The sequence below is a fragment of the Schistocerca gregaria genome, chromosome 3 (genome assembly GCF_023897955.1).
Source record: "Schistocerca gregaria isolate iqSchGreg1 chromosome 3, iqSchGreg1.2, whole genome shotgun sequence".
NCBI lineage: Eukaryota > Metazoa > Arthropoda > Insecta > Orthoptera > Acrididae > Schistocerca > Schistocerca gregaria.
The window spans coordinates 539127390-539199478 of record NC_064922.1 but is presented as its reverse complement, the minus strand read 5'-3'; the positions used below and the strand labels follow the sequence as shown (position 1 = coordinate 539199478).

Here is a 72089-nt window from a genome sequence, read left to right as displayed (position 1 = left end):
AAAATAAAGAATATGAGACTGCAAATTTTTAAGTATTATTTATTAAATCTCAACAATCAGAAACTACAATCTAGTGAAACGTTGACATCGATTTCAGCTGGTCGTTGCAACCATCTCGGATCTAAAACTATGAGAGAAGTGTCTTCTAAACTAAAATGTAAATGTTTGATAACAACAACAAAGCAAGAAGTAATCATATCAAATGAGTGACACTAATGAACTTGGACATTTTGAGGCCATACGTTATCGTACGTAAACAGTTTATCACAGGCACGCTTACAATATGCACTGGAACAAGCACCTAATGCTCGTTTACAATGCCAACTACAACGATTAAAAAGGTGTTCTTTCCTGAAAGGGACGGCAAAAATACGAGTAATAACAAGTGCCTGATTAATAAAAGACGAATAACACAAAAGCGATTTTTTTAAATTTTTCTGCTGTTTGTAATCACCAGCACCACAAGATTGGCGGTAATACTTATATACGATCTTCAGCCACAAAAAATTTAGAACACAAAAGAGATTTAAACTTTAAAATTTATAATATTGATGAATTTCTTTGAGCTAGTGTTTTTAATGTTAAAGACCGGTGAGTACACGAACAAAAGTTATTCTTTCCACCTGTGTTAGGCATTGTTGCTGATGAAGATGGTGTATTATTTGTGTCTCTTAGGGAGTACGAATGAAGAAAGCTGTGATTTGTTGATTTGATAAGTATGACAGGTGATGACTTTTCTGGAAAACAGTACTAGAAAGGATGCGCGATGTAAACTATAAGTAACAGGATTCTGAACCAAACTATTAGAAAGGGATATAGGATAGTGGGGAGCTGACTATCTATGACATAGGATTGTAAGAAACCCGTACGACTGTGTGTGGAGTAAGTTAGTGAGGATATTAACAAATTAGTACCTCGTCCGAGTGGGAAGGATAGGTGAATAAGAGAGAAAGGCAAGGCGAAATGGATGCAGTTCGAGGATTTACAGTAAGTAATAGTAAGTAGGAGAAGCGGCAATCCTGGAGACATTGGTCTCACAGAGTTGACACAGTAGATGTGGAATGTAGAGGAGGGATGCAATCCCCATGTTTGGCCCGTTAGTCGTTTAATGTCTTGAAGGGTTTTTGTGCTGTAGGGTCAGTAGGTAAGTTTTGTGAGTTAATATACCCTTTCTTCCAGAAGTGCTAGTTGTGCAAGGTTCGCAAAAGATCTTCTATGAAGTTTGGAAGGTAGGAGACGAGGTACTGGCAGAATTGAAGCTGTAAGGACTGGTCGTGATTCGTGCTTGGGTAGCTCAGTTGGTAGAGCACTTGCCCGCAAAAGGCAAAGGTCCCGAGTTCGAGTCTCGGTCCAGCACACACTTTTAATCTGTCAGGAAGTTTCATACCCCCAATGGTTACACTGAGGTATTTTAGTGTATTTGCTCAATTGATACAACAGTTGTAAATGGTGAGGTAAAGTCGTGAAGGGGGAAGCTTTGGATGATTTGATCTGTAATATTTCCTGGGTCTTGTAATTTGTAAGTCGATATTGTTTCGACTCTCTGTCACATTCATATGTCCGAGACGGCTCTGGTGCTCTCATGTAGCTCTTCTGATGGTGTATTGGAGCTGTGACACTTCCTTAATCCAAAGAGTCTTACGAGTACTTAAAATACATGTCGTTGGAACTAGCGTTCTCTCGTGCCTATAGTTGCGGCCATCAACTCTGTTCGTATCGTCTAGTCATAGTGCAGTCTGGCTATAGAAAACATTCTGCCTTAGAGCACGCCTCACCGTTCGAGAAAGCTGCCACGGCATCAGCCTTAGGCACACAGCAGCCACCCCCGGCCTGACCCCTGCTGCCGACGCAGATCCAGACGAACCCTCCGGTCGCAGTGACTCGCCAGCTCAGCTGACACAAATAGCTGACGCACGATGACAACACTGGCTCGTAGAGCTGCTGTTCAAAGACGCGAAGTCACTCCGACGTGCCTCATTACCGATGACTAGACAACATGATGGCGGAGTAGGTAATTTCGCCTCCCGTATTCATAGGATCTTGAAGAACTACCTGACAGTTAGCAAACAGTACATATATAATAATGCTAAACCGTTGACTGCCTCACACAAGAAACGCAAATACTTTCATAACAGAACATAGCTGAGTTAAAAGGTTATAATTCAAAAGACAACCAGACCTCCGATATCGGAAAGACTTCCCAGATTATGTACAATTCTGGCTTACTTGCTGTAAAAGCGTAGACTGTGAATATTCAGCAGCATTGGCCCCTTACGTATCTTCCGAATCTCTCGTGGAGTGCGAAGTGTCAAGCGAATGGAAAGAAGTGCAAGTGACTCCGATGTATAAGGAAGGTAACAGAACTGACCCGCAATATTACAGACCAGTATCCTTGGCATCGGTTTGCTACTGAATGCTTTAACATATTCTCTATTAGCATATAATAATTTTTTTTCTGGCGGAAAAGTTTCTGTCCGCAAATCAGCTCAAATTTAGAAAAAAATCGCTCGTGTATAATTCAGCTTGTCCGTTTCTCGCACGATATCTTGTGAACCGTGTACCAAAGAGAAGAGGCAGATTCCATATTGCTACATTTCCGGAAAGTATTTGACACAGTTCGCTGCAGACTTTTAACGAATGTCTGAGCATACGGAATAGATCTCAGTTATGTGTGTGGCTCGAAGATTCCATAAGTAAGAGACTTCAGTACATCGGAGACAAAAGTATCGTCAGGAGTGGTCCAGGGAAGTATGAGAGGACCGTTCTTATTCTCTGTATTCATAAATGATTTGATGGGCAGGGGGAGCAGCAATCTGCTGCTGTTTGCTGATGATACTGTGGTGTACGGGATACTGTCGTAGTTGTGTGACTGTGGGGGGAAACAAGGTGACTTGGACAAAATTTCTACTGGCGTGTAGAATGGCTGCTTGTTCTAAATGTAGAAAAATTTAAGTTAATACAGATGAGTAGGAAAAACATTCCCATAATGTTGGATTGGGCTGTTGTAGTCTGCTGCTTGAGAGTAACGTCGATTAAATATATAGGCGGAATATTGCAAAGCTATGTGAAATGGAACGAGCACGTAAAGACGTAGGGAAGGGAAACGGCCGACTTCACTATATTGGGAAAATTTTAGGAAAAGTATGGTTCATCTGTAAAGGATACCGTGTATAGAACACTAGTGTGACCCATTCCTGAGTACTGCCTGAGTGTGTGGGATCCCCACAGGTTGGATTAAAGGAGGACTTCGAAGCAATTCAGTGGGCTGCTCCTAGCTTTGTTGTCGGCAGTTTCTATCTCCAAGCGAATATTACAGAGATGCTTCGTAAACTCAAATGTGAATCCCTGGAGCGATTGAATTTAATAGTTACTGTCATTTCAAAATCATTAGCATATAAAATTTCCTTACAAAGGCAAAGCTATAAACGGGAATAATGCTTCAAATAGTATTACGAACAGATATCTTAAATTCCGACAGAAATGTATGTACAGGTTGATAATTATTGAACTATATGCAAAAAAAAAATCAATTCGTTACAAACTACGGGGAGCACACACTTCATTCAGCGTGTAAACGTTCATAGACAAACTCTAGAAGCATAATACAATGGCGAAAAAAAAAAAATATACGACCTTTTAGTTGCATACAAAAAAAGTAAAAATCATGAATTTCATCCAACTCTGAACATATACAGATTATTTATTTTATAATACTAATATTCTAGTTCATTTTTATCTATTGAACAAATAATAATTTATTAAATCTGTTCATTAAGGTCCTACACTTTATGTCATGTTCATCACAACAATCTATGGTCCTCCCGTACAATTCTTGGGTTTCTTCTAGTGATGTATAAGAAAATATCTCTGGTTTCTTTACATCGTCAGATTTTTTCGATACTCAATGGTTTGTAGGGTTTATTACAGCTGACCGATCAGTTTCCTTGAAATTATCTATATTACCTTTCTTCACTTCAAGTTGTTTCTTCATTTTGTTTCGACTATGCAGATGGCACTATCTTTGTTTATTTTTATTATTTTTTTTTATAAATAAGAACTCTGGCTTCTTTGAGCTACAAATCGGACGTATGCCAATCCTTGCCCAGAACCGTACAGGTACCATGGTGCCTCAGAACCTCATGATGCTATGACGGGAAGGTTATGGTTTCAAGTTTTCTTAATTTATTTTGAGTGATAGCAAATACACTATTAGGGGTGTGTAACTGTGACCGCTGATTGGAAAGTTGTAAACTACTTTGTCCAAAACTAACAATAAATGTCTACCTCAAGTAGAGGTAGACATTTTTTGTAGATGTCGAGTTTAGGAAAAAATTTACAGTTTTGTGTGCAAGGTTAAACAGACAAAATCCATGTAATGCAATGGATGCGTCTCATTTAGAAGTACGCCAATAGATATTTAACCCATTCTTTTGCATTTTGAAGTTGTCGAGTTCTGTGTAAACGGCCCTCAGTGGTACAGGTAAGTTATAAGCTGCAGATTAAAGCCGAAGAACCTGCAGAAAGGTAGGAAACTAAGTAGACGGGACCAGGGTTATTTGAAAGAACCAGAGGTTTCTGACAGTCTCAAATAGGGCATGAGGCAGCGATTGAAACAGGAGTAAGGAACACAATCGAAGACGAATGGATAACTTTAAGACAGGATGGTCAGATGAGAAGAAAAAGACTAAGTCCACGTAGCGCAGCTTTTGGTTGTAAGTGTGTAAGAGGTTCATGATTAAAGAATATGTTGCTAGCGCACTCGAGCAGATGTAATTTCGATGTATTGCTCACGCGCTGCCTGCGACATGTAAGCTATAAGAGAATCTGAGACCAAAGAGCAGTGTCGACTGCGGTAGGAACTGTGTGGCAGTAGGAGTAAGTGGTTGCTAGCGAGCAGTCGTGTGTATGGAGTTGGCTGCGCCGGTGCTGAGGAGCGTTGGCAGAGCCTGAGCGTTGTAGGATAAGGTAGAAGCAGCCTCGCGCATATGTAGTATTGTTATATCAAGTCCCATGTAAATGTTTTTTTAAAAAAATCGTTTAATAAGGATCTTTCTCATAAAAAGTAACTTTTGACAATCACTCATTTCAATTTAAAGAACTTACTAATTTCTTCGATCCTTGGTCATCCCGATTATTGAAAAGAAAAATCAGTTCTTTCCTTTTATATAAGACAAATCTATCGGCCAGAAAAATTTCTTATAGGAGGAGATATAAACGCGTTATCCGGCGACCTAATTAAGGTAAGATTTTTCAGTTTATTCAGAATGGCCATTACGCAGCACTGCTGACGTCCAAAATTTACCAGGTTAAATTGACAGTCAATTATTGAAAGGTTATAAGTGAGTCGCAATTTTATTGCGAGATTAGTCGCATTTTATTATTGATAGGTTACGCAATTTATTTTTTGGGAGGTTACACTAAATGTGAATATTATTCATATTATTTTATTTTGTGGGGAGGTTACAAGTGGAGTTTGGCTGGTGGCGGTGCAAGTGTGGTATCTTAACCAAGCTTGTATTAGTAATCTGTATAGGGAGTTCTGGCTCCAAAATCCCTGATGTCAACGTCAGTATTCCTGGAATCGCTATGTCTTTCCTGGAGTTCCCTTCTCCTCCCTTATCTTCAGGAATTCCCTTGCCCCTCCGCCTACCTTCCTTTCTCGCAGCCAATGGCGTCACGTGGGTGCGTCGACGTCACCGTGCTGTCTGCCAGTAGCTGTGGGGACCCCCGGTGCACTGATGTCTCTGCCAATGGTGTGCTAGCTCAGCCCCCCACCCCTCGAGCAATTTTAATTTTTGTAATTCGATTGTGTGAGCGTCGTCTTTCGTCTGTATTTTGCCCAGGCCTTATGTGTTCAATTGACGAGACGTTTGCGTCGAGCAAAGACGACTTTCACAAATCTGTTGTAAACATCTATCAGAGAAATCTATTCACAGCTTTCTCCATCAAGAATGTAATAATGGTGGAGTATATGGCAGCAAAAAAGAAGAATATTGTTCACATCTATTGGTAAAGTAACAGAATGACAAGAAGATGAATCATTTGATTTGGTCCGCCAAATTGCTGGAATTGTATCACCTTTTTAAAATGTCCGTCCCGGCTCCCACCACTCAAGAAGCGGTTATGAGCTGTGCAGGAAATACCTGTCAATAAGTATTCGCCCATCTACAGTTATTATAATAATTAGGTTATATACATGGAAGAGGCCTGGAGATACTGGAAGGTTTCACATAAATTATATAATGTAAGACAGAGATTTAGGAACCAGGTTGTAAATTGTGGGACATTTCCAGGGCCAGATGTGGACACTGACCACAATCTATTGGTTATCAACTGTAGATTAAAACTGAGGAAACTGCAAAAAGGTGGGAATTTAAGGAGACCTGGATAAACTTACTAAACCAGAGGTTTTACAGACTTTCAGGGAGAGCATTAGGGAACGATTGACAAGAATGGGGGAAAGAAATACAGTAGAAGAAGAATGGGTAGCTTTGAGAGATGAAGTAGTGAAGGAAGCAGAGACTCAAGTAGGTAAAAAGACGGAGGCTAATAGGAATCCTTGGGTGACAGAAGACATACTGAATTTAACTGATGAAAGGAGAAAATATAAAAATGCAGTAAATGAAGCAGGCAAAAAGGAATACAAATGTCTCAAAAATGAGATCGACAGGAAGTGCAAAATGGCTAAGCAGGGATGGCTGCAGGACAAAAGTAACGATGTAGAGGCATATATCACTAGGGGTAAGATAGATACTGCCTAAAGGAAGAGAAAAGAGAACCCCTTGTATGAATATCAAGAGCTTAGATGGAAACCCAGTTCTAAGCAAAGAAGGGAAAGCAGAAAGGTGGAAGGAGTATATAGAGGGTCTATACCAGGGCGATGTACTTGATGACAATATCATGGAAATGGAAGAGGATGTAGATGAAAATGAAATGGGAGATACGATACTGCGTGAAGAGTTTGACAGAGCACTGAAAGACCTGAGTCGAAACAAGACCCTGGGAGTGGACAACGTTCCATTAGAACTACTGACGGCCTTGGGAGAGCCAGCCGTGACAAAACTCTACCATCTGTTGAGTAAGATGTAAGAGACAAGAGAAATAAACTCAGACTGCGAGAAGAATATAATAAATCCAATCCCAAAGAAAGCAGGTGTCGACAGATGTGAAAATTACCGAACTATCAGTTTAATAAGTCACGGCTGCAAAATACTAACACGAATATATATATATCGTTATACTTATATATCGTTATACTTAGGGCTTTGTCATTATTGCCGTGGTAGCAGAACTACTATTGCCTGAACCATGACTATAGCTGCAACAGTCTACAGCACAACGGGCGACACGGAGGTGGTCACAAGCCGCTACTGCCTGAGCCACAGTAGCAGCACAGTAGTGCACACAAGTGCATACTCCCAGTCTTCTCCATAAAGACATTACTGTTAATTTGGGCTGCCAGGCAAACAGGAGGAATATAACATGGCAAGGTATGACTATTACTGTAAGCGTGTTATATACAATAAATATGTTCTATAAATTGTTTTTATTTTCAACCCTATCACCAATAACAGCACACACACACACTTACAGTTTATAACACAGATTGAAGTGCGAACTTGTGTGCCAGCAGCAATAGTTAGTTGAACTTTCGAAAAATTCTAGAGACTACTCAGTAGAAGAGTCCTGCAACAGTCAGCTTCTGGCGGTGTACAATACAATTTCCTTTATAGCTGTATCACATTCATGCAAGTCCGACCATCCTCATACATGCCGCGCAGAGTGGCCGTGCAGTTTAAGGCCCCATGTGACGTATTGCGCTGCCCCTCCCGCCAGAGGTACAAGTCCTCCCTGGGGCACAGGTGTGTATGTTGTTCTTAGCATGGCTTAGTTTAAATTAGATTAATTGTTGTGTAGGGACCGATGACCTTAGCAGTTTGGTCCCTTAGGAATTCATACACATTTGAAAATTTTCCTCATACGTACCAAGTACACACAACTAATATTTCTCTCTTCCTCTAGCTGTGTGAAGTATGGCATGAGTGAAGGATAACTGCCATTATTCTACTACCAGGGATTAAGCTATCCAGTCTTGTCAATAGCTGATGGATGTGTGTGTAAGGGTGCTGTAGCTGTATTAAACAAGCACCAGAGAGCACTCAGCCCAGTCTAATTTTGATAGCTACTGGATGGGTAAGCGTAACTTCTATACCAGACAGTATTCTGGCCAGTCAGGTTTTGCTAACAACTGGGGATGTGTGCGCTTCTCCAGCCAGAGTATCTATAAAGCATGTTCTTCTACCCTGTAACCACACACCGATGGCTGACTATTTACGCATAACTCCAATGTAAGTGAGATCGTCACGATGGTTCACAGATGCCGTGCGGGTTGTAGGGCAAAGCGGGCACGACGCCACGTTGCATTGTTGTCAAGTTTATTCAAGATGACGGATCCAAGATGGCGGACATTTCACTGATATCATGGTGGGAAGTTCAAATTTTGGTTGGAAAATAGGTCAGTTGGGCTACCTCCACTAACCTAACCCCTCCCCTCCCCACTCTCCTCCCCAATCCGAAAACTGGCGGGAAAAGAACTCAGTCTGTGTTGGGCTGCTGGACAGGATGGATGCAAGTCTTTATTTTGCATGCATTGTTTATTTAAACAATTTTAGTTGTCATAGGCAGTAGCTCCATCCAGTGTGTCCACCATGAGACAGTGTTCAACTGACCTAGTTCACAACACTGCCACCAGAGAGCACTGTCATCCCCCTCTCCCCTCCTATGATGTAATCCAAGACTGCGGCCTGGGGAAGAAATGGAGGGAAAGGGAATCAGTCTGTGTCTAGCTGCTGGACTTGGAGAATGGATATAATTGTGTACTGTGCTCAATGGATAATATGTCTGTGCTAGGGAAGGGGGAGTGTGTTAGCATCTGAGAACTGTATTGATAGCATTGATATTTGCTGAAGATGAATACGCTTGATCAAATAATGAAGATGCAGCAGGATGGGGCTAAATTACACTTCGCAACTCATGCTGATATATGTGTGTGCTGTAACTGTAGATCATTCGATAAAAGTCCAGTCAGTCCTCCAAAGCGCAAGTGGCAAGACATTCACTCAGGTGCATGTGCTCCGCTGGAAGTGAGGCCACATGCCGCGTTCACGGCATGGCCATGCGGTACCCACAGGAATAGTTGCGTATTACCTGTTACATTGGAGATACCAACAGCTACATATCACTCGAGCTGCATTCTCTGATGCGGATAAGTTTCAACTTGTAACTAGACAGGAGGTTTTCCCATATGAGTACGTGGATAGTATGGCAAAAAACAAAACCAGGCTGCCTGACATAACTGCATTCTCCAGCAATCTCACACACAATGCTATAAATGATGCAGAGTATAAGCATGCTGTGAATGTCTGGCAGGAATTCCATATCTGCACTTTAGGAGAGTAGACATGGCTTACATGGACACAGATGTGCACTTGCTTGCAGACGTTTTCGAGAAATTCTGAAGTCTACGCATGACTGTATATTCTCTGGATCCACCTTTTATTACATGGCATCTGGGTTGTCTTGGGACGCAATGCTCAAGAAAACTAATTGCAATATAGAATTATTGACCGACACTAACATGCTTCTTTTCTTCGACCGAGGGATCCGTGGGGGACTTTACCAATGTGTCCATGGGCATGTGAAGGCAAATAATGCACAGATGGGTGACAGGTTCAATGCATCCCTCGATTCGGGTTACATAATGTACTTCGATGTAAATAACTTATACAGGCATCCCATGCAGCATCACTGCCGAGTGCTGAGTCTCGATGGGTGCCTGAAGACGAATGCAGGGTTTAGGTGAAAGAATCATGGCGGGCATGGTGGCTGATGCTGATAAAAGTTATGTAGTGGAGGCAAAACCTACTAGTCTGCATGATGTGCACGCCGATTTGCCGTTATGTCTAGAGCAACTAGCTCTGCAAGGAGGCTCCACCCCAAAACTGATGACAACACTGAGAAGTAAGCGGAGATACGTCATTCGTTATCGTAATCTCCAGCAGTTCTTCAGTTTGTGGATGGAGCTGTTAGAATAACCCTGGCTATCTCTGTCTACATCTACATATATACTCCGCTAGCCACCAAGCGGTGTGTGGCGGAGGGCACTATTCGCACCAAAATCATATTCCCCCCCCCCCTCTGTTCCACTCGCGGATCGCGCGAGGGAAAAACGACTAGGGTGACAAGTCTTCTTAAAACAAATGGGTACCATGTGTTGTTGACCACAATTTCTATGTTTCTTGTTAACAAATTGTGTCTGACTTTTCATATGCCCAATTTACATCCTGAGTGCTTGCAGCTTTGCGTGAACTCGTGCATACAAGGGCTTGAGGACTTTAAACTGAAACTTATGGTTGTTTTCTTTCGTTTTATTTTATCTTTCAACTTGAACCACTACATCAATTAAATACAAAATCTATGAAATATATGCTAATTAACAAATGTCTGACCATCATGTTTTGTAAAATTCCGGTTGTTTCATTGCACTTATAAATCTTTAGCTATCAATACTTTGTAAAACATTGTTAATAAATTTGCAACCATTTTTAAAAATTAAACTGTCATCATCAATAATCATTTATAAGATATCGACAGTTAAGAATTTATGTTTACAGTACTTGTGATTTTTAATTCAAATAAGAAAACGTGCTTTTTCATAGGTAATGATTATTAGCTATGTATAAATTATCATATATATGATGAATTTTAAATTTAAATTACGTAGATATTTGAACTGAACGAAAAAATAAAACGAAAAAATAAGAACACAGTGAGATTCGAATCCATGATCCATTGATTAGTCCAGTACTACCGAGTGAAGCACACAATCCATTATAAAAGTTGTCTTAACTTTGGGGAATTAAAGTTCCTTGGAAATTTTCAAAGTCTGTTTTCTCAAGAAATTTTTGCGAGTTGCTTCGAACTGCTTCAATTGACTGATATTGGTGTTCTGAACTTCACGTACCACAATCCCGATTGCTGGGTGGTCTTCTTGTAAGTGGTTTATTGTATTGGAATATCACATCTGACTAATACACTAGAAATTCATGCAAACACTTCTTCTGCATTGCATTGAGTAACACTACATTCATCGGTGTGCAATGCAATCCTGATGGTGTATACATTTGGAAACGTCTTTGTCTGTGTATGCATTCTTTCAGATTGTCTCCTTCGACAAAGCCAGGCGAGATGTTTTGTATCCTAAACTAGACAGAGTTGGATTATGGTTCAAAAATGGTTCAAATGACTCTGAGCACTATGGGATTTAACTTCTGGGGTCATCTGTCCCCTAGAACTTAGAACTACTTAAACCTAACTAACCTAAGGACATCACACACATCCATGGACACCGAAGCTACTACTCAAATCACGAAGAATGCACATAAACTAACAACAGAGTTACAAGATTGGTTTAGACAGATACAACCACAGTCGTTGCGTGCACCCACCCCATGGAGGGCAACCTGATGAAGAATTACAAGACTTATCACTAATATACAACGATACCACAGTGGCCTCACTGTGTTTTCCAATCCAAGAATAATTATGATACAATCAGATCACACCACTGCCTCACAGTGCTTTAGTATTTCAAATACAAGTCTTGTCACAACCACAGCATGCGACCACATCAGAGAGCTTTTCCACTGCACATGGGATTATACAATATCTGAATTTACCTACCCAGGCACACAATGATCCCACTGTTTTTTGACTGTTCGTAACTGGGACAAATAACAAGCCCACCTGATATGGCGCACATAACTGCATACGTCACTCCTATGCTCTGCCATGGACTGTCGTAACAAAAACTCTTCTGCCCTTCCTTTCTGTCTCTCAGCTACCGTCTCCTCTCGACACAGGAATTGAAACACCGTCTGCTGTCACAGCCGTCGACGTCTGCATTACAGCCAGAGACATCCTGTGCTGACCATTGCAGTCCAACTGCTTGCTTCCTCCATGACGTTCTGGGCTCGGCTCCACGGCACTCCTTGCTTCTCCAGCGTCTCTCCCTGTTTTGGTCGACGTCCAGTTACTACCAGGCCTACTGCAGCGCCCTCAGCTGGCACCTACGCCAGCCTCTGGATAGCCATGTCAGTAACAAAGAGTAGCGTCGCTGACTCGTCGTGTCAGACCCTCCGTTCAGCCCACGGCTGTGTCCGCTGCTGCTTACAGTGGCCTTTGTCGCTGGCTCGAGTTGGTGTATCCGTTTCCTCTGCGTACTGCCTACCCCTCCCCCTGCCCCCTCCATCGCTCCTCCAGCACACTGCTCCTCGCCTCAGCGTTGTGCTGAGTTCGCATACAGGATAGAATGCATGCCCTCATACACACCAGAGCCCAAGAGAAGCATTTGCGCCAAGTGCTGGGTGGACAGGAATTCAAATGTACAGCGAAATGGTTACAGAAATGGCAGTAGAAATCCTTGGCTAACACGGGAGATATTGAATTTCATAAAATACGAAAATGTATCAGTTGATGCACTGAAAGGGAAAATGAAGTACAAAAAATGAGTCTAACAAAGCAAGAATGGCTCACAAGAAATGTAAGTGTAAAAGCATGACAAGTTAGGAACGAGGTAGAGGCTTCCTATAGAAAAAATAAAGGGTCTTTTGGAGGACAGAGAAGTAGCTGTGTGTATACCAGGAGCTTAGATGACAAGCCAGTTCTTAGTAAAGAACGGAAAGCTGAAGGTGTAACGAATATGCTGTAGGACTATTCAAGGGGAGTGAAGTTGAACACAGTATTATAGAAAAAGGAAAGTAGATAAAGACGAATTTAGAGATGGGATACTGTGAGAAGAATTCGACAGACCACTGAAGTAAGTCGAAACAAGGCCCCAGCATTAGACGACATACCCTTAAAATTATTGAGATCCTTGGAAGAACCTTCCATGATAAAACTGTTTCACTTTGTTGCAAGATATAGGGCAGCCGAAATACCCCCACACTTCAAGAGAATGTAACAATGCCAACTCCAAAGTAGGCTGGTGTGAATATTTCCGAACTATCAGCTTAACAAGCAGTCATACGTGCAAAATACTCACGCGACTTACTTACAGAAGAATGGAAAAATTGGTAGAAGCCAACCAATGATAAGAGCAGTTTTTTGGTCTCGGAGAATGTAGGGACACACAAGGCAATACCCACTCTACGATTGATCTTAAAAAATAGAATTGAAAGAGGAGACTTACGCTTATAGTATTTTTATATTTAGAGAAAGCTTTTGACAATGTCGGTCGGACTACACTTCGAAATTATCAAGGTTACAAGAATAAAATACAGAAATCGATTGATTCTGTACAACTTGTGCAGAAACCAGACTGCAGTCATAAGAACTGAAAGAGATGAAAAGATAGCAGTAATTGAGAAGGACGTGAGACACGGTTTTAGCCTATCTTCTATGACGTTATTCATCCTGTACACAAAGCTAGGAGTGAAGGAAACCAAGAAGAAATAGAATTAAAGTTCAGAAAGAATGAACTGTAATGTTGAGGTTTGCTGATAATGTTTCAATTCTGTCAAAGGCAGTAAAGTTCATGTAAGGGCAAATGAATGCAATGAATTGAAAAAAAATTCTGAGATCAACACCAACAGAAGTAAAACAAAGGTAAGATAGTGTAGTTTAATTAAATCAGTCGAAGCTGAGGGAATTAGAATAGGAAAGGAGACACAAGAAGTAGCATACGAGGATTGCTTTTTGTGCAGGAAAATAAGTGATGATGGCCGAAGTGGAGAGGAAACAAAATGCTAACTGGCCACAACACGAACAATAGTTCTGGAAATTTGTTCAAATTTAATATGCATTTAAGCGTTAGGAAGTCTTTTCTAAAGGTATTTATCTGGAGCGTCGCCTTGTACGGAGGTGAAATGTGGACAATAAACAGCGCAGGCAAGAAGGTAATAGAAGCATTTGAAAGGTGTTTCTACTGAAAAATACTGAAGATAGGTGGATATATCGAGTAACTAATGACGTGGTAATGAATCTAACTGAGCAGAAAGACATTTACGGCACAACTAAACTAAAAGGAGAGGTCGATTGATAGGACACATCCTGAGGCGTCAAGGAACTATCAGTTTGGTAGCGGCGAAAAGCGCGGCTGGGAGGAGGGGGATAGGGGGGGGGGGGCGAGACTGTAGAGGAAGAGCCAGAGATGAATACAGTAAGCAGGTTCAGAAGGATGTTGGTTGTAGTAATTATTGAGAGATGAAGAGGTTTGTACAGGACAGAGTAGCGTAGAGAGCGGCACTGACCTAGTCTTTGGACTGAAAACACCAACAAAAACAATTTCAGCATTTCAATGAATATTTTATTGTCAAAATTTACAAAAGTTGTTTCTAAATCTTCAAATGTTCTAAATGATGGGTTGCCTTCTTCAATGTACGTTCTAAAATACACTAATCGCCATTAAAATTGCTACACCACGAAGATGACGTGCTACAGACGCGAAATTTAACCGACAGGAAGAAGATGCTGTGATATGCAAATGATTAGCTTTTCAGAGCATTCACACAAAGTTGTCACCGGTGGCAACACCTACAATGTGCTGACATGAGGGAAGTTTCCAACCGATTTCTCATACACAATCAGCAGTTGACCGACGTTGCCCGGTGAAACGTTGTTGTGATGCCTCGTGTAAGGAGGAGAAATGCCTGCCATCACGTTTCCGACATTGATGAAGGTCGGATGTTAGCCTATCGCGATTGCGGTTTGCCGTATCGCGACATTGCTGCTCGCGTTAGTCGAGATCCAATGACAGTTAGCAGAATATGGAATCGGTGGGTTCAGGAGGGTAATACGCAACTCCGTGCTGGATCCCATCGGCCTCGTATCGCTAGCAGTTGAGATGACAGGCATCTCATCCGCATGGCTGTAACAGATCGTGCAGCCACGTCTTGACCCCTGACCGGATGGGGACGTTTCCAAGACAACAACCATCTGCACGAACAGTTCGACGGCGTTTGCAGCAGCATGGACTATCAGCTCGGAGACCATGGCTGCGGTTACCCTTGACGCTGCATCACAGACAGGAGCGCCTGCGGTGGTATACCCAACGAAGAACCTGGGTGCACGAATGGAAAAACGTCATTTTCTCGGAGGAATCCAGGTTCTGTTTACATCATCATGATGGTCGCATCCGTGTTTGGCGACATTGCGGTGAACGCACATTGGAAGCGTGTATTCGTCATCGCCATACTGGCATATGACCCAGAGTGATGGTATAGGGTGCCATTGGTTACACGTCTCGGTCACCTCTTGTTCGCACTGACGGCACTTTGAACAGTAGACGTTACATTCTACCCTTCATTTGATCCCTGCGAGACCCTACATTTCAGCAGGATAACGCACGACCGCATGTTGCAGGTCCTGTACGGGGCTTTCTGGATACAGAAAATGTTCTACTGCTGCCCTGGCCAGCACATTATACAGATCTCTCACCAATTGAAAACGTCTGATCAATGGTGGCCGAGCAACTGGCTCGTCACAATACGCCAGTCACTACTCTTGATGAACTGTGATATCGTGTTGAAGCTGCACGGGCAGGTGTACATGTACACGCAATCCAAGCTCTGTTTGACTCAATGCCCAGGCGTATCAAGGCCGTTATTACGGCCCGAGGTGGTTATTCTGGGTACTGACTTCTCAGGATCCACGCACCCAGATTGAGTGAAAATGTAATCACATGTCAGTTCTAGTATAATATATTTGTTCAATGAATACCCTTTTATCATCTGCATTTCTTCTTGGTGTAGCAATTTTAATGACCAGTAGTGTAAGTCACACAAACGTTGTTCCTACATTTCTCTGCAACCAAAATTGATTTTGCCTCAGGTAGGTCTCTACCAGTCTTTCCAGTCTACTACAGACACTTTTTATTAGTATTTTGCATCCATGACTTACAAAACTGATGGTTCAGTAATACATCTGTCAGTATCTAGATTTTTTTCGGATTGGGATTATCACATTATTTTTGTTGTCTGAGGGTATTTCGCATGTCATACGTGTCATGCATAGAAGATGGAATAGTTTTGTCAACGACGGCAGTCTCAAAGCTCTCAATAATCCTTAGGGAATATCCTCTACTCCAGGGGATTTGCTTAGACTTTAACCCTTCTGATCTCCGTCAAATTCTTTCCGATGTATCTCCCAAATCACCTCCATTTACTTTTCCGTCTCTCAGTGTAATATTGAGTTCGTGCCTAAGTTCATAGCCTTATTCCATAAGATTAATAAACACAACAAATACCGATAATAGAGAATTCAGTCATCAATAATATATTTTCTTGCACTATTTAGAACAGCATGCCAACGCTGGGTAGCTTTCCGATTCCGCGACTGTAGAAATGGCGTGGTTCTGAGGCGAAGAACTCGGAAGGCGAAATAAATAATAAAGAAGAAGAAAAAAGAAAGAAGTCGTCGAGCCACGTTCCGTGGGAGGAAATTTTCAATTGGAAAGGAAGTTCCTTGAAGGTTGTTCGATACAGAGCCGAAAAGGTGCAAATCTGAGGGCGTAAGATCAGGTGAATAAGGTGGGTGCGGAATGACTTTCCAACCTAACTCCTGCATAGTGTTTTTTGTCAGTGAAGCAGAATGCAGGCTGTGTTGTCGTGGAGTAGCATCACTTCATGGCATCTTCCTGGTCGTTGTTCTGGGATTGCCTCTGCGAGACGTCTCATTTGCTAACTATAATTGTCAGCGGTGATGGTTACACCTCTGGGAAGCTATACATAGTTCACCACACCGTCTCTGTTCCACCAGATACGTAAAATTATCTTTTGTGGATGCGTACAGTACTTTGTACGGAGAACTGGTGCTTTGTTTGGGCTCAACCACTCCTTTCTTTTCCTTATGTTAGCCAAAAGACACCATTTCCCGTCACCAGTAACGATGCAAGATAGGAATAGTCAGTGTTGTTGACGAGCCAGTTGATGTACAGTACACATGGCCTCCGATGATTTTTGTAATTTTGGCTTAGAGCATGCGGTACCCATCTACCCGATTTTTGGGCCTTCCCATTGCATTAAAATGTCACACATGGTGGAATGATCACATTTCGTCACATTTGCCAGTATTCTAGTACATTGACTTGGATCATAGTGGATTAATGCTTTTAAACGATCTTCGTCAAACCCTGAAGGACGTGGAGAGTCACTAATGTCAGAACGATCCTCCTTAAAACGAGAAAACCACTTTGTTGCCGTTCTCTGCACAATGACATAATCACTATGCAAGGCGCAGATGTTTCTGGCTGTCTACGCTGCCGTCATCCTTCTATTGAACTTAAACAGAAGAATACGTCGTAAATGTTCCGATTTCTCCACTTGGCACTCCATTTTCTAGCGTCCAGATGACAAAATGACAATACGTATACTTAAATAACAATGGTGAACTGGAAGTAAAAAATGACAATCCTTAAATAAAACCATAGCAACCGGCATACCAACATGCAAAACAAAGACAGTACAAACTAACGCACCAACCTAATATTATCTTCAGATATGTATATGTCGCACCCTTCAGGCTTTCCTTCTTAGTTAAGTACAGCCTTCTCATCTGAAGGCTTAATATTCTAACAAGTGCGTCTCTTTACGTTAAATATTTCTTTAATTTGTCTACATGTTATGTCTACCTTTTCCAGTTATGCATGCATCGAGAGGCTTATATTCTTCGTCTAGCTATTTGTGCCTTGCCGGTTTGCACTAACTGTCAACGACATTTTTTTTAATTTTCTGTATTCACTTATCACTGCTTCATTTGCCACATTTTTATGTTTTCATCTTTCATCAACTAAATTTAAAATCTCAGCTACCCGTTCATCATCTAATTCTTTCGACTTTTTCAGTCAGCCATTGCCTAATTCTTTTTTGACACTCACCGTATCAGAAACCTTTAATGTTACCCTAGCCATCCAGTCGCTGTTACCGTTGTCATACCATTGACAAGGAAAAACTACTCTCTACTGCGGTTACAATGTAGATCAGAGATCATCAGCTCCGAGACAAACGATGGTTGTCAATGTGAATGCAACGCCGCTAAGAATTTCGCTTTCACTCAGGAGAAAAAAACACATAATGAACCCAACTGTCACCGGCCGCAGTAACTCACGTGGGAAAGACCGCTAAATAGCTGGCATGCGACACAGACAGATGATCCCAGCACGAGCTGTAGAGTGAAAGCGCAGTAGGAGACGGCAGCACACGGCCGTAAGGTCGCCAGCGGTGCTCTCTGCTCAGCGAAAGTCGCAGTGGGCATTTCAGGAAGTGTCCCGTCACGTACGAACACAGCTGCATATCCAAACAGCCGAGGGCACCAACCCAATAACAGCGCCCGTATACAAGACAGGATGCAGCAGCTCATTGATTTGCATACTACTGATGCAAAGGGTTACAAAGGCACTGATTTGAAGTGGCTTGTTGCGTTTGCTCATTACCATAAAAATGCTTATTTCTATTATCCTACGTAATTCTGACTAAGCTATGCATAACACAGACAAGCAATAGCGTGTTTTTGCCGTCGGCTGTGCAAATCCATGTAGATTTAGTTCTCAAAAGTAATAGAAATTGAAAATTATTTATAAAAACATCTAACATTTCAATATTTTCTTTATTCAGTTTTGAAAACTTTTCACGTCCTTGCTTCTTACTCACAAACGTCACCCATCTCTCCTACAGTGATAGTTTGGATTACGAATCAGTGCGTGGTTGCAGCCGTCTTTCACAACACAAACTCAATACTAAGTGCAAAAAGTGTGTTCTGCCATCAGTACTTGCATCTTAAAGTTTTAAATAACATACTTGCAAAATATACTGGACGTAACATGAAACCGAAACAGATGGAAAAAGTAAGTAAAAATTTTTTTATTCCAAAGATTATATCCATAACTGTTAATACATTTATCCCACTGTGAGGCAAGACGGTCAATACCTTCATCGAAAGAGGTTTGCTGTTGCCTACGGAATCATGATTGTACCCAGATGTGTACATTTCCGTCCGAAGCAAATCAGTGGTCATGAATGTATTTCTTCAGGACTACAAAAATATGGAAGTCACATGGGGAGTGATTGCTACTCCATGGAGGACATGTACGGGGTTCTCCGCGTATTTGAACCAAACTCGGTAACATGCGAGCTGGCCCACACTGGTGAACTCACATTAGACGTTTATGTCTTTTGGTGCAACAGATATAGGTGGCAAAAGGAAATAAAGATGTCACAAAATGAATTAGGCACAAGGTGCCAAATGACCGTGGGAACGGCTACAGGACAGAGGCAAGGCTATAGAATCATGAATGACCAGGCGTTAGTTGGACGCCTGCCATAGAAAACCTAAAGAGATCTTCGGAGGTAAGAGAAACGGCTCTACGAATATCAAGAGCTTAGATGGCAAACCGGCCTTATGAAAAGCAAAGAAAGAATACATAGAAGGAATAGGAAGGAAATAGGAATAGGAAGGAATACATAGAAGGGCTGTACAAGGGAAACGAACTTCACGACAATATTGTAACACTAATAACGATTGTAAGTAGGCTTTTCCTATGTAAATATGTATCTATGATTATGAAGTGCTTGTTCTTTATTAGTTAAGGTTATTGATTTGGGTCAAAGTAATTAAAGTTTGTAATGTATGAATGAAAAAAGATAGATGATATTTAAAATAATGATACTTTATAAAATATGTGTGTTCATAAAGAAAAAAATGTATATTGAAGGCTGTTTCATGCTTCGGGAACTTGTATTATAACATTTAAAAGCTGTAGGGAAGCCCCTCCCCAACGAAAGTGGCTTGGCGCGAGGTTAAAGGTGGTTTTGGCGGTCGATCTGGGCGGCTCCTTGGTGGGATCGGTAGGTAGTCAGTGGCTAGCCGTTGGACGGTACACATCGAGGGTGCCAAGGGAGACATTTGCGAGCCATTTTGTATGGAAATTTGCCTGGAATGTGGATTTGGCTGTTGCATAGTACGCTCGGAAATATGGAATGGCTCTAACACGATAAAAATGCGGCGCCAGGAGGAAATTATAAAAAGCATCCAAGATCAAGAGCCGTAAGTACAGCTAGCCACCACATCGCTTGCCACCACTGCTTGCCCACTACTCCACCAACTTCAGGAGCACAGATATGTATTATAGCATGGACCAGTTAATTGAGTGAGTGTTTTCAATAATAATCCAAGTGCTATAAACTTGTGTTTTGAACCTTAATTTTATCCTAATCACGAACCGATGCAGGATCGCCTCCTAATTGTGCAGAAAACCAAGTATCCTGTTCCAACAAACTAGTGATTTGATTATTTGTATTAAACGTGCAAAAAAATTAGTACCATAGTGTGTAAATGTTACTGTCTAAAATACCTGCTTCATAGCTCATGAAAACGGCATTTGATTTAAACTTACTTGAAACGTAATTTAGCCTTGATTACTATCATGAATAATTGTGTTGAGGTTAATCGAGTTGAGTGTTGAGTAATTTGTTTTGAAGGATGAAAACATAAATTATTCCTAGTGGGACTAAGAGTTAATTTTGGTGGAATTCAACTTTGCTTCTGAAATAATCATAGAGTCTGCCTGGAGAGACAATATCAGTTTATGGGTCCCCACCATACTCTTTTCATATTAGAAAGGTATGTGGAATATTGTTGCTACTGGAGAAATCTGGTACTTTTCCTAAAAATAGGAGTATAAAAAGTGTAAATGTAGTACTATTTAATTTTATTTGTGGTATTTATATGAAAGTTCAGTGAGAAATCTTTCCATGCCCAACTTTAGTTCAGTGTTTGCTGTAGTAACATCTCAATACTGAATCACGTAATGATAGTGATTGTAACTGTTATTATTATGAGTGGAACACTATCTTGCTTTCTATGATTACTGGCTTGTGCATTAATTAGTAACTACTGCTACCCACAATTTAGATCGTGTATATCCAGTGCACTATTCAAAGAGCATCTTAAAGATACTCACTACAATTATAATATTCAGTTTCGTTGAACATAATGTTTCAAATTAATATGCCTAATTAGGCTGGCGACCGTTTATTGTTTCATTCGTACGAACTTTTCTCCTTTCATTACCCCAAAGTAAAGCCTGTTTAGTTTCCTATTAATTACATTATATTCGAAATAAGTGTCTGATACTTTATTCGTTAGACACACGCACGGTCAAAACTCAGAATCCTCACAGAGGGTAACACCAGTTTGTGTCACAGCAAACGAGAGGTAGTGTTATAATATGATGAAGTAGATGAATATGAGATGGGAAATACGATATTGCGAGGTGAAATTAACAGATTAGTGACAGTTCCCTGGAGTGGACGATCGTTGGAGAGAGTCTCCCACGACAAACATACTTCACCTACAGTGAGACATATATCTGTCGAGCAGAATAGTATCAGATTTCAAAAAGAATCTAATGATTCCACTTCCAAGGAGGGCAGGTGCAGACAGATGTGAATATTACCGAACTATCGGTTTACTAAGTTATGCTTCCAAAATATTATCCCGAATCACAAAAGAATGAAAAAGTTGGTAGAGGCCCACCTTAGGGAAGATCAGTAAGGGTTCCAGCGAAATTAAGCAACGCTGCGGGAAATACTAATCCTGACTAGAAATGTAGGAAAAAAGGTACTATGAACATGTGTTCGGAAATGCATTGTTTCCGCGGTATATGGCGCTGACGAATAACACTTTCTCTGACCACGTGACGTGGGTTCTTTGTGTTGTGGTTGGCAGGAGACAAACAAATTGGAATTATGACTTCTTTTGGTCCGATGTGGTGTTTTCGAGATATTTCAATGTATTCAGTTAAAATGAACACCCTACACACACACACACACACACACACACACACACACACACACATATATATATAGGGTGTTTCAAAAATGACCGGTATATTTGAAACGGCAATAAAAACTAAACGAGCAGCGATAGAAATACACCGTTTGTTGCAATATGCTTGGGACAACAGTAAATTTTCAGGCGGACAAACTTTCGAAATTACAGTAGTTACAATTTTCAACAACAGATGGCGCTGCAAGTGATGTGAAAGACATAGAAGACAACGCAGTCTGTGGGTGCGCCATTCTGTACGTCGTCTTTCTGCTGTAAGCGTGTGCTGCTCACAACGTGCAAGTGTGCTGTCGACAACATGGTTTATTCCTTAGAACAGAGGATTTTTCTGGTGTTGGAATTCCACCTCCTAGAACACAGTGTTGGTGCAACAAGACGAAGTTTTCAACGGAGGTTTCATATAACCAAAGGACCGCAAAGCGATACAATAAAGGATCTGTTTGAAAAATTTCAGCGGACTGGGAACAAGAGGGATGAACGTGCTGGAAAGGTAGGGCGGCCACATACGGCAACCACAGAGGGCAATGCGCAGCTAGTGCAGCAGGTGATCCAACAGCGGCCTCGGGTTTCCGTTCGCCGTGTTGCAGCTGCGGTCCAAATGACGCCAATGTCCACGTATCGTCTCATGCGCCAGAGTTTACACCTCTATCCATACAAAATTCAAACGCGGCAACCCCTCAGCGCCGTTACCATTGCTGCACGAGAGACATTCGCTAACGATATAGTGCACAGGATTGATGACGACGATATGCATGTGGGCAGCATTTGGTTTACTGACAAAGCTTATTTTTACCTGGACGGCAGAACAGAAATGGCGCATATGGGGAACCGAAAAGCCCCATGCTGCAGTCCCATCGTCCCTGCATCCTCAAAAAGTACTGGTCTGGGCTGCCATTTCTTCCAAAGGAATCATTGGCCCATTTTTCAGATCCGAAACGATTACTGCATCACGCTATCTGGACATTCTTTGTGAATTTGTGGCGGTACAAACTGCCTTAGACGACACTGCGAACACCTCGTGGTTTATGCAAGATGGTGCCTGGCCACATCGCACGGCCGACGTCTTTAATTTCCTGAATGAATATTTCGATGATCGTGTGATTGCTTTGGGCTATCCAAAACATACAGGAGGCTGCGTATATTGGCCTCCCTATTCGCCAGACATGAACCCCTGTGACTTCTTTCTGTGGGCTCACTTGAAAGACCAGGTGTACCGCCAGAATCCAGAAACAATTGAACAGCTGAAGCAGTACATCTCATCTGCATGTGAAGCCATTCCGCCAGACACGTTGTCAAAGGTTTCGGGTAATTTCATTCAGAGACTACGCCATATTATTGCTACGCATGGTGGATATGTGAAAAATATCGTACTATAGAGTTTCCCAGACCGCAGCGCCATCTGTTGTTGACAATTGTAACTACTATAATTTCGAAAGTTTGTCTGCCTGAAAATGTACTGTTGTCCCAAGCATATTGCATGAACGGTGTATTTCTATCTCTGCTCGTTTAGTTTGTATTGCCGTTTCAAATATACCGGTCATTTTTGAAACACCCTGTATACCGCGCTGTTGCTACGGTTGCACGTTCGAATCCTGACTCGGGCATGTATCTTTGTAATGTCCTTAGGTTAGTTAGGTTAGGTTAAAGTAGTTCTAACTCTAGGGGACTAATGATCTCAGACGTTAAGTCCCATAGTTGGCTGGTTGGTTGGTTTGGGGGAAGAGACCAAGCAGCGAGGTCATCGGTCTCATCGGATTAGGGAAGGACGGGGAAGGAAGTCGGCCGTGCCCTTTCAGTGGAACCATCCCGGCATTTACCTGGAGCGATTTAGGAAAATCACGGAAAACCTAAATCAAGATGGCCGGACGCGGGACTGAACCGTCGTCCTCACGAATGAGAGTCCAGTGTGCTAGACACTGAGCCATCTCGCTCGGTCTAAGTCCCATAGTGCTCAGAGCCAATTGCACCATTTTTTGCTGGCTTCCTGTCAACAAAATGTTGTCGTAGCAAAAGATACCTACATTTATAATGTTTATGGGTTTAAAGGGAACTTTTGACGGTATTGACTTGAATACACACTTTGAAATTGTGAAGGTGGAATGGATAAATCCAGTGAATAGAAGGGTATTTACAACTTGTACACAAAGCGGACTGGAGTTATAGGAATCGAAGGACATGTAAGGCAAACGGTTGTTGAAAGTGAAGTGAGACAGGGTCACAGCCTATCCCCGATGCTATTAAATCTCCACGTTGAGCAAACAGTAAAGGAAACCAAAGAAGAATTTGGAGAAGGACTGGCAGTGCAGGTAGAAGAAATAATAACTCTGAGATTTGCTAATGACATTGAAATTCTCTCCCAAACGATAAAGGACTTGAAAAAGTAGTTTAACGAAACTGATACTGTCTTGGAAAAAGGTCATGAATATCAATGCAGGTGATAAACCAGACAAGAAAAAAACCAGAAACTTTCGAATTTTGAACAAAAAAATGGTTCAAATGGCGCTGAGCACTATGCGACTTAACTTCTGAGGTCATCAGTCGCCTAGAACTTAGAACTAATTAAACCTAACTAACCTAAGGACATCACACACATTCATGCAAGAGGCAGGATTCGAACCTGCGACCGTAGCGGTCTCTCGGTTCCAGACTGTAGTGCCTAGAACCGCACGGCCACTCCGGCAGGCTTTTTGAACGAAACTAAAACTATAATCCTTACCGCAGAACTCGCGTACACAAGTGTATGGATTGTATCTTATACATGCAATTCATGCGATGCCAGTATTTTTGCTCTTCTCATTCTACAACACAGAGTAAGCTGGAAAGATATGACGTTGTGTGGTACTAGAAATTATCTCGATATCTCCGTTGTCTTGTGTCTCGAAGTGCAACATGGTCACAAACTTATCTGCATAACTAAAAAACTTTGTTCAATAAATCACTCATTTTCGCTTAAGGCAGCATATGTTTTTTCTTTATTGTTTTTCCACACCTTTACAATAAAGGTAGGCCGGTAGCGGCCTATCTATGCCGTCCTTCGGCCATAGATAACACTGACAGTAAAAAGAAAGAAAAACAAACAAACATGGTGGATAAGAACGGAAGACAGACATATTAAAATACATGAAGCCGTTCACGGGCGCACTGTCCGGATAAAAGACGTTCGTCACTGGACACAAACGGAGAAGACAGAATTTACACACGTGAACGGAGGACCACAAAGACACTGAAGCACTGACGCGAAGACACACACGAGCACTGGCGACGGTATCTGGCGCACAAAGATGTACTGTACACACACAAAGCCGCGGACCTGCCAAAGGGAAGAGGTGCGGATAGGAGGCAGAGGGGGAGAGTGTGGATGCCAGTTGGAGAGGAAAAGGGAGGGGGAGGGTAGAGGGTAGGAGGGGTGTGGAAGCCCAGGGGTGGGGAGGAAGAGAGGAGGGACAGAAGGGAGAGAGGGTGCCCTGGAGGAAAAACACAGGGGGAGGAAGGGGAGGATCAAAGTTGGTAGGAGGGGTAGATGGACGGGATGAGGGCATCATCAGGGAGGGGGAGTTGGCGGAAGCTACCTTGAGCAAGGGTATGGAGTGCGGAGAGATGGAGAGCGGGTGGGATATTGGAGTACAGGCGCGACAATGGACGGGGGTGGGAAAGTATGGGAGAGACAAGCAGGTGAGGGGGATCAAGTTTGCAGCAGGTGTACAGAATCAATATCCCTTCAAGAAAAAGGAGGAGGTGTGGGAATGGGATTAAGTCATACAGGATCCATGTGGAGGAGGGGAGACAGATGCGACAGGCGAAGCAGAGCACACGGCATTCCAGGATTTGAAGGTAGGAGGGGTGGTGCTCCAGGTGGGATGGGCATAGCAGAGGATAGGGCGGATGAGGGATTTATAGGTGTGGAGGATGGTGGAGTGGTCCAGACCCCATGTGCAGCCAGAGAGGAGCTTGAGGAGGCGGAGTTGGGAGCATGCCTTTGCTTGGATCGTCCAGAGATGGCGGGGTCCAGGAGAGATGATGGTCAAAGGTGACGCCATGGTACTTGAAGGTAGGGATGAGGGTGATACGACGGCTGTAGATAGTGAGATAGAAGGAAGGGGTGGTTTTGCCTACAAGATCGCCTGGGTCTTGGAAGGATTGACCTTGAGCAGCCACTGGTTACACCAAGTGGTGAACTGGTCAAGATGGGATTGGAAAAGGTGCTGGAAGCGTCGCAGGGTGGGGGCGAGGGCAAGGAAGGCGGTCTCATCAGCGTATTGGAGAAGGTGTAAGAGAGGTGAAGGTGGCGGCATTTCTGCTGTGTAAAGAAGGTAGAGAAGGGGGGAGAGGACGGAACCTTGGGGCACACTGGCAGAGGGGTAGAAGGTGTAGGAATCCATGTTACGGATTGTGATATAGGAAAGACGGTGTGAAAGAAAGGAGGCGATCAGACAGACATAGTTAATAGGAAGGGCGAAGATTTGGAGCTTGAAGGAGAGACCGGAATCTCATACATGGTTGTAGGCACGTTCAAGGTCAAGGGAGAGAGAGATGATGGAACGACGGGAGTTGAGTTGCTTGGAGAAGTAGTGAGTGAGGTGAAGGAGAAGGTCATCGGCAGAGAAGGACAGTCGAAAGCCACATTGGCTAGCAGGAAGGAGGCAGTGCTGGTGGAGATGCTGGTGGATGCGTCGGGTGAGGATGGATTCCAGGACCTTTCTGAAGACTGAGGTAAGGCTGCTGGGACAGTAGGAGGAGACAACCAATGGCAGTTTGTCGGGTTTGAGGAACATCAGGATCTGGGAGGTTTTCCACAGGTCGGGATAGAAGCCAGTGGACAAGATCACATTATACAGTCTGGCCAGGGTGGAGAGGAATGAGGCAGGAGCTTCATAGAGGTGACGATAGGTAACACGGTTGTGACCGGAATCGGTGTTGCATTTCGTTCAGAGTATAGATACGATATCTTGAGTAGTGATTGGGGCATTGAGTTTGGTGTGTGAAATGTTGTCCAAGTACTGGAAGTCAGGGGTGAGTGGAGGGGCAGAGGTGTAAGTTCGATTGCGGACATCAGGGAAGATGGAGTAACCGAACTGGGAATCATCAAGGAGGGTAAAGATATTGGAGAGGTAAGAAGCAAAATGGTTGGCCTTACTGAGGTTATCAGGAAAGGGGTGGTCATCATGAAGGAGAGGGTAGTAGGGGGTGTTTAGATCCGGTAAGGCGGCGGAAGGCTGGCCAGTATTTAGACGAGTTAACAGGTAGGGTAGCATTAAGAAGAGTGCATGTCTGTCGCCAGTCCCGGCGTTTCTTGGCAGCGAGCAAGTTTCGGACGTGTCGTTGGAGTTGCCAGTGACGTTGTGCTGAGTCCCGGTCACACATGTGAAGGAAGGCACGGTATAGACGGCGGAATTCACAGAGGAGGGCGGCCTTTGGATGGGAACGGTAGGGATGTGGGCCTCCATGGCCTCAGACAAGATCTGCTGGAGAAAGGAGGCGGCACGGGTAGCGTCATCAGGGTGGTGGTAGGCGATGGGGTGGCTATCGATCCGCGTACTGAGGGTATCCTGGTAGGCATTCCAGTTGGCACAGGAATAATCATGGACATATTTCGTTGGAGGGTCGATACAAGGTTCGAGACGGGGGCGCCGAGCGTCTGGTACGGTGAAGAGGACAGGGAGATGGCCACTGCCAACAGGGTCGAGGACGTCCATCGCTATGTGGCCAAGGAGGTTAGGGGAGGCCAGGATGATATCGAGAGTGGTATTGGATTCAGGACAGGAGTGTTGGGGGATGGGGCCGAGGTCACTTTGGAGGGTGGAGAGGAACCGATGTCACCGCCGTAGCTGGGTGGCGAAACGCCTATGGATGTTGAGGCCGGCGGCAATCACGTAGGAGGAGAAGGTACGGTCGATGTGGGAAAGGAAGTCGAAAGGAATAGGGCCAGAGGGGTGGACATAGATGGTGGTGCAGGTAATGGTAGGGCCATGGAAGAAGAGACTGAGAACCAGATGTTCTGTGGGGAAGGCAACATATTAGCTCATCACTTTAAATTAATTACAGTGCATGCAGCACATTCGAGTACACAGTTCCCACGTTATGATATGTAGCAGTTGATTGCCGGATTAGCGTGTCTCTTAGGCTATTCATAGTCTGATTCAACGACATTCCTATATGAACTTTATTCATGCCACTTAGGAAAACAGTTAACAATTCTAATGAGTAACTTCAGTGATTGTAGGGAACAAGCGGTCCACCTCTACAGAGTGAATATTAATCAAAATGACCAACTGCAGGGACAGAGTCCTGATTGGAAATAGGGAAAAAACGGTCCTATGAACATGTGTCCAGAAATGTATCGTTGTCACGGTAAATGGCGCCGACAAATAAAAGTTCCTCTGACCACGTGCCGTGTGTTCCTTGCGTTTGGCAGGATGTGTGATTGACGCATCGTAGTGCAAGCAGCAGAATGGTTCGGTATTTATGTCAGGAACAAGCCGAGATGATGTTTGAGTATGGCCAAGCAGATGGAAACGGTCGAGAGGCAGCACGGTTACACCAAAACAGGTACCCTTCACACACACATACACACACACACACACATACACACACACACACACCAACCACTTCACACAACATTTTAAGCCCCTTTTGGGCGTTTGTGTGACCGTGGGTTCTTTCACACAGACGAACCTACAGGGAGACGGCGGACTGTGTAAACACAAGATTTGAAGGACCGTGTTGTGCCTCTTGGCAGTTTCCATCTGTTTGGCCACACACAAACACCGCTCATCTTGTTCCTGACATAAATAGCTGATCATTGCGCTGGTTAAAGTACACTGCGTCAGTCACACAGCCTGCGACACACAAGGAACACACGACATGTGGTCAGAGGAACTTTCATTCGTCGGCACCATCTACCGTGGCAACAATGCATTTCTGGACACATGTTCATAGGACCTTTTTACCTCTATTTCCAGTCATGAGTCCATCCCTGCAGTTTTATGAATGTTCGCCCAGTATATTAACCTCTTCATCTGCCTGGTGGCACTTTGCACGTAATTTTCTGTGTAATGCAGTTGGGGGCATTATGAGCCAACCCGGAGGCACTGGGTTGAAAATGATTTACAAGTTCGTGACGCCCTCCATCGTTATTGCTGGAATTCCTTACGGTGTTGGCCCACTCTTAGCCTTGATGACAGCTTCCACTCTCGCTGGCATACGTTCAATCAGGTGTGATCGTGCAATGACTGCCTGGCAACCCACTCACTTATATTTACGCACACAAGGGAGTAGTGACCACAATCAATCAGTCAATAGAGCTTCCAACCCGGAGAAGCCAGTCAATGAACCACCTCCCCCCACGTGCAACGTAATGGTCAACATGGGTGCGCAGGAAAGCCGTCTAGTGGCCTGTGTACAGCGCTGACACTACAGCTGGTGCCTTGAGCTGTAGGGGAGCCGCCTCCAGTCACAACAGCCATGATCCTTCAATAATTTATTAGTCGTGTATGTCAAGGGGGAACTTTATAATAAAGCCACTTATAATAAACATGTCTCAGACAGACAGTCTTTGTCTGAGAAAAACATCGCAGTTTGCTTGAAGCAACGCCTCCTTGACAGATGTCTGTGTCTTGGAAGAAGTCCACTAGATTGAATTCTAGCAATTACCTAGTAGATATTGTCTCAAGCTACAGATATTTTTGATACCTTTTCGCTCTCAGACAACCAAATGGCCTGTTTGTCTGTTACCTCAGGTCAGAGGCTCTTCTCTGGTTGGACGTGACAGGCAAATATTGTAACAGCTTCCTAAATTAACTCAGCAATTCGTGGCTTAGTGTTAGACTGGAGCTCAGAAACAGTGAGTGAGGAGAACTCACGACAGACCTTGTTATGACTCCAGCGGAGCCACATTTTTTTCTTGCAGCAGTTATTCAGTGTTTGTCATATAGAACTCCCAGAGGCAATAGAAGAGCTAATCCCTCTTATATACCACAGAATGCCTGAATGGGGTACGAGACAATTGCTTATGGTGCCCATTTCTACTATCGAGAACTCTCCCAAAGTTTTGTTTGCCCTGGGCGAGTTCCAAGCAGGAAGGGAGAGAAGGCATTCGTCGTTAGTTGCGTCGCGATATCACAGAAAGGAGTTCTGGCAACAATCAGCAGAATAATAACCACTCATCTCGACCTAACAATTAACCTATCCAAAACCATCAAAAAACTGAGAGTTATTAACAGGACTGGCAGAGTAACTAGATTTTGATTATGCAGGTCCCACGTAGGAGAAGAAGCAGATGTGGTCTTGGAATGTCCAGAACCACCCACAGTCGGATAAAATTAAAAGAAAAGTAGTGAAGTTCTGTCCACTGTTAGATGGTCCATACAAAATGATGAATGAAGGGTGATTATTCGTACCTACTGGAAGACACAGTGAACGTATCAGGAAAAGATTTCCAGGATATAAACAACGTCGAGAATTATTTTTAAAATGGACACAAACAGTCTCGACAGCAACACTCTTTGTTTTAATGGTAAGTTATTTCGGTCAGTTTTTGAAGATGGTCAAAAACTGACAGAAACCGGTTATCATCAAAATGAAAGGTTTCGCGATCTAGAATGTTTGTGTCCATTTTTAAAGTACTTTTTGCCAGACCATTTTTCTCCACGAGAAATGTTCTCAAAAATTACTTAAGAAATTCGTCAGTTGAGCAAAGAAAAACTTGACTATTTAAAGACCCCTATCTTATCCTTTAATTTTGTGCCACATCTTACTCCGGAGCACTGAACTGCCTCGCGCCAATGCAGCAAAACGACGGGATAGGGAGAGAGGTGCCGCCGTTGTAGCAACGACGCACTATGAAGTAGGGAGACGTTCTCAAAATGCAAAAGTACTTATCAAGGAGGTTGTCAAACAGGAAGAATCCAACCTATACCCATGAAGGGTGAAGTTGGACAATACTATAGCTCTGTGTAGGCTCCTTCAGAACCTGACTGACTAAACAAGAAGAACAGAACGAATGAAGTCATCGCCACCCATTGGCAACATCCCACTGCTACGGCCTACTGTCTCCCTGGTGGTGGAGGTGCTACTGTTTGAGAAGTAATGGCCAGACGCTCATAAATACACTCCTGGAAATGGAAAAAAGAACACATTGACACTGGTGTGTCAGACCCACCATACTTGCTCCGGACACTGCGAGAGGGTTGTTCAAGCAATGATCACACGCACAGCACAGCGGACACACCAGGAACCGCGGTATAGGCCGTCGAATGGCGCTAGCTGCGCAGCATTTGTGCACCGCCGCCGTCAGTGTCAGCCAGTTTGCCGTGGCATACGGAGCTCCATCGCAGTCTTTAACACTGGTAGCATCCCGCGACAGCGTGGACGTGAACCGTATGTGCAGTTGACGGACTTCGAGCGAGGGCGTATAGTGGGCATGCGGGAGACCGGGTGGACGTCCCGCCGAATTGCTCAACACGTGGGGCGTGAGGTCTCCACAGTACATCGATGTTGTCGCCAGTGGTCGGCGGAAGGTGCACGTGCCCGTCGACCTGGGACCGGACCGCAGCGAAGCACGGATGCACGCCAAGACCGTAGGATCCTACGCACTGCCGTAGGGGACCGCACCGCCACTTCCCAGCAAATTAGAGACACTGTTGCTCCTGGGGTATCGGCGAGGACCATTCGCAACCGTCTCCATGAAGCTGGGCTACGGTCCCGCACACCGTTAGGCCGTCTTCCGCTCACGCCCCAACATCGTGCAACCCGCCTCCAGTGGTGTCGCGACAGGCGTGAATGGAGGGACGAATGGAGACGTGTCGTCTTCAGCGATGAGAGTCGCTTCTGCCTTGGTGCCAATGATGGTCGTATGCGTGTTTGGCGCCGTGCAGATGAGCGCCACAATCAGGACTGCATACGACCGAGGCACACAGGGCCAACACCCGGCATCATGGTGTGGGGAGCGATCTCCTACACTGGCCGTACACCTCTGGTGATCGTCGAGGGGACACTGAATAGTGCACGGTACATCCAAACCGTCATCGAACCCATCGTTCTACCATTCCTAGACTGGCAAGGGAACTTGCTGTTCCAACAGGACAATGCACGTCCGCATGTATCCCGTGCCACCCAACGTGCTCTAGAAGGTGTAAGTCAACTACCCTGGCCAGCAAGATCTCCGGATCTGTCCCCCATTGAGCATGTTTGGGACTGGATGAAGCGTCGTCTCACGCGGTCTGCACGTCCAGCACGAACGCTGGTCCAACTGAGGCGCCAGGTGGAAATGGCATGGCAAGCCGTTCCACAGGACTACATCCAGCATCTCTACGATCGTCTCCATGGGAGAATAGCAGCCTGCATTGCTGCGAAAGGTGGATATACACTGTACTAGTGCCGACATTGTGCATGCTCTGTTGCCTGTGTCTATGTGCCTGTGGTTCTGTCAGTGTGATCATGTGATGTGTCTGACCCCAGGAATGTGTCAATAAAGTTTCCCCTTCCTGGGACAATGAATTCACGGTGTTCTTATGTCAATTTCCAGGAGTGTAACGTATTCTCCCTCCCGAAATCAGACTCTCATTCCCAGATGTTCTCTGACGTTCTCTCCACACAATAATTTCGAGGTGTATGCATGATGCCAACCACTACTGTCTCCATCAGCTGCAGACTTCGAGGTAGGAACTACTGCAGACTCAAAAAAAAGTATCCAGCTGTCTACTAAGGGCTTCGTCTCCAGCAGCGGCATTCAACCACCTGTGCTGGGGACCATATGCAGACTAAGGACCGCTGGGTCTCCCTCTGGGTGAATGCCTCCTGTTGGTGGGATCCTGTCTAGTGCGACGCCTATTTGAACTTGGGTTGCATCACTTAGTCTCTCTGTTGTTGTTGACCGTTTCCTGGAGCAGGCACAAACTTTTGATGTTAATCATCCTGCGGTCTACCCTGTGTTGCATTCTATAGCCCAAGATAGGCCAGTGGCCTGGACAGGGCTGTCGTTCATCAGCCACAGCGCACAGTCTCTGCCAGCTACGGACGTCCTGTTAACTCCAGCTGGTGATGCTGCTTTTGCACGCCACTGCCCAGGTTTTCCCGCTGATGTTGGCTCACTGAGCTCTGTGGCTCACTGCGTCATCCTGAGGTCAATGGCTTCTGTTCCAATGGCAACCACACGTCCCTACCTAACATCAATAAAAATTTTGTTCACCCAGGAATGTCTTACTAGCCGTACGCCACTAGCTTCCAGGCGGAAGAGGCGGCGTTACTATCTGAACTTCGCATAGCTGTTTCCTCCACCACTGTAGATGCCATGCACTCGGCTTATACCTTGCAAGAGTTACAGATTAACAATGATTTGTAATTAAGTGTCCCGTTTTCTAATTGTTGTCACAACGACAGTATTAATAATTAAGTGCTTGTATTACGAGTGTCATTTGTGTTCCATTTGTTCCTGCGACTATCTTCAGTAAAAGTGTGAAGTTATTAGACCATGCAGATTCTTGGGAGATTGAGTTCTTGATTTCAGCCATAATGCAAACCCACACCATTAATACACGAGACATATTCACGGTAACGAATATGAACAACCATCAGCTGTATAATGGAATGACGACAATGAAAATTTGTGCTGGGTCGGGCTCGAACCCGGTGTGCAATACTGCAATGCCTGTGTTGTTCCGAAGCACGATGCCATGTTCCTTCAGATGTGCATGCAAGTCGGAAGGAATAGACACTGTGGCGATCATAGCTTTTATGAAGTGCCCAAATATATTAGCAGTTACAAATGTGGACAACCTTCAGCTGTACTATGGAATGACCACGATGAAAATTTGGGCTGGACGGGGACTCGAACCCGGATTTCCTGCTTATCGCGAGCAGGTGCCTTGCCACTGGGCTATCCGAGCACGACTCACAACAACATCCAAACTTTCATATCTTGTCATACATGTAACTACAACCAGCACTCGTACATTGATTATGTGTACATCCCGTACGGGGGAGACACAGTGCAAGCGACTTTCATTTAAAAGTCTGCCCTGTATGGAAATATACATAATGAATGTATGAGTGCAGGTTGTAGACACATGGCGGACGACATATGGAAGTTTGGGTCTGGTCGTGAGTCGTGATCGGGTAGCCTAACGGTAAGGCAACAGCTCGCGATAAGCGGGAAATCCGGGTTCGAGTCCCAGTCCGGCACAAATTTTCTCTGTCGTCATTCCACTATAGAGCAGATGGCTGTCAATGTTCGCAACTGCGAAGACATTTCATGTATTTCACAACTACTGTGGTCGTTACAGTGCCTATTCCTTCCGGCATCCATGCATAGTCAAAGGATCGTTGCATGGGTGTCTGATGACAATATGACAATATATGCACAAAAACCTATATTTCATGGTACACATACCAGTCACATTAATGTGACCACCGGCTACGTTCGACTTCAGTAAGCGATAACTACTCAAAGACAGCAGGTGGCAGCAACAGCAGTGGAAGGCATATAAAGCATGTCGGGTTGACGCGAAGAACAGTGCAATTGCGTTCATGCATCCATGCTGACTGCTGTTCAACGGCGACGAAGGCCAGTACCGCAATATACGTCCATTGTATGGCGACAGGTGGCCTTTACAAATGACTCACGTTTTAAGCCACATCGGACAGACGTGTCACTCAGCTCGAAGTGTATGTGGGTGCATGTTCGAAGAGCACTAGCATGACCTTACCGTACTCCCCTGGCCACAGATTTCCCCGGATTTAAACCCAACCCCGAATCTGTGGGACCACCTCGAATGGGATGTAACGCGCCATGGAGTCGGCATGGCTCCACATCCCCGCTGGCCTCTGTCGGAACATCATTGACTCTCTTCCTGTACGTCTCGCAGTGGTTCGCACTGCAAAAGTTGAGCTTTTGACAAGTGGCAACGCAAATATGACTGTATAGTGTATAATAATTATAATTAAATTTTACCACTTTGTAACTGTTATTGAAGTCATATGGGCTGTTCAAAATGTCTCTCCGCAGTGCCGTATGAATATTAGCCGCGCGTGCCGTATGCCGCAGTGAATTTATCGGAATGAAACTCAGCGAAATAAAAGTTATTAATTTATTGGATATTCATTTTTACTTACGAATTTTCACATTAAATGTTGAAAGTGTCCCCCGTGATGTTGAATACACAATTCAGTTCGTCTAATCATGTTTCCAAACACAAGCTGTAACATTTCTTCTGTAACAGAAGCAGTGAAAGTGAATATTGCAGTTTTCATTTCATCGATGGATTTTAGACTATCGCTGTACCCCGGAAGAAAAAGTCAGGTGGCGTTAGGTCAGACGATCGTGGAGGCCAAAGTCCCTGTGAAATTATTCGATGGCCAAAAACATCAGCAAGCAGTGACATTGAAACGCGAGCTTTATGCACGGTTGCACCATCTTCTTGAAAATAACCGTTCAGTATTTCACTTAATACAAGTCCTACTATGAATGGGTACAGAATATCACAGAAGTATGGTTGTGCGTTTATAGTTTCGCTGAAAAATGTGGGACCCACAATCCGACGTCCAGAAATTGAAAATCCAAACTCCTATTTTCACAGAAGGAAGTGGTTCCTCGTGAATACTCAATGGATTTACAGTACTCCACATACGAGAATTTTGCGAGTTCATGTACCCGGATAAATGAAACCACGCCTCATCAGTGAAAAAAGTGTCATTTAGAATATCCCTTCCATTTTGTTGAAGGAAATTTTTGAGCCATTGACAATAATGCATTCTCTTGCCATGATCAGTATTTTTCAGTTATTGCAAGACTGTCACTTTGTATGGGAAAAGTACTAATTTTTTCCTTACACCTGTGTTGGCCGTACCGAACAATAACATCGATTTCCTGGGCGAGTTTTCTTTCTGACTTGTTCGGACTCATGGACATTTTATCGGAAATGTCGAGTAGTCTATCCTCAGACAAAACGCTAGGACGACCACTTCTCGGTGCATCTGTCACTGAACTCGTACTCCGAAATTTGTTAATCAAACCTCGCAGAGTATCGTGATGTGGGAGTGTTGTCTCCGGGAAAACTGAAATAAACATTTGACGAACTGAAACTGTGTATTTGCCGCCACCTTTGAACATTTGTTCGACTAAAAACACACGTTCTTTAGTGGTTTGCATTTTAACAGTGACAAATACGAAGCAAACGAACAAGGGAACTAAAACGTTCACGTTCGACACGTAACGACACACACCAACTATACTACTGACACTGGCTGAGATAGACAAAACAGTGGAATGTTGGGAGAGTCTACTCAAAGGGAAGTAACAATCATACGGCACGCGCGGTTAACAATCATACGGCACTGCGGAGGGACACAATTAATTTTTATTTCATTTAATTCAGGATGGAGGATCACAGATGGCCTCGAAAGCTCCTGGATTTCACACCTACAGGAAAGGGACCGCCAGGGAGACCCAAGAAGCATTGTGTGGATGGACTCCATGAAGATTTAAACCGTCAATAGATGTGAACGGATGGCGGATAGCAGCAATGGACAGAATACAGTGGAGGAGGAAACTTGTATATGCGTGCGGTCCACTGGGCCTGATCACGTAGTAGTAGATAATTCAGGCAATGTTTGCGCCGAACAGACGAACCAAATCCAGTTTGCTATAAACTTTATCCTGATGCTGCTCTGGAAACGTATTCATTTGCCTAATTTGGTGTCATAATGTGGCCAATCGATCATCCTCGCCCACTACAACCGAATACCATCAGACGCAGCGTAGAGAGAGAAGTCAGGTTAAGAGGACTCCTCCATTGGACAAAGTACACTGATTTGTAGCATTTCATCGCCTAATGAAGGAGGCACAGAAGAAAGTTTATCGACTATACTATGATACCCACGGAAAATTTCGCCATATCCTCTTTAAGAACTGCAGAAAACGACACATGTCTGTACAACTTGTTTTCTTCTCCTGCGTATGAAGTAAGTATGACGAAAGTTTGGCCGTACTTTTTGTGAAACTCTGCAGTGATCAAAGCAAACAAGTTCTAATAGGTAAGCACAGAGCTCGTGAGAAACGTGAACTCTACGAACGTTCGTCCGTTCACATTACTCAGTTTTACAGCAGATAAACAGATATATTATCTACACTACTGGCCATTAAAATTGCTACACCAAGAAGAAATGCAGATGATAAACGGGTATTGATTGGACAAATATATTACACTCGAACTGACATGTGATCACAATTTCACGCAATTTGGGTGCATAGATCCTGAGAAATCAGTACCCAGAACAACCTCCTCTGGCCGTAATAACGGCCTTGATATGCCTGGGCATTGAGTCAAACAGAGCTTGGATGGCGTGTACAGGTACAGCTGTCCATATAGCTTCAACACGATACCACAGTTCATCAAGAGTAGTGACTGGCGTATTGTGACGAGCCAGTTGCTCGGCCACCATTGATCAGACGTTTTCAATTGGTGAGAGATCTGGAGAATGTGCTGGCCAGGGCAGCAGTCGAACATTTTCTGTATCCAGAAAGGCCCGTACAGGACTTGCAACATGCGGGCGTGCATTATCCTGCTGAAATGTAGGATTTCGCAGGGATCAGATGAAGGGTAGAGCCATGGGTCGTAGCACATCTGAAATGTAACGTCCACTGTTAAAAGGGCCGACAATGCGAACAAGAGGTGACCGAGATGTGTAACCAATGGCACCCCATACCATCACGCCGGGTGATACGAAATTATGGCGATGTCGAATACACGCTTCCAATGTGCGTTCACCGCAATGTCGCCGAACACGGATGCGACCATCATGATGGTGTAAACAGAATCTGGATTCATCCGAAAAAAATGACGTTTTGCCATTCGTGCACCCAGGTTCGTCGTTGAGTACACCATCGCAGGAGCTACTGTCTGTGATGCAGCGTCAAGGGTAACCGCAGCCGTGGCCTCCAAGCTGATAGTCCATGCTGCTGCAAATGTCGTCGAACTGTTCGTGCAGATGGTTTTTGTCTTGCGAACGTCCCCATCTGTTGACTCAGGGATCGAGACGTGGCTGTATGATCCGTTACAGCCATGCGGATAAGATGGCTGTCATCTCGACTGTTAGTGATACGAGGCCGTTGGGATCCAGTGCGGCGTTCCGTGTTACCCTCCTGAACCCACCAATTCCATAGTCTGCTAACAGTCATTGGATCTCGACCAACGCGAGCAGCAACGTCGCGATACAATAAGCCTCTATCGCGATAGTCTACAATCCGACCTTTATCCAAGTCGAAAACGTGATGGTACGCATTTCTCCTCCTTACACGAGGCATCACAACAACGTTTCACCAGGCAACGCCGGTCAACTGCTGTTTGTGTATTAGAAATCGGTTGGAAACTTTCCTCATGTCAGCACGTTGTAGGTGTCTCCACCGGCGCCATCCTTGTGTGAATGCTCTGAAAAGCTAATCATTTGCATATCACGGCATCTTCTTCCTGTCTGTTAAATTTCGAGTCTGTTGCACGTCATCTTCGTGGTGTAGCAAATTTTAATGGCCAGTAGTGTATAATAAAGGGAGGTCCTATACTGTCTGACACACCGAGCGAGGCAAGTGGTTAGCACTCTGGACTCGCATTCGGGAGGACGACGGTTCAATCCCGTCTCCGGCCATCCTGATTTAGGTTTTCTGTGATTTCCCTAAATCGTTTCAGGCAAATGCCGGGATGGTTCCTTTGAAAGGGCACTGCCGATTTCCTTCCCAATCCTTCCCTAACCCGAGCTTGCGCTCCGTCTCGTTGTCGACGGGACGTTAAACACTAACCACCACCACCACCACCTGTCTGACACATAGAATAATATGTCATGCCTCATTGCTCTACATTAGTGGTAATCAACCTGGTGCTACTGCCCACTGCTCGGCGTTTCACCATTCATGGTGGCGGTAGGAGATAACGATTTTAGAAACATTTTCATTAGTTTTTGTTAAAATTCTCTGTTAGATTTTAAATTTCAGAAAATATACTACTTATATCTTCCGAGAATATGTGTAGCTCATGTTATGTCGGTTAAACGGCGCTATAGTGCGACTGCAAACGAAAGATCCTAGTTCCACAGTAGCTCGCGCATTTTCCCCCACTCTATCCAACTGTAACAGACAAGCAAAACATGTGGCCGAAGCCGCCCTCACCCCGCACCATGTACAGACGACGGTTTATCGACCATACTATGATGTCCACGGAAAATTTCGCCATATCCTCTTTAAGAACTGCAGAAAACGACACATGTCTGTACAACTTGTTTTCTTCTCCTGCGTATGAAGTAAGTATGACGAAAGTTTGGTAAATTAGATAAGCTGACGAAAGTAAACATAACTTTACCACGACGGTAAATTGAACAGGCTCTATTGTTTGCACATTTGTGAGAGTGAGCAAGAGAGGTTCAATCAAATTATTGTGAAATATTGTGAACCCAAGTCTCAAAAACAGAAATATATTCGAGGTTGTTTGTCAGAGAATCTGATAAGATGTTTCATAGCATCTGTTATAAAGAAACAACATCCATTGAGTTTATTGCGTCACAAAACATTATCCACTGAAGTAAAGAAGACAAATCGATTTTGAGATCATCTTCCTATGAAGCATCGAAGTGCTAAAGACAAGCCCATCGAATAGTTTCAGGAAATTTATAAGAAATATCAAAATGGTACAACAATCGTTGCATGATTTAAGAAACACCTTGTAGCCAACAAAGATGGATTATCTGCCACTTATTGCATTTCACAATTAATTGCAAAAAGTGATAACAAATATAATATTAGAGAAATTGTAATAAGCGCCCTATGAAAGAATTATCTCCACAGTAATGCATTAGGATATACGTGAAATTTTAAGAACGTTGCCCCTAAGCGATTTCCCCTTAAAATGGCCGGCCAGAGTGGCCGAGCGGTTCTAGGCGCTACAGTCTGGAACCGCGTGACCGCTACGGTCGCAGATTCGAATCCTGCCTCGGGCATGGATGTGTGTGATGTCCTTAGGTTAGTTAGGTTTAAATAGTTCTAAGTCTAGGGGACTGATGACCACAGAAGTTAAGTCCCATAGTGCTCAGAGCCATTTTGAACCCAGTAAAATGACAGGCAAGAAAGGAAACTTAATGCCGAAAAAGAAACCTTGTATTCTTAAATACTCTTCATTTTCCATGCAACTGTACTAGATTACAATTGCTTATAATAAAGCTTTATTGTGACATATGTACGTCATTATATCAATACTGAACACTGTGAAATCACTCTTCACAAAAAATAATATTTCCCTGAATAATATTCTCGAATGCGCCACTCAAAGACCACCATCAATAGTAGGTCGCTACCATGGATTTATTGTTTACCTGAAGAACGAATTATTAAATGTTTCATGTATTCATAGTGTGGTGCACAGACAGCATCTTACAGGAAAACATCCAAGTACAAGTCTCTATTCATTATTAGGTATAGTAATTCGATTCATAAAAAGATCAAAACCAATTCAAAAAACGATATCGATAGCTTTGTCAGGACAATGATTATACACATATGTTCGGTGGCTGTCAAACGGCACCTCTTTGACTTTTTTCTAGCATTATATGCTAGTGTCATAATATTTCTCACAGTAGTAGTGAAAACAGTCTGTATCAACAGTTAAAAAGACTAAAGAAAGATGCTTTTTATTTGGTAGATATTTTCAAGATATTTAACTATGTTAGTTTGTGTCTTCAGGAAGCTAATGAAATACAGAGGTTGCCAAAGTACTGTTCCATTATTTATTTACAAACTTGTACTACTTCGCTATAACTTACTGAAGAGAGAATTTTATTACTTCTCTGAATTTTAATCTATAAAAGACGACTTAACTCTAAAGGATATGGATGAATGTAGTAGTCACCTCAACAAACTTAAATTGGACGTGTAAAAATGATTGGAAGCTTTTTTAAATTGAAATTAACTATTTGGATGAAAAACCCTTTTGCTGAAAGTGTTGAAGAGGCTGATGCAGTTTACCAAGAAGAACTGTTATAAATTAGATAAGCTGACGAAAGTAAACATAAATTCGATAGTGGTGGATATGAAAACCTATGGCAAAATTAAAAAAAAAATCTCTCTTATATCCAAATACATGGAAAAAGACTTTCAGTTTATTGCTATCTTTCCCTACATATCTTGTGGAATCAGGCGCAAGTGCTGTTAATGATATGACGAATGAAAGAAACCGCTTTTGAGCTTCTCCGAAAGAGGAGCCCTTCGTTTCTTCATCACAAAAACTGAACCAGATATCTAGTATTTAGTTTCGCAAAATCAACCTCAGTGAGGTAATTCGAAATTTAATTTGCTAAATTTAATTTCATCGGGCTTCATGCATCAATGTATGCAAAGTGAAAATAAAAAGATTGCTTTAACTACAGTACTCGTAAGTTGTTTTATTAAGTTTTATTCCGCAAAAATTAGCGTAAGATTCAGACAAAATATTTGGTAGGTAATTATTACTATGTGTTTTAAACAGCTGTAACTCTACTTTATAAATTTTATAAAGATACGTTCCTACTCTATCAATCACCATTATCGTGGGACCAGTGGGCAGTTAGAAAGTTTTACTACTAACGGGGACATGAAAGTGGGTGGTAGGTATAAAATGGGTGACTACCCCTTGTCTACACAAACAACTAGAAATGACGTGTTAAGCAATATCTATTTCTCGTGTTCTCTTAACCACTGTAAATATGGCAGTTCCAAAATGGTTGTGCAATTATATAAAAACCGTTACCTGACATTGAGATTTTGTTTCTACGTACGGTCGGAAACTGTGGTTCAGCATAATCACGAGTATAAACACCAATTACATTTCTGATAGGATTTTTATCTTCCCCGACTTCAATACATGATCTAAAAGCTCGCTTCTTTACTGTAACAATATAATTTAAGTAGAGTAGTGTTACATGTCACTGTCACTTCTTAGCTTTGTTTCTTACCTTTTATCATGTACAGCTACAAAGATAACACACCGTAAACCGTTTACAGCATCGCGAAGCCGAAATAACAACTACTAACTGAATTGTGCGAAACGCTGTTCACTTTTTTGACCACGACGTTCATATCAAAGAAGGTAGAAAAAATCTTAAAATAAACTCAATATTATCTTCATTTTCCTGGTATGTAGTGTTCAATACTGTTTATTTTTGTAGTCACGATATCCATAAAAGGACAGTGAATTAACTCCTATAAGAAATTCAGTTTCATCTTGGTTTTCCAATACCTAGTTTTAGCTAACAGAAGCGTTTTCCAACTACTATGACTAATTTGAATCATATATTAAAGGAATATATCTTTTAACACATTCAAGAAAACAATACTTTTTAAATTTATAGACACTTCAGTGAATATTCTATATTGTATATAACAAATTTCAGCGTCAGAGATCTGCGAATGATCACGTAAAATGCACAAATTTTACAGGACATTAAACATTTCTGTGGTGATTACATGTTAGCTGCAACTAAAATTCTTTTGGTATTTGACTGCTTTGAAATGATTTAATGATTTATAGCACCAAGAATTTATTAAATGAAGAATCATAGCTGTAATGTTGTTGCATCTTTTAAAATGAGCACCTTTTTCAGCGTTACCTCCTATTTTTGAGACACATCGCCTACTTAGTGTCCGAGATTGATCCCAGGTGAATATCTTTCTTGATTATATCTCCAGAGTAAGACACGTCATATATCAAGGCACTTTGAACAGCTTCTCATGCCGTTGAGCCTAAGCATATTTTTAACTCTTTGGTCTGAAATGTTCATACACCTCTACAGCAGCTCTTCAGCCTCATAGGGCGCCTTGTTTGCTACTCGTACGTCTAATTAGTCGTCTCCTGTCTTCTAATCGCCCTTTTCCCCTTCTATATCATGTTCATTCCCGGCAAGAAAAGAAAGGTATTTGGTTATACTCGTAACTTCCTATTGATTTATTTCCGCTGGAACATTTATTGTTTACACATTAGGAGGGGTTGTTGATTCAAAAGACGTAGAAAAGGTACCACAATTAGTGCAGAACCATTTTGAAACTTAGCGTATGGTAAAGAAAGAAACGTAAATTGGCAGTGCATGGTGCTTGTGTCACATCGCCATCTAAAACAAAACAAAACAAGGTATTATGAGAAAATTGATGAAACGCTAACAAAAACTGGGAATAAATCAATCGCAAAAAACCAGTGAAACAACAAAGTCTTGTTGAAAGTCTTTTCCCGAAGCAATTACTTTAAGAAACTTGTACTTCTGTCTCTATATCAACAAAGCCACCCAGAAACGACTAATATCTGGTGAAGCTGTGTATTTATCTTAGATGAAGCTACGAATAGTCAGAACAGATATGTATTAAATTTTTAATAAGGAACCCTGAATGGAGAACAAATGACTCTCATTCAATTGTTAACTCTTTTATTCAGAAATCAGCTACTGCTAGCGTGATGCAACGTTTCAGCAATGCATGTTTTGTGTTGTAGCCTAGTGGGAAACATGGTAGAGTATCTATCTTTAGCACTCACTATTCGAGCTCGCAATTTTCAGCATTTTGCATTCTGAAGTCTATGTTTTGTAGCTCAAAAACGGTGACCTGCATTTGCATGTTACTTCTCGAGTTTTTGAGGCCATAAAATTTAACGATTTTGCATGTTGCATTAAGAAAAAAGCTTCTACCAGAACAGGAACGTGCATAGAAATTACAGGAATTCCCTAACCACCTTCCCTAATTGTGAGTAGATGGAATCCTTACTTGAAAACTGCAGTGTTAATCTGCAATGTGTTTCAGGCTGTATGTAGGTATTGTGCTAAGCCAGATGATTCTCGTGCTGTAAGAAAGGCTAAAGAACAACCTGGTAAACAAGAACTGATGGATGAACTTTATGTTGCACACAGACAGTCCTTCCTGACAACAGACATTCCAAAATCTTGAGGGACAGCGGTTTGAAAATTAAGCAAAATGAACCATTTGTATTCAGTGATATGTTTCATTAGCTTTTTAATGATTTACAGCGAGTGAATTTTTCTGGAAGTTCTACATCTACATCTACATCCATACTCCGCAAGCCACCTGACGGCATGTGGCGGAGGGTACCCTGAGTACCTCTATCGGTTCTCCCTTCTATTCCAGTCGCGTATTGTTCGTGGAAAGAAGGATTGTCCGTATGCTTCTGTGTGGGCTCTAATCTCTCTGATTTTATCCTCATGGTCTCTTCGCGAGATATACGTAGGAGGGAGCAATATACTGCTTGACTCTTCGGTGAAGGTATGTTCTCGAAACTTTAACAAAAGCCCGTACCGAGCTACTGAGCGTCTCTCCTGCAGAGTCTTCCACTGCAGTTTATCTATCATCTCCGTAACGCTTTCGCGATTACTAAATGATCCTGTAACGAAGCTCGCTGCTCTCCGTTGGATCTTCTCTATCTCTTCTATCAACCCTATCTGGTGCGGATCCCACACTGCTGAGCAGTACTCAAGCAGTGGGCGAACAAGCGTACTGTGACCTACTTCCTTTGTTTTCGGATTGCATTTCGTTAGGATTCTTCCAATGAATCTCAGTCAGGCATCTGCTTTACCGACGATCAACTTTATATGATCGTTCCATTTTAAATCACTCCTAATGCGTACTCCCAGATAATTTATGGAATTAACTGTTTCCTGTTGCTGACCTGCTATATTCTAGCTAAATGATAAGGGATCTATCTTTCTATGTATTCGCAGCACATTACACTTGTCTACATTGAGATTCAATTGCCATTTCCTGCACCATGCGTCAATTCGCTGCAGATCCTCCTGCATTTCAGTACAATTTTCCATTGTTACAACCTCTCGATACACCACAGCATTATCTGCAAAAAGCCTCAGTGAACTTCCGATGTCATCCACTAGGTCATTTATGTATATTGTGAATAGCAACGGTCCTATGACACTCCCCTGCGGCACACCTGAAATCACTCTTACTTCGGAAGACTTCTCTCCATTGAGAATGCCATGCTGCGTTCTGTTATCTAGGAACTCCTCAATCCAATCACACAATTGGTCTGATAGTCCATATGCTCTTGCTTTGTTCATTAAACGACTGTGGGGAACTGTATCGATGTGATTTAGTGACTTACACACGTATTCCGTAATTCATTTTCGAATTTGGAATTGGTACCTTCTTAGCACATTTGTTAACTTAAAGGATGCAGTTTTTTTGTACATTTTTCTTTACATTTGTGGGCCTAAATATCCTAGGTATAAAGTGCTCTGTACTGAACTTGTTCGTGCTGTATCATGGAAGGATTGTCGTCTGAAGAGAAGTCACATCCAACTGAAATTCATAACAAGATCTCAAAATAAATCAACTGCTTCTGATGATCTGATATTATTTTAATTACGTTTATAATTTACATTTTAACAGTCTTCAGTTCTTCCTTAATTAACTGTGAAATGAATAGGTCCGGTTCGTTCGTTGGAAACGGAGGTACTTGAAGGCGTCGACCATCTGCATCACTAGCAGACGAGACCCAGCAGACGTTGCTCACCTGTGAATAAAAAGATGAATATAAAAGTCAATTATTTTACGCATCCCAAAGAGGAATCTCGGGATATGTAAGGATTTGAGAGTAAATGAACAAGAAAAATATGCTATACACCGCCGTCTATAAAAAGCGTATAAGAAAGCAAACGCTGAAAGTATGTGATGGCTCATTTGCAAAAAACGAACACCTGTTCCTCTGAGCGAGGCGTCTTCAGGCGTTCGTCTATATCGGATGTTACGTGATTCCTTTCCCTACTAGCCACAAGTAATCTCAAGGGTTTAAAGGAAAGCAGAGACTCAGGTGCGGGTGCCACAAAACATTCAGACGAACTGCTAAATGTACAACTTGGGTAGCATTTGTTTTGCACTTTCCTACTATTTTCCTTTCCCTGTCTGGTTTCGTAGGAGAGAATGATAACGCACGTAAGTACGACAGTGCTTGATCCGGAGGCAGTCACTTTGAATTTCGGTGACAGGAATCATTTTCATCGCCAGCATTTGGCTAGCAGGGAGAGGAGATGAATGGCAAACGATTTCTGATCTCAAATCCTGCTTCCTGAGTACGAAGCCCTGAGCACTTGGGACACAGTTGATGAAGATGCATCTGTAGACTTGGGGTGTTCATTTCACCCTCTACTTCGTCTCATAGGACCACGAAGGGAACTAAATTGATACCGGGCTCTCTGTCCATTTATTACGCACGCCAGCAGTAAATTTACCAAAGGCCGCTTGTCATGCAAACTGCCGAAACAGACACAATACTGAAGGTTTGCTCCGTGCCGTTATTCATTTCTCCGTAAACGGTCGCAGTGACTCTTTGCACGAAAGAGTTAAGGTAATCTTCAATAGAAAGTGAAAAGGTGAAAACTAGGAGACGTGACAAAATATCAGAAATGTGCTACAATGTTTAGACATGCCCGTGATCACATCGTGAATAAAATTTTCCGTTTTGTTGATTCATCAGTGCAGACTGCCTAACGTATGTATCATGAATGGTCTCCCACTCTCAAATATGTCACACGCCTTTTGATCAGTGTCCGTAAAAAAGATCATAATCAACAAAGACCAGATACGTCACGCCTTTTCAATGAGAATGGGTTACAGATCTGATAGAAATTGCTGCTGTCAGTGAAAGCAGGCCAGTCTCAATAAACATTGTGAAGGGAACCAAATGCAGTGGACGTTAGTGTCAGGTACCTCGCCAAGGGCTATTGCTCACAGTGGAATATAAATTTGTGCGTCTTCAAAGGCCTAAAAACAACGCAGAAAGTCTTCTGTAGCTGACTGTAGTCGTGTAGTTAGATCCGACGAGTCTAGGTTTTGCCTCTTTACAAATGACGCGAGGCGACGAGTGAACCGGCGGTGTAATGTGGCGTTTGATCCGCCGTGTGGGGAGGAAGCACCTCAGCCCGATGGTGGTTCTGTGATGTTTCAGAGGGTTTTTCGTATCTTGACTTAACCTCGCTTATTCAGGTGACCGCGCCACTGAACCAGGATATTCTAAGAATGAAAACATGGTCCATGTAGGCTGTATTCTTTTTATTATCTGTGCAGTTGGCCAATTTCAAGCGTCACATTTCATTTCACATTATAAATACAATGTGAAATGAAGTGTGGAGCTTGAAATGTATGCTTGAAAATGACGCAAGACCTCATTCTAATTAGAATGCGAAATGAAGTGTGAGGCTTAAAATATGTCCTTGAAAATATGGATGGACATCTCCCGTAAGCCAATAAAAATATCTCTCTCTCTCTCTCTCTCTCTCTCTCTCTCTCTCTCTCTCTCTGCTGTTTGTGTTCCTTTAATGTGTTAAATAGAGCCATCGCACAGTGCAATGTACTCGTTTAAAACATGTTTCCTTCTGCTGATGCCCTCTATATGTTAAAATTTTCATCTATTGTAAATTTATGGTGTAGACTATGGCTCGATGTTAGGATCTTTAAATGTGTTTCTATTTTAGCTGAACGGTGATGTGGACTTTTCGGTAGTCAGCTCTGAGATGCTCCGAAAGTTCGTGCATGTTTGCGCTGTGTATAGGCCCGATGCTATTCAATCTGTATATTGAGCAAGCAGTGAAGGAAACAAAAGAAAATTTCGGAGTAGGTATTAAAATCCACGGAGAAGAAATAAAAACTTTGAGGTTCGCCGATGACATTGTAATTCTGTCAGAGACAGCAAAGGACTTGGAAGAGCAGTTGAACGGAATGGACAGTGTCTTGAAAGGAGGGTATAAGATGAACATCAACAGAAGCAAAACGAGGATAATGGAATGTAGTCGAATTAAGTCGGGTGATGCTGAGGGAATTAGATTAGGAAGTGAGACACTTAAAGTAGTAAAGGAGTTTAGCTATTTGGGAAGCAAAATAACTGATGATGGTCGAAGTAGAGAGGCTATAAAATGTAGAATGGCAATGGCAAGGAAAGCGTTTCTGAAGAAGAATAATTTGTTAACATCGAGTATCGATTTAAACGTCAGAAAGTCGTCTGAAAGTTTTTGTATGGAGTGTAGCCATGTACGGAAGTGAAACGTGGACGATAAATAGTTTAGACAAGAAGAGAATAGAAGCTTTCTAAATGTGGTGCTACAGAATAATGCTGAAGATTAGATGGGTAGATCACATAACTAATGAGGAGGTGTTGAATAGAATTGGGGAGAAGAGGAGCTTGTGGCACAACTTGAGTAGAAGAAGGGATCGGTTGGTAGGACATGTTCTGAGACATCAAGGGATCACCAATTTAGTATTGGAGGGCAGCGTATAGGGTAAAAATCGTAGAGGGAGACCAAGAGATGAATACACTAAGCAGATTCAGAAGGATGTAGGTTGCAGTAGTTACTGGGGGATGAAGAAGCTTGCACAATATAGAGTAGCATGGAGAGCTGCATCAAACCAGTCTCTGGACTGAAGACAACAACATAGACCTTCTGTCTGACAAGAGTTGCGTGCTAAGGGATAGCCAAAACAAAACGAGACAGATGGAAAAAAGCAAATAAACTGTTTATTATTTCAAAAGTAATCGCCATAGCTGTTAATTCATTTACCCCATCGTGAGACAAGACGGTCAATGTCTTCAGGAAAAATGTTTGCTATTACCAACGGAGCCGTGATTGTACCCAGGTGCGCACCTCTTCACCCGACTATTGAGGTGACAATCAATATCCATACAATTCGGCAGCTCTATGGGAACTAACCATCAATGGTGGCTTCAGCTGTATATGTCACACCTGAAGAAACTCCCCCCTCTCTTTCAATCCGAATTTAGGTCATTATCAAGGATAGGACCAATGTTACATGGTATTAGCGTGAAGTCTCCTGGAGATGCCTATTTTTTTCATTGTGTGCTGATAAATGAGTGTCGAGACAGCAAGAGCGGCAGTGATCACCTTGGACTGGTATGGTAGTTCAGACTCACCCAACTCGCATATTTGTACCATCAGTGCAGCGCCTCCAGCAGTCAGTGGTGGGTCCGGTGGTGAGCGCCAGACCTGCTGCACGAGCAGCCGGCGCGGTGCGGGTAGTCACAGACCTGCAAGGCGGCGTTGAACTCGAGGCCGGCAGGGCAGCGCGCCGTCACCGGCACGCCGTGGTCGCACTGGCAGAAGAGGCTGCAGTCCGTCCGGTGCGGCAGCAGCTTCGCCACGCCGCGGGGGCACTCGCCGACCGCGTCACAAGGCTGCCTGGTGCTGAAGTGCGTCGAGTGCCCTATCGCAGTGGAATGACCAGCAGTGGGGTGTTCCCAGTCTGGAACTTGGTGTTCATTGACAGTGGAATGATGAGAAGTGGGGTGTGCCCAATGTGGGACGTGGTGTTCATTGACAGTGGAATGATGAGAAGTAGGGTGTGCCCAGTCTGGGACGTGGTGTTCATTCACAGTGGAGTGACCAGCAGGGGGCTTCATCCAGTGAGAGGCTTCGTGCCCTCTCACAATAGGATACTCAACGTTGGCCCGAAGCCAGTCTTGCACACGGTGCCCACTCTCAGTCGAATGGTGAGAAAGCGGTTCACACAGACTTAGAACTTCATTGAACTCTTCCCCGGGAGGACAGCTCTCCGTTACGGCGACCCCTCCGTCGCAGCGGCAGTACAAATGGGGGTTGGTTCGATGTGGCAGGCGATCCAGCCCACTGGAACACGACCCCCTCGCGTCGCATGGCACACTACTGAGGGGCCAGTGAGTGCCTGCGCTGCAGCCTGCTCTGTGCTTCAAGTCGCACACTTTCAAGTGAGGGTTGAACTCCAACCCTTGAGGACACTTCTGTGTGATTGGGACGCCGTTGACACAGCGGCAGAAAAGGCTACAGTTTGTCAAATGAGGCAAGTGTGCGTCCTCCGGTTTAGTTATATAGTGAGGACATTCTCCCTTGGCACTGCAGCGAACTGGAGGAGCGACCGTAGTTGGGTCGGTACTGTCTGCTGGGCACTCGCGCGAACACCCGGCTTTGTCCGGCCAGTCACATACAGATAGGACTGCATTGAATTCTAAGCCTGGTGGGCACTTGGAAGTAATGGGAACGCCGTTAACACACGTACAAAAGAGGCTGCAGTTTCTCTTATGAGGGAGGAGCGTTAGCTTCTGCTCAGAGTTGTGTTTCGGACAGACTCCCTTGGCGTCACAGACGTTTGTCCGTTCATGTTGTGCAGCAGTAGCACTCGTCGGTGCAAGAGAGTGGTCACCTCTGTGAGGCCAGTCACAAATTTGCAGTTTAGGATCAAACAGTTGCCCGTGTGGACATCTCTCTGTTACGGGGACTCCACGATCGCAGCGGCAAAACAGACTGCTGTTCCATCGATGTGGCAAAAGTTTGGGTTCTGAGATGTGGGGGTAAACAGGACATTGGCCAAAAGCATCACACAGCGTGGGAGGCGTGTGTTGTGTTACTGCTGTGTTAGTGGGAGTGAATGCGGTCAGGAACTTGGACTGGGACGGCCACACACACACTTTCAGATGAGGGTGGAATACCATCCCATTGGGACAGCTGTCAGTATACGCAACTCCATTTTCGCACCTGCAGTACAGCGTACAATTTGTACGGTGTGGCAAGTACTCTGTGTGTACTCCTGAATAGATTGGGTTACAGCTACCTACTGAATCACATCCACCTGCTGAATGGGGCTCAGTCGAAAAGACCCAAGGAATTTGAGTTGTCGGATGCTGCTTAGTAGAACATCCTGATTTCGTGGGCCAATCACAGACCTGTAGATGAGGATTGAACTCCAGCCCAGTGGGGCAACTTTGTGTAATAAGCCGGCCTCGTTCACAAACGCAAAACAAATTACAGTTTGTGCGGTGAGGTAGCAGCACAGTCTTTGGACTGTGAGTTTCAGCAGAACAAGACCCAACAGCATCACAGGATAATATTGGCAAAACATTTTTGTTTACTGGTGTGTGAGCCCACTCTGAACCAGTCTGTTTGCTCAGGCATCCAGCGCGGTGTGGATAGTCGCATACTTCCAAAACAGGATTGAACTCAAGACCTGCAGGGCACTCCATCTGTAAGGGGATCCCTTTATCACAAGCACAAAATAAGCTACAGTTCGTTTGGTGTGGCAGATGTCTAGCTGGAACATGATGATGCGATTTAGGGCACTCTCCAATTGCATCACAGATGAGGCGTTTAGAAGGAGATTCTTTATGCATCCATGAATTGTCACCTTGTTCCACAGAAATCGCAGAAAAGAGAGAATTAACACACTGCTTCGTCGCTGCGTCAAAGTATTTATCATGAGGGCACTCCCGTACCACAGGATGCTCATTGAGGCAATCACAGTACAAAGAACAGTTTTTTGGGTGGGGTAATAAAGTAGCAGCATAGTTAAAACGACAAACTGAATAACAACTATAGTCTGTGTTGGGACCTACTGTATTCCGTAATAGATCCCCAGGATTTGACAGACTGTGCATTTGTGTAACTGGCCACTTTTGCTCCGTAACTGGTCTGGTAGTTTCCCAGACAGGCAATGGGGACTTCGTCGATGAACGATGGGTAATGAGCACTGTAGGCTGTAGACTAGATACGGTATTTTGGTAGTCTGTAGTCGTACTAGATTCATGGTTTGCTGTGATATGTTCTGTCGTCTTCTTCCATGGCAAAGACAACTTTGTCGTTATTGTTGAGTGATGACTTACATGTGTTGAAGGTCGCATTCTTGATGTTAAGCTGTCGAACACTGTAGTTTCAATAGATCGCTGATACTCTGTAAAAGGTTTAAGTGAATGCATAACTTGAGTTGTACGCCATGGGGTATTTGTTGTACTTCTATCAGCTGTGGCTCCCTCTTGCTCTGAAGAAGGATCTGATGCTTTCACCCCAGATGATGTATATTTGCCTGTCACTACTGGCTGATCTGTTACACTTGTTGTTGGTCGTGGTCTGTGTGTGCTACTTTCAGTTGCTACAGATTTCACAGATTCATGGTCTGTGGAAGGCTCTGTTGTCTTTGATGTTGATTTTGCTGTTTCTGCTGACGAGTGTGTATCGTCAGATTTTGACCACAAATCAGATGTGCTACCTTCATCAGCTGTAGTTTGAGCAGACCCCTCATTCTCTGCGGAAGGTTCTGTTGTTTTCTGCCAAGCTCCTTCGTATCCTGTGGAAGGGTTTGCAGTTTTCTGCCATGCTGAAGTTGATTTGATCGTTACCTTGGGCCAATGAGTTCCATCTGATGGCAACGATTTAGCTGTTGTGCTTTTGTTTTCTGTAGTTCGCGCTGATTCTTCATTTCCTTTGGTAGGCTCAGCTGTTTGCTGCCACACTGATGTTGATTTTGATGTTACGTCTGTCAAATGGGTACTTTCTGCTGTCGGCAAAGGCTTAGGTCTTGTGCTATCATCAGCTGTAGGATCCGTCAGTTCGTCATGTTCTGTGGTAGTCTTAGTTGTATGCTCCCACACTGGTGTTGAGTCTGGTACGTCTGTAGGCGAATGGGAACCTTTTGAGGTTGACCATGGCCTATGTGTCTTACTTTCCTCAGTCGCTGTTTGTGTAGGTTCTTTGTGTACAGTGGAAGGCTCCGTTGTTTGCTGCCACAGCGAAGTTGATGATGATGCTACTTCTGGCCAATGGGTACTATGGGTTGTTGTCCATGGCTTAGTGCTACCGTCAGATCCGTCTTGTTCTGTGGAAGCATCTGGTGTTTGCTGCCACACTGATGTTGACGATGATGCTACTTCTGTCGAGTGGGTACTGTTTGTTGTTGGCCATGGCTTAGTGCTCTTGTCAGGTATAGTTTCAGCACAACCATCTTCTTCAGTGGAAGCCTCTGTTGTTTGGTGCCACACTGATGTTGCCACTGATGTCACTTCTGACCAGTGGGTACTGTGTGTTGATGTCCATGGCTTATTGCTTTCATCAGGAACAGTTTCTGCAGAGCCGTCTTGTATTGTAGAAGATCCTTTTGGTTGCTGCCACACAGATGTTGATGCTGATGTTACTTCTGGCCGATGGGTACTGAATGTTGTTGACCATTGCTTAGTGCCTTCGTCTGGTATAGTTTCTGTAGATCTGTCTTGTCCTGTAGGAGCCACTGTTGTGTGCTGTGACACTGATGTTGATCCTGTCATTACTGTTGACAAGTGGGTACCATATGTTGTTGATGATGCCCTGTACGTTGTACTTTCATCAGCTGTAGTTTCTGTAGAACCATCATGTCCTATGGGGGCTTCTGTAGAGTGCTGCCACACTGTTGATTCTGGCGTTACTGTTGGTGGATGGGTACCATCTGTTGTTGACATTGGCCTGCTTCTGTCAGATGTAGTCTCTGTTGATCCATCAAGTTCTATGGAAGCCTCTGTTGAGTGCTGCCACACTGATGTTGGTTCTGTCGTTACTGTTGACGTGAGTTTACTGCCTGTTGTTGACCAAGGCCTGTGTGATGTGCTTTTATCAGTTACAGTTTCCTTAGATCCTTCATCTCCTGTGGTAGACTCTGCTGTTTGTTGCCATACTGTTGTTGATTTTGATGTTATTTCTGCCCAATGGGTAACGTCAGTTGCTGGCCAAGAGCTAGATCTGTTATCCTCAGAAGTAGTATCTGTAGATCCATCATGTCCTGTGTAAGCTTCTGTTGATGGTAGTGTCACTGATGTTGATTTTGTTTCTGGCCAATGGGTACTGCCTGTTCTTGTTACTGTCTTATGTGTCGTACTTTCGTCAGCTGTAGTTTCCGTAGATTCTTCATGTATAGTGGTAGCCTCTGGTGTTTCCTGTGTCGATACTGATACTGATTTTGATGTGGACCATGGTTCATATGAAGTGCTTTTGTCGGTTGATGGTAGTAACACTGATGTCGATTTTGTTTCTGGCCAATGGGTACTGCCTGTTCTTGTTATTGTCTTATGTGTCGTACTTTCGTCAGCTGTAGTTTCCGTAGATTCTTCATGTATAGTGGTAGCCTCTGGTATTTCCTGTGTCGATACTGATACTGATTTTGATGTGGACCATGGTTCATATGAAGTGCTTTTGTCGGTTGATGGTAGTGACACTGATGTCGATTTTGTTTCTGGCCAATGGGTACTGCCTGTTCTTGTTATTGTCTTATGTGTCGTACTTTCGTCAGCTGTAGTTTCCATAGATTCTTCATGTATAGTGGTAGCCTCTGGTGTTTCCTGTGTCGATACTGATACTGATTTTGATGTGGACCATGGTTCATATGAAGTGCTTTTGTCGGTTGATGGTAGTGACACTGATGTCGATTTTGTTTCTGGCCAATGGGTACTGCCTGTTCTTGTTATTGTCTTATGTGTCGTACTTTCGTCAGCTGTAGTTTCCATAGATTCTTCATGTATAGTGGTAGCCTCTGGTGTTTCCTGTGTCGATACTGATACTGATTTTGATGTGGACCATGGTTCATATGAAGTGCTTTTGTCGGTTGATGGTAGTAACACTGATGTCGATTTTGTTTCTGGCCAATGGGTACTGCCTGTTCTTGTTATTGTCTTATGTGTTGTACTTGCGTCAGCTGCAGTTTCCGTAGATTCTTCACGTATAGTGGTAGCCTCCGGTGTTTGCTCTGTTGATACTGATACTGATTTTGATGTGGACCATGGTTCATATGAAGTGCTTTTGTCGGTTGTTGTTGAACTTGTCTCACCATATGTTGTCTTGCACCATGTTGGCGGCGATTCTGTTGTTGTTGTTGCTGTTTGTTGCGTAGTACCGCTAGATCCCACATGATCTGTAGAAGAGGCGGTTGTTTTCCACCATGCAGATGATAACCCTGAGGTAGTTGTTGGCTGGTGGGTGGTGTGTCTTGTTGACCAATTCGCTGTTGTTGTACTACTGGAACCAGTAGTTCTTACAGGTTTACTGTGTTCTGTGGGAGTTACACTTGTTTTCCACCAGACAGATTGCGATTCCGGTATTATTGTTGGCCACCTACTGACATGTGCAACAGGCCACAGAGGTGGGTTACTTATATGATGTCCAGATACGACGTGCATTGGGTCTGGTGTACGCCCATTAGCGCTAGTGGCGTGCAGTGTGAGGTGGTCGATGCACTCCTTAAATGTAAAGTTTTTGGTCGGTGTGACTGCGCTAGATGGCCATTGTTTTGCTAAATATCCAGTCAGTGGAGTTGGCCACTTTGGAATTGTTACCGCCGATTCAGCTCGAGCCTTGCTGTGAGGACATGCAACATTCCATGGCCAATCGCACGTCAGAGTGCGAGAGTTGAAGAGCAGGCCGTGAGGGCAGTGATACAGTACAGGTTCCCAGTAGTTGCATTTATAAAACACTGTACAATTGGCATGGTCTGGCAGTATTATAGTTCTTGAATTGGCAGTTCCTCTGGGGCATTCTCCCTTTGGCCAACACTGGGATGTGCTGACCAACATCAGCGCCAGAAGGACGTCCGTGATCCGAAATTCTGGAACAATAATATAATATTTATTTTTATTTCTTATTATGCTATTAATGCGAAGGTCATTCAGTAATTAAAGAGACAAACTGGTCTTGAAAAAAAGCGTTTATTTTAACAAAATTATACTTTTTCTACTTTTCAACATAATCCTCTTGATCATTTCTGCACTTGTTCCAACGGGCTATAAGCTTTTTTTATTCCTGCTGCAAAGAACTCTTTATCTTGATGTTTGAACCAATTTCCCACAAACTGTTTCACGGCCTCGTTGTCCTGGAACCTCTTCCCACTTAATGCCTCCTTCGATGCACCAAACAAATGGAAATCACTAGGTACTAAATCAGGACTGTAACGGGGATGAGACAATACTTGTCCAGCCTGTTTTGTCGATGGTTTCACGGGTTAGTTGAGCAATATGAGGACGCACGTTGTCTTGCTAGAGAATCACACCTGTGATTCATGACGTCTCTCTCTCTCTCTCTCTCTCTCTCTTGGCTGGCTTCACCTGGTTTAAAAGCAAATCCGAGTAGTATTAGCTGTTCGTTGTACGCTCCTCTTCGAAATAACCACAAAAAACTGGACCTTCAGCATCCCAAAACACCGTCAACAAGACTTTTCCTGCTGATGCTTGGGTTCGCAATGGGCGAAAAAAAACTCTTAGGGCTAGATAACATACATCCTGTAGTGTGAAAGCTAGCCTGATACTTCACCAGGGAGAAACGTTGCATTCCCACTCTACGAGAACCAGACGGCCCAGCTTACTTCGTTAAGGAGAAGGCAGAGCTAGCTTGTGGCCACAACACTTGCAGCGTCTTTCATGCCGAATCTGGCTCCTTCAGATCCAGTATTCACACTTGAAACGGACCAGAATGTTACACGACTTGTAGCTCAGCCCACGCGCGTCGAAATCAGACGCATTAGTACAAACGAAATTACTTGGTCTATCAAGCATATCAATGCTAGGAAAGTCCCTGGGACCGGTGGCAGTCAAAACCGTGTCCTCCAGGAGTTCACGGATAGAGCCGTAGAATACCTTGCCCCCATTTTTATTTATTTATTTATTTATTGTTCCGTGGGACCAAATTAAGGAGAAGTCTCCATGGTCATGGAACGAGTCAATACATGAAATTATAACACGATATTAGAAATAGATAAAATGAAATATTAAAAAACATATTCAGGTGACAAGTCGTAAGTTTAAATAAAGAAAATCAACAATGTAACACTGGAATTTGCTTAATTTTTTAGCTCTTCCACGAGCTCCTCGACAGAATAGAAGGAGTGAGCCATGAGGAAACTCTTCAGTTTAGACTTAAAAGAGTTTGGACTACTGCTAAGATTTTTGAGTTCTTGTGGTAGCTTATTGAAAATGGAAGCAGCAGAATACTGCACTCCTTTCTGCACAAGAGTCAAGGAAGTGCATTCCACATGCAGATTGGATTTCTGCCTAGTATTAACTGAGCGAAAGCTGCTAACTCTTGGGAATAGGCTAATATTGCTAACAACAAACGACATTAAAGAAAATATATACTGTAAGGGCAATGTCAGAATTCCCAGACTATTGAATAGGGGTCGACAAGAGGTTCTCGAACTTACAGCACATATAGCTCGAACAGCCCGTTTTTGAGCCAAAAATACCCTTTTTGAATCAGAAGAATTACCCCAAAAAATAATACCATACGACATAAGCGTATGAAAATATGTGAAGTAGACTAGTTTTCGTGTTGAAGTGTCACTTATTTCAGATACTCTTCTAATGATAAATAAAGCAGCATTTAGTTTCTGAACAAGATCCTGAACATGGGCTTTCCACAACAGCTTACTATCTATCCGAACGCCAAGGAACTTGAACTGTTCCGTCTCGCTTATAGTATGCCCATTCTGTCCGATCAAAATATCGGTTCTTGTTGAATTGTGAGTTAGAAACTGTAAAAACTGAGTCTTACTGTGATTTAGCATCAAATTATTTTCCACAAGCCACGAACTTATTTCATGAACTACATTATTTGATACTGTTTCAATATTACACACAAGATCCTTCACTACCAAGCTGGTGTCATCAGCAAACCGAAATATTTTTGAATCACCTGTAATACTAGAAGGCATATCATTTATATAAATAAGAAACAGCAGTGGCCCCAGCACCGACCCTTGGGGAACGCCCCACTTAACAGTACCCCATTGGGACTGAGCATAACTACCACTCTCAATATTGCGGAGAATTACCTTCTGCTTTCTGTTCTTAAAGTAAGAGGCGAACCAATTGTAAGGTACTCCCCTTACTCCAAAGGATGGTTTTTAAGGCGGTTTTCCATCTTCCTCGGCAAATGCGGGCTCGTTTCTTTTATTTTGCCTCAGTTACACTACGTCGGCGATTGCTGCGCAAACACTGTCTCTGCGTACGAGTACACCATAATCACTCTACCACGCAAATGTTGGGGTTACACTCGTCTTGTGTGAGACATTCCCGGGGAGAGGGGGGGGGGGGGGGGGGGGGGGACATTGGGGACCGAACCGCCCGCTAACCCGCTAACCCTGGGTTCGGTGTGGGGCGGCGGCGGGGTGAGTGGTGGACCACTGAGGGCTAGGGCGGGGATGAAGCCTCTCCGTCGTCTTTAGGTCCACAATTCAATATAATATAATACATTGACATCCGACTATATCTTTTGGTTACTTCACTTAATCTGTGGGGCAATGTATTTGTTCGTCAGTTGAACTTCAGTGAATGTAAATATTTGGTGCACAATTTATTTCAATTATCTGGTCAAATTTGCGTTCATCTAGAAATTGTGATTGTGGTTTTGTCATTCCTGTTCATCCACAAAAATGGCTCTGAGCACTATGAGACTTAACATCTGAGGTCGTCAGTCCCCTAGAACTTAGAACTACTCAAACCTAACTAACGTAAGGACATCACACATATCCATACCCGAGGCAGGTTTCGAACCTGCGACCGTAGCGGTCGCTTGACCACGGCGGCCGGCTGTTCACCCACATCCCAGTGACTTAAACTACATTGATCGTTGTAGGTATTCACTGCTTCACTCACGTTCATAATTAGAACTTGTTTCCTAGGTATCCACTTGATAGAGAAGTCGGCGGCGAGGGCTTGTGTATCCCTATAATATGTCCAGGTGAAACACTTGAAACTTCTCGAACATAGTATCGCTGAAGAGCCCGTTAGTTTAGTACAACAACAACTTGGAACAGGTACATCGCATATAACAATTTGCACAAAACACTGATCACCCGATATGGAGAGCGGACTCTATGAAAAATTATCCTTCCTCCACTTCCTTTTATACATTAAAAGAAATCAGTGTCAGCACTAGTGAAACTATAGTACAGCGTACGGCCAAACGTTCTAACATCAGCCTTACTAGCACGTTTTACCACATTAATGGCAGGTTTACGAAATAAATTACTGCTTGAACACTTCATACCCGAATCTCTAATTCCGTATTAAATTCCTTCGGCTCTATGTTTATACACATAGTAAAAGATTCGTATCGTGCTTTACAAGGGACATGCTTCCTAGGTATTGAAAATCCCACTCGTGAAGTACCACGTATTTCTTGCAGTGTTTCAATTTAAGTTTTTTTTTTGTTTTACTAAACGATCACTTGTCACTTTGTAAGTAGCAAATATCGTCTTATTTTTTATTCTGTCTCAGTTTTCATTTAAAGTTCGTAAGAATCCTGTAGAGGTTAGCAAATGCCGTTGGTCTGTGCTCAGGCGATGCTGAAGCTCTTTTTTTTCACATTTGGATTATAATTTAAACTCTGTGCTATGTGCAGTGATGTTGGTGGATTAAGAACGTACAAGGCTAAACTAAACTGTGTGGTGTATTAATTACTAATAATTCCACATGCCTATAATATAAATTTTACCTCATGTTGCGACGAAAATAAAACCGATACGACCGATATTGCAGTGCCTGTGTTTTCCGAATTGCGATGCAATAGTCCAAAGGAACAGACACTGCGGCGACTACAGCCGTTAGGAAATACATGAACTGTTTCCGCATTTGGGAATATGGACAAACATCAGCTGTATAATGGAATGACAACAATGAATATATTTGGTAGACCGGCATTCGAACGCGGATTTCCCGCTTATCGCGAGCGGTCGCCTTACCATTAGGCTATCCGAGCAGAACTCACGGCCAGACCCAAACTTCCGTATGTCGTCAACCATGCGTCTATAACATGTACTCAAACATTCATTATGTGTAATCCCGAACAGACAAAACACTGAACTTGAAAGTCGCTTGCCCGGTGTCGGCAGGTAAATACGATGTTGCATTTCTTGTGTTATTCCGATTATTCTTTTGGACATGCATGCGTTGTTGTCATTCCATTAGACAACTGATGGTTGTCCATATTCGGAATTTCGAACAGATTTAATGTATTTAATAACGGCTACAGTTGCCGCAGTGGCTGTTCCCTTGGACATACATGTATGTCCAAAGGAACATTGCGTCGCAATTTGGAATAACACAGGCACAACACCGCATCCAATACCACTAGTGACAGAGGATGACACGGCGATCAGTCGGTACCGATGCGTCCACCAGGGACTGTTGATGGAATTTAGGTTTAATTTATACACTAGCTGTAGAGAGTTCGTTCGTTACCAATTTACTGTCAACTGAAACACATTTTTCCAATAACAATACTATGTTTACGATAGTCCGCTCTTCAAAATTATTCCGGTTTAAAATGGCTAGAAGCCAGAATATATAAATTCCAGGAGAGACTTCCTCGTGCTGCAGTAGATGTGGCGTTTATATCAATTAAACTTCATTCTTGTTGTACTGTAAGATGTTATGAAATAAAGTAAGTCAAATCCAGCGGTACGCCTCTGAATTGCTTCGATGTTTTCCTTTAATTCGACCTGGTTGGATCCCAAACACTCGGACAGTACCCAAGAATGGGTCACATAAGTGTTGTATTACGCGAGCTCATTTATAGATCAGTTACACTTTCCTAACATTCTCCCAATAAACCGAAGTTGACTATTCGCCTTCGCTACTACCGATCTGTCGTTCTCGGTCCACTTCATACGGTCTTGCAACGTAACGTCGAGATATTTAATCGACGCAACTGCGTCAAACAGCACACCAGTAACACTGTATTCACACATTACAGGATTGTTTTCCTACTCATTAGCATTAACTTACATTCAGAGGAAGCTGCCGTTCATTGCATCAAATAGAAAGTCTGTCTAAATCGTCTTGTATCCTCCTACAGCTACTCAATGACGACACTTCCACTTACACTGGAGCGTCACCATGATTTATGTATACATGGTGGTCAGAAACAGCGTGAAACGCTTGTAAGGGTGTTTCAGGGTAGGTTGTGCTGAGAAATAATTGTTAAGAAAAAGATTCGATACGTTGCGTCATTTCCAAGTTATTTAGCATTGAAGTTAGCCAATCAAGTCGCCGCGCGCACACTGAAGCACTTGCACGCGCTAACCTGCTGTAATGCACAAACATCTGTGAGTCCGCGAGTTATCAGCTGCTCAAATGCTCATCCACAGTTAAGCTGTGCCTTTTCCGGAAGTGATACATTTACGTTAAAAAAAAAACCAAACGAAGCACACGTTTGGCGGCAATGTCTCTGTCAAGGTGCTTGAATTTCCTCTCGCAGCGACCTAATTGGCTAACTTCAATGCTAGTTGAATCAGACACGATGCAATTTTGTTCTTACGAGTTATTTCTCAGCACCGCCTACCCTGGAACACCCTTACAAGCTTTTCAGACTTTTTTTGACCACACTATATAGAGAGTCTCACATTTCCCTAGCGCACTTCTGACGTTACCCTTCTCTGTGATTAACCCTCTCCGTCCAGGACGACTTACTGGTTTCTATTACTTAAAAAGTTTTCGAGACACTCGCGTACCTGACAACATATTCAGTATACGCGGACATACCTTAACAGTTCGCAATAGGGTAATGTATGAAACGCTATCCGGGAATTTAGTGTTATGAAATCTGTCTGTTGCCCTTCATCCATGCTTTGTAGTGTAAGTAGGCTGTTTAGGTTTTTATATTGGTAACGCCACATAGCGCTCTGAATGAAAATCAGTGGCTGTACTGTGTGCAGTCTGTGTCTGGTTGGCATTGTTGTAATATTCCCTACTGTAGGGTTGGGCAGTTGGCTGTTAACAGCGCGTAGCGTTGCGCAGTTGGAGGTGAGCCGCCAGCAGTGGTGGATGTGGGGAGAGAGATGGCGGAATTTTGAGAGCGGACGATCTGGACGTCTGTCCATCAGAGACAGTAAATTTGCAATATTGGATATCATGGACTGATATATATATATATATATATATATATATATATATATATATATATATATAATGACTTTTGAACACTATTAAGGTAAAAACATTCTTGTCCTCTAACAAAATCTTTCATTTGCTAACTATGCCTATCAGTAGTTAGTGACTTCAGTAGTTAGAATATTTTATTTAGCTGGCAGTAGTGGCGCTCGCTGTATTGCAGTAGTTCGAGTAACGAAGATTTTTGTGAGGTAAGTGATTCATGAAAGGTATAGGTTGTTGTCAGTCAGGGCCATTCTTTTGTAGAGATTATTAAAAGTCAGATTGCGTTGCCCTAAAGATATTGTGTGTCAGTTTAGTGTTGATCAGACTAAGTAAAGTGAGATATGTCTGAGTACGTTCAGTTCTGCTCAGATGTTTGAAACTTAAATAATGTAAGAGGTTTATCAGCACAGTAATACACAAATTTTTTTGAGGGGAGGTTTCAGTAGTACATCGGGAGAGAAAAGCATACGCTGAGTATCGCACAAGCGAAGATTTCTAAATCTGTGCTGATTTGTAACGCTGTGCTTTGACCTAAGAGGGACTGTGTCAAAAAGTCTCCCAGTGGCGGGCCGAGAAATAGTCCCTTGCCATCATACTTACGCGAAAGAAGTGAAAAGAGCTCCATCTGGCGATGAATGAACAGCCCGAAAGGAGCAATGATATTTTTCACAAAACCGAGGGAGGTGGCGCAATGGTTAGCACACTGGACTCGTACTCGGCAGGACGACGGTTCAAACCCGCGTAAGGCCGTCCTAATTTAGGTTTTCCGTGATTTCCCTAAATCGCTTCAGGCAAATGCCGGAATCGTTCCTTTGAGAGGGCACGGCCGACTTCCTTCCCCATCCTTCCCTATTGCAATGTTTCCGATGACCTCTCTACTTGGTCGTCTCCCCCGAATCAACCAACAAGTCAACATTTTTTCTACGAACTACCTTAAAAGTGACAGCACATTTACTAGATTTACTCATATAAGTTAGGCGCCGTAGTGGCAGACGGGAGAGTCGCGCCGGGTACTCACGAGCCATGCCGTGTTCTCGCAGCTCAGCGGTCGCGGTGGCGCAGACACCGTGGACGCAGCGGCCGGCGCGCGGCCGCGTCTTATAGTGGGCCTACCTGGGCGGCGCGGGGTGGCCGGCACGGACTTATCACCCCCAGATCCCCATCGCTCCGGGAAGGCGGCGGAAGCGGCGCTTATCTGCGCGTGCGGAACACGTCGCCGGCCCGGGCCCGGGCCCAGATAGCGGGCGCGCACCACTCTCTGGCCGACGATACACACGTCGAGGCTGTGATTACTGTTGCTGTGCGCAGGGAGAGGCTCTATCTAATTCTGATTACCACTACAGCAGCAAACGTCTCCTACCTCCTACGAAAGGCATTTTCCGGAGCAGAGCAATTAGTAAAGCCCTGCAGCGCTGTTAATTTTCTGGAGTATTTGGATATACAGGGTGATTCTTTACAGACGAAAGGAAAAGCAGGTAGAAGCCGACCTCGGGGAAGATCAGTTTGGATTCCGTAGAAATATTGGAACACGTGAGGCAATACTGACCCTACGATTAAGGAAAGGCAAACCTACGTTTATAGCATTTGTAGACTTAGAGAAAGCTTTTGACAATGTTGACTGGAATACTCTCTTTCAAATTCTAAAGTTGGCAGGGGTAAAATACAGGGAGCGATAGGCTATTTACAATTTGCACAGAAACCATATGGCAGTTATAAGGGTCGAGGGTCATGAAAGGGAAGCAGTGGTTGGGAAGGGAGTGAGACAGGGTTGTAGCCTCTCCCCTATGTTATTCTATATTGAGCAAGCAGTTAAGGAAACAAAAGAAAAATTCGGAGTAGGTATTAAAATCCATGGAGAAGAAATAAAAACTTTGAGGTTCGCCGATGACATTGTAATTCTGTCGGAGAGAGCAAAGGACTTAGAAGAGCAGTTGAGCGGAATGGACAGTGTCTTGAAAGGAGGATATAAGATGAACAGCAACAAAAGCAAAACGAGGATTATGGAACGTAGTCGAATTAAGTCGGGTGATGCTGAGGGAATTAGATTAGGAAATGAGGCACTTAAAGTAATAAAGGAGTTTTGCTATTTGGGGAGCAAAATTACTCATGATGGTCGAAGTAGAGAAGATATAAAATGTAGACTGGCAATGGCAAGGAAAGCGTTTCTGAAGAAGAGAAATTTGTTAACATCGAGTATAGATTTAAATGTCAGTAAGTCGTTTCTGAAAGCATTTGTATGGAGCGTAGCCATGCATGGAAGTGAAACATGGACGATAACTAGTTTGGACAAGAAGAGAATAGAAGCTTTCGAAATGTGGTGCTACAGAAGAATGCTGAAGATTAGATGGGTAGATCATATAACTAATGAGGAGGTGTTGAGTAGGATTGGGGAGGAGAGAAGATTGTGGCACAACTTGACTAGAAGAAGGGATCAGTTGGTAGGATATGGTCTGAGGCATCAAGGGATCACCAATTTAGTATTGGATGGCAGTGTCGAGGGTAAAAATCGTAGAGGGAGACCAAGAGATGAATACACTAAACCGATTCAGAAGGATGTAGGTTGCAGTAGGTACTGCGAGATGCAGAATCTTGCACAGGATAGAGAAGGATGGAGAGCTGCATCAAACCAAGTCTCTGGACTGAAGACAACAACAGCAACAGGGTGATTCAAAATGAAGGGACAGGTTTCAGTTGTTTATTACAGACAAACTATAAAAGACAGAAGCACATTGCGCTTGTCACCGGATACAGGAGGGTTCGAAGTTTTGATACAGCTGTCCTGCTGTTTGTTTGTAGCAATATGACGACTGCACCACAAGAGGAATCATTACGTGTGTTGGAATCAGCGCGAATTCAATCCATTCTTCAAGTGCAACGGGCATTCCGCCGTCGGTTCAGCAAGGAGCTGCCTCTGCACCAGCAGATTTATCACTGGCACACAAAATTTTTGCAAATAGCTTGCATATGCAAAGCAAGAGGTCTGGTCGCCTACGCACGTCTGATGAAAATATCGAGCGTATCCGATACGCGTTCACACGCAGCCCTCGAAAGTCCGAATGACGGGCATACAAGAAACTTCCTCAAAGAACTGTGCTGCGTGTTCTGAAACAACGCCTGCATATGAAGCCTTACAAGTTGCGGTTAGTGCAACAATTGCGTCCCTTCGAACATAATAGAAGGTATGATTTTTGCATTTCAGTTCTCCTGGATATAGCACGGGACACTTTCCCGAAGACTTTTAGGACGAACCGACGTTTCGTCTCCTGCTATAGGTAGAGGTGATAGAGGTGGACCAATTCCGTAGCCTCCACGCTCTAAACCAACTAGACTTTTATTTGTGGGGGCATCTGGAAGCTCTTGTGTACAGAACTCCGGTACAAGATGTGCACAGTCTTCCAGTCCGAATTGTGCAAGGCTTTGAAACAATATGCAATTCTCCAATTATACATCAGGAATTCAAAGCTACGGTGGGTTGACGTATGTGTCGTTGCTACCGAAGGGCTTTTTCAACATTTCATTAAGGTAAGTGTTCCATATTGTGCTGATACGTGCTTTTCCTGTGTGTTTCCCCATGAGTAATAGGACTATAAAGGGACGTAGTAAATGAGTCCAACTTGGAAGTAGAGCGTTTCCTGGCGCATGTCCACATAACATATTTTCTTCCCCCACGTGTGAGGAATGTTTCATCATCCTCCTCATCTGATTCACGGTAATCCTCTGCAGCAGGTACCAAGAACGCAACAGCTTCCGACGGTAAAGTTTTCACTCTTCTCGGAGGCATAATAGTAAAATAAAATGTAACGTAACAGAATTAAATTTATCAAGGGAAGGCTTAGGATATGAAATAATATAACTATTTTATAAAGAGTACTTTTTATTTTTAATATGTTTAAAATACATTTTTTATATTTTCGTTTTGTAATTGCGTATGAGCAATGCTATTGAAATATCAGTTGTATAATTATGTATAGATGTGTGTTTTATTCGTATTTGAGGGTAAAATTACCAACAGTATTTTCTCAGTGTAAATAACGGCAGTTTGCAACTGTCGTTTAAAAATGGCTGAAGGCCGAAGTTGCTGCTAGTAACTGGTTTCTAAGGTTAATTCGCGAAGATGTACATACTTAAGTTGAAAGTGAAAAAGGAGGCGGAATGTCGAGGAATCTAAAATTTATTTTTTCTCGAACGCTTTTTACAATATTTTGCTTGCGTGACGATAAAATGTTAATAACAAAACCAGTTGATAATTAATGAGTAAATAATGAATTAATTGTTCGTATTTAAGTGCATATCTTCTGGATTAGCCCCCATTTGGAAAAAAATCGGTCTGCTTTCGGTGAATGAAGATATTTCATCCGAGCGAAATTCTACCTTTGGGAGAAACAGCTGGCCGCTTCTAAGACCAGGATTCGATAGTCACAACACTACTCTAGCCAACCTTAAACGAAACTTTTTAACTCCGAATATTTTTTTAAATTTATTGCCACTTTTTCGGGTGCTGACCCCATGTGCACCGGGCGGATTCGATCCGCGTCCGGTGCACCTCACCGAATCCTGGAATCTGCGTGCTAAGGAAGGCGGTTATCAGGGCGGGTCACAAATGTCGATCATCGATATGCAGTAAAGGGAGATATTAGTAACAAATACAGCCAAACATTCCCTCCAAGGTCTGGTTTCATACAATAAAGGCAAACACAAATATTGTAAGTCCCATAATTCGCATGAACTTTAAATATGGATCATTCCCCAGACATCTCCACTGAGTACACGTTCGAGATAATCCTTATTGTGAATGGATGTAGTAACAGCGGGTGATATCAGTCGAGCAGTCGAGCGATAGAAGTGGTCTGCTATCCAGTTAATCCGTCAGTGCCGCTCACGGATTCGGAGTGTCCACATCGAGAGCTCCTTTGCGAGTGAATGTAGCTTGATCAGACAGTTTTCATATCATTGTCGATGAGTGTGTTTGTGAAAGTGAACTATCAAAGTGGCGGAGAATCTTCGAAAAGTTCGCCAGTGGAACGTGAAGTTCAAAATGATGAAGATTTTGCACATATCGATGAAAACATAAGCGACGGAAGCAAACAAGAACTCGCTGATGCCATACAAGTTTTCTCGAATTTATTTCGAGACATTGGCTTTGCACTACCCGCTGTGTACACATCGATTTGTGAAATATTTCGTTTACTCGACAGCGAAGTGTATCAACTGTTTTGGATCATGCACTGAAATATTATTTTTGTAGAAGTCGAAGAAGTTTTCTGTGAAAATGAAACCGACGCCCTTCCAGATATTGTCGAAAGTACGACGAGAAGATGAAGATTCAGTTTAAGAATGAGAATCAAAGAGCTGTAAGACGTGAGAGCAAGTATCATTGCATGCCAGAATAACCCCAGTTACATTAGCGAAACGACATCCTAACTGAAGTTTGTTGGAGCAACTTCAAGGTTATGGGAGAGGTTGGAGGCAGACATCCATGACGGAGGATCCAGAATAGATAACGCTATATGTAAATGAACATTCGACAGTGAAGCTGATACTGCTGTATCATGGTCCTGTTTTGACTGTTGATATTTTAATATGTGGATCTCTTGGGCTATGTCGTCATCGTGTGTGCAGATCTCGACGTAAATCGTGCGTAGTGTTGCCGGAGTATGCTAGCCCTTATTTTGTTTTATTTGAATAACACGACGCCCATGCTTCAATCCAGTTATTGTACTCTGGTCACTTACAAGAGCAAGATTAAGAACCAACATCTCGCTTCAAGACGACGCAGCTCGTTTAAATTTAATTTAAGTACTTTATAGTCACTGCATGTGATACTGATGAACTGTTTATTAACAACATTACAGAACGAGCTGCGTCGACGTAATTATCTGGCTGGCACTATTGATTTTGATTTTCTATTATAGGTTTGCAATGTTTAATGCCTTACATTTTTTTATTCTCTAGATAGACCCTAAATATTCATTAACAAGTTATCAAAATGTTCCAGCTAGCTCAAAGTTTAAGTTCGACCAGAGGTTTTAAAAGTCTGCAGTAAAAATATGTTATACTAACACGGCGATACTGTCAACCATTGCAAATATTCACACTAAAATGCAGCTAATTTCACCTTTTACTTTTCACTCGTTAATTACACTTAATGTCAAATATCACAAATCTTCAGCTCTAATCAGTAACGAACCTATATTTCTCTCTCTTTAAATAAATTCAAGTCTTTGAAACTATATCTTTGGGTAGAGAAAGTTAAGCTGACCTGGCGCAGGTAATATTGTTACAAAATGATCGGTACACTTTTTAAAGTAAGTTGATATATTTTCAGTACTTCACTCTACACAATACGGAATATATGTTATCGCAACAACTGTAATACCAGCAATCACAGGACAGGAATCGGAACAGGAATTGGAATAGTAATTGGAATATTGATAAGCTAACTATGATAGCTACTTTCGTATACAGGGTGTTACAAAAAGGTACGGCCAAACATTCAGAGAACATTCCTCACACACAAAGAAAGAAAATATGTTATGTGGACATGTGTCCGGAAACGCTTACTTTGCATGTTGGAGCTCATTTTATTACTTCTCTTCAAATCACATTTATCATGCAATGGAAACACGCAGCAACAGAACGTACCAGCATGACTTCAAACACTTTGTTACAGGAAATGTTCAAAATGTCCTCCGTTAGCGAGGATAGATGCATCCACCCTCCGTCGCATGGAATCCCTGATGCGCTGATGCAGCCCTGGAGAATGGCGTATTGTATCACAGCCGTCCACAATACGAGCACGAAGAGTCTCTACATTTGGTACCGGAGTTGCGTAGACAAGAGCTTTCAAATGCCCCAATAAATGAAAGTCAAGAGGGTTGAGGTCAGGAGAGCGTGGAGGCCATGGACTTGATCCGCCTCTACCAATCCATCGGTCACCGAATCTGTTGTTGAGAAGCGTACGAACACTTCGACTGAAATGTGCAGGAGCTCCATCGTGCATGAACCACATGTTGTGTCGTACTTGTAAAGGCACATGTTCTACCAGCACAGGTAGAGTATCCCGTATGAAATCATGATAAGGTGCTCCATTGAGCGTAGGTGGAAGAACATGGGGCCCAATCAAGACATCACCAACAATGCTAGTACTGTAGAGCAATGAGTCGCATGTCAACACAAGCACCGAAATCAACATTACCTTCCTTCAATTGGGCCAACTGGCGGTGAATCGAGGAAGTGCAGTACATACTGACGAAACTAAAATGAGCTCTAAGATGGAAATTAAGCGTTTCCGGACACATGTCCACATAACATCTTTTCTTTATTTGTGTGTGAGGAATGTTTCCTGAAAGTTTGGCCGTACCTTTTTGTAACACCCTGTATAGGCAAAAACAATCTCCGGTATTGGCTCAAATGGCTCTGAGCACTATGAGACTTAACATCTGAGGTCATCAGTCCCCTAGAACTTAGAACTACTTAAACCTAACTAACCTAAGGACATCACACACATCCATGCCCGAGGCTGGATTCGAACCTGCGATCGTAGCGGCGCGCGGTTCCAGACTGAAGAGCCTAGAACCGCTCGGCCACCTCGGCCGGCAATTTGTGGTATTACAGATTTGTTCTCTTATAACTTTACTTTCTTAGTCATTTTACTTCCTTTTATTTAAAATGTTTACTTAAATATTTCAAATAACGCTAATTAAAAATTATTATGAAGGGAAAAATTACTGAAATATTTCCATGACGGAAATGCGAGATATTTTACAACAGATTCGCTGGTGCCAGAAAACATACAAAGCACGTAAAAAAACAATTCTTCAGCAATGAGTGATAGCACTAAGTATGTAGTATAAATCAGAGTAGTGTGATTTTCAGTTTACGGCATCACGATGGGCAAAGAGGTTCAAAGTGAAACACAGGACGCTTAACGTCATGTCACCAAATACATTTCCAAGAGAGAAGTGTTATCGATTGAAAAAGTATTTGAAGTTGAGAAGCTCTTTGTGACAGACCGAAGCATTGACTGCAACCTATGACCCATATTTTATCATAAACACCGACTAACAGGGTGAATATCATATCAATATAAAATTTACATTGACGCATCGAGGTAAGGAGATAACGTTTGTTATAGTTGCTAGTGTGGATAAAGTTACATACACGTATACTGCGCAATATTCCATCACTGCATCCGGAAATTGCTGCCGGAAGAGTTCTTGTGTTTGAAAGAACCCAATGGAAAATTCGATCCACTGAGCTCTCACGAAGTTAAAGCTCGCCAGAGGATATTTGGAAACATTTTCGCCACTCGCTGAAAATCAGGAAAGATGACCTCCCAACAGTATTAATCATATTTGGATCACATTGTGAAACCTTACATGGAGCAAAGAAAATTTTGCCTGGTATTCAATTCATGGAGTGCTCAAACCGACATGATGCGCTGCGACAGGTCTTTAGTAGATGATTAAGTTCAACTGACCTGCACTGTTAAAGTGATGCCACCGAAATGTACCTCTCTCTGTCAACCGCCTGACGTTTACTTTTTCGCACGCGCAATCATGCAACATCACAGCAGAACAGGGCGGATGCTATCAAAATTCATGCGTTGATCCATAACCAGTTGTCCACACCTATCTTACAAGTTATGGTTTGATACCTAGCAGATCTATGTTTAGGAACGCGATATGCACCGGAAAACGCGTCAAGGCAGGGAGATTTCGTTCGGATTTTGCGCATGGTGAGAGAAATATTTATGTTTTATCTGAATCTATAATAAGTTTTACCCCATTGATTGCGAAACGCTCATGAATTGGTGATCAATTACGATTACGTAATAATATACGTTAGGCGTATTTTGGTACTATGCATACTGATGGAAATGACGGTAAATTCATATTTGTATTAATTTGATTATTAATCCTATCTCCCGATGTTTTTCTTCAAAAAAAGGAAAAGAAAAGTTTCCCGATCATCAGAATATTATCAGATACAGCGATAATGGATGGCAGGATATCTTTTAAGAGATCAGGGAATGACTTCCCCTCTAGGGAGCTGTAGAGCTTAAAAACTGTAGAGAAAGAGAGAAACTGGAATAGATCCAGTAAATAACTGAGGACGTAGGCTCCAAGTGCTACTCTGAGATAAAGACGCTGACTCATGAGAGGAAGTCGTGGCGGGCTGCATCAAACCCGTCAGAAGAAAAAAAAATCGAAGGAAGAAAACGGCACGATAAAGTATCGAAAACAAGCCAGCAGTTTGGTAGTCTAACGCCTCGACCGCTCGATCTCCGACCGCTCTCTATTAGACGCGTGTATTAACGCATACACAAGCTACAGCATTATATATAAGTGTGTGTATGTATGTCTCTGTCCTTGGGAACCATATTCAGGATTTTCAGGATTTTAACAAGTGGTCACAGTAATAAGCTTGATTTCTGTAGCCTGCACCAACTTTAGTCTGTTTATTGTAACCAGGCTTGCATCATTCATTTCAATTTTTGCATCGCACACTTCCCTCCATCACCAAATTAACTACTTCTTGAAGCCTCGTTCGTTTTATTCAAGTTGTGCCACAAACTTCCTTTCTCCTCAGTCCACAGTCCACAGTGTCTTCATTAGTTATTAACGCACCTTCAGCAGTCTTCTACAGTAAGCTTCTGTTGTCTTCTTGTGTATACTGTTTGTCACCCTCGTTTCGGTTCTGTGTTCACTACACTTCAAATATTTTCAGAAAATTCGTACTCAGACTACCATTCATATTTGAAGTTAACGTTTTTCTTTTTTTAATTACCGTAAAATAACAGATTTGTCATAAATTTCGATCCAGTTTTACCCAAAGGGACTTAGATAAATCATATGAAGGAAGAAACGAAGATTCGGGCCCAGTTTTACAGACGGAAACCATCTGCAATAATGTCTTCGCTCTTCAGAAGCCTGAAATGTTTCTTATGGTATCGTGGCACTCTCACATAAATTTTCGAAAATCAAATACCTTTTGCATAATCTTTCTCTCTCTCTTCTTTCTCCGTGTGTGTGTGTGTGTGTGTGTGTGTGTGTGTGTGTGTGTGTGTTTGTCTGTAGGTGAATGAGTTGTGCTCCTGTGGATTTGCTCGTGAGTGACGTGGGTTTTTGGCAATATATTGATCATTTATAAAGGCACTTACTGCAATAAATAAAGACATGTTTATAGTATAAATAATTATAAGAAAACTGAATTTCCAACTACACCATCTTTTATTTACGCGAACGTTTTCGAACAGGGATCAATTATCTTCAGATGTTCCATCAGCGTTCATTTAGATTCACGGTTAGAGAGACTTTACTCTGCTGCATGTTTTTCAGCGGTGATAGTATGCATCTTTCTGGATTTTCTGTTGGATGTTTGGTAATCTTCTCTAAAACATCCGCTATCGCTCATCCCAAAGCTAGTAAGCCACTTTAACATTATAATCGCTTCAGACAAAGCCATATTTTCATG

The 72089-nt window shown here is 43.1% G+C and overlaps 3 protein-coding genes and 1 non-coding gene across 4 annotated transcripts; 1 reads left to right on the top strand and 3 right to left on the bottom strand.

The window, feature by feature from the left end:
• The first annotated feature begins 1282 nt into the window (after nucleotides 1-1282).
• Nucleotides 1283-1357, top strand: Trnal-caa (transfer RNA leucine (anticodon CAA)). The gene has a single exon. It is a non-coding gene; the product is annotated as a tRNA-Leu (tRNA).
• A 43974-nt stretch (nucleotides 1358-45331) lies between these two features.
• LOC126356056 (uncharacterized) lies at nucleotides 45332-49474 on the bottom strand. Its single transcript, XM_050006750.1, has 2 exons — nucleotides 48840-49474; nucleotides 45332-45431 (listed from the first exon to the last, which is right to left on the bottom strand). The coding sequence occupies exon 1, from the start codon at nucleotides 49323-49325 to the stop codon at nucleotides 48882-48884; it is 444 nt and encodes a 147-aa protein (XP_049862707.1). The 5' UTR covers nucleotides 49326-49474; the 3' UTR covers nucleotides 45332-45431; nucleotides 48840-48881.
• Nucleotides 49475-50313: 839 nt separating this feature from the next.
• On the bottom strand, nucleotides 50314-51124 carry LOC126355453 (peritrophin-1-like). Its single transcript, XM_050005768.1, has 2 exons — nucleotides 50514-51124; nucleotides 50314-50403 (listed from the first exon to the last, which is right to left on the bottom strand). The coding sequence occupies exons 1-2, from the start codon at nucleotides 51063-51065 to the stop codon at nucleotides 50314-50316; spliced, it is 642 nt and encodes a 213-aa protein (XP_049861725.1). The 5' UTR covers nucleotides 51066-51124.
• Nucleotides 51125-51580: 456 nt separating this feature from the next.
• LOC126355452 (mucin-5AC-like) lies at nucleotides 51581-66121 on the bottom strand. The gene is made up of 4 exons (XM_050005767.1): nucleotides 66117-66121; nucleotides 62727-62911; nucleotides 51735-55291; nucleotides 51581-51622 (listed from the first exon to the last, which is right to left on the bottom strand). Exons 1-4 carry the CDS (start codon nucleotides 66119-66121, stop codon nucleotides 51581-51583), a joined length of 3789 nt encoding a protein of 1262 aa, XP_049861724.1.
• Between the last annotated feature and the right edge of the window lie 5968 nt (nucleotides 66122-72089).

What these genes read in the sequence shown, in the direction of transcription:
- LOC126355453 (XM_050005768.1), bottom strand. Translation starts at nt 51,065, where the DNA reads ATGCATAAAGAATCTCCTTCTAAACGCCTCATCTGTGATGCAATTGGA. An exon ending in CAGCAGGTGGATGTGATTCA is followed by an intron (nt 50,404 to 50,513) that starts GTAGGTAGCTGT and finishes GTATACTGACAG; the next exon opens with CTGTCCCAATGGGATGGTAT.
- LOC126356056 (XM_050006750.1), bottom strand. Translation starts at nt 49,325, where the DNA reads ATGAAGCCCCCTGCTGGTCACTCCACTGTGAATGAACACCACGTCCCA.
- LOC126355452 (XM_050005767.1), bottom strand. An exon ending in GGCCACCCCGCGCCGCCCAG is followed by an intron (nt 55,292 to 62,726) that starts GTAGGCCCACTA and finishes TTATTGTTCCAG; the next exon opens with AATTTCGGATCACGGACGTC. An exon ending in GCAAATATACATCATCTGGG is followed by an intron (nt 51,623 to 51,734) that starts GTGAAAGCATCA and finishes AACCTTTTACAG; the next exon opens with AGTATCAGCGATCTATTGAA.